The sequence below is a fragment of the Strongylocentrotus purpuratus genome, unplaced genomic scaffold (genome assembly GCF_000002235.5).
Source record: "Strongylocentrotus purpuratus isolate Spur 01 unplaced genomic scaffold, Spur_5.0 spur5_scaffold_5, whole genome shotgun sequence".
NCBI lineage: Eukaryota > Metazoa > Echinodermata > Echinoidea > Camarodonta > Strongylocentrotidae > Strongylocentrotus > Strongylocentrotus purpuratus.
Window position 1 is genome coordinate 25,298,138 of NW_022145611.1, and position 72,089 is coordinate 25,370,226.

Consider the following 72,089-nt stretch of genomic DNA (forward strand, 5'->3'; position numbering starts at 1 on the left):
GACATCATAAAAGAATAAGATTGGATAGTTTAAAATGGTTGGCAAGTTGTGAAGTCTTAATTTAAATTTTTACAAATAACTTTGCAGCTCAAAAGTCTTAAATATAGTGAACGTACACATGCATACACACTTGTACAGGTATAAACAAAGAAATGAGTTCCCATTTGTCTGCAAATGTTTTATTCCATTACACAAACACGTTTAAGCTGTTTTTTTACAATTACCAACTAAAAGGGGCATTATCCAGATGGGCCTAGTGAAAAAAGGCAATTAAATCCATCAAGTGTTTGTTCTTGTCTGTCATTACATTGTGTGTTGAGGAACAGTGACCATCAAGTACAGTCAAGTGGTAATTGGATACTTTGGACATATAATCGATTTTGTAGCAAGTACAAAATATAGACCTGTAGTTGAGTGCAATCAGACTCTATTACATGTAGAGCGAATTTATCAAGCCAAGCATTGATGAAGTTTAAAGCCCCTCTAAAGTGTTGGGAACCCCAAGACTTTGATGGCAAAATTTTACTTACATTGTATCATAATGTGAAAAAGGATGTCATTTTAAAGACACATTTCTGCAAGGATTTTCAAAACATATGTGTTTGAAATCGAATACTGATGAAGGAATACAAAATTTAGGTTTTCTGTGTACAACAGAAAAACCCAAATTATGTATTCTTTCATCAATATTTTTCTTCAAACACATTTTTTTTTGGGGAAAATCTTTGCAGAAGTGTGTCTTAAATGACATCCTCTTTCACATTATGATACAATCTAATTGAAATTTTGCCATCAAATTTTTGGCAAATTTGGGGCTCCCAACACTTTAGAGGGGCTTTAAGATAACTGTTTCTAAAATGTTGTGTATTCTTGCAGACAGTTCATGTCTTCATTTTCTTTGCTCATAATTTAAGGGAAAAAATCCATCCTCGATGGCAAGTTTATCAGAGGAAAAGCAAAAGAAACAGAAATGTCTCGGTCAAAGTTTGATCTAACTTGGACAAAAAGCAAGAAAGTGAGGAATTTGACAAAAATGGTGATGACTATAACGGATTTCAATTTAGAGAAAATTGGAAAATGCTGCTACATATTAAATATATGTAGTGTCAGACAACTCTCCCACGTGTTCGCAAATACAAAATGACTGCAATAAATTATTTCTAAATTGTGTGGCCGAGCAGGATCTTGATTTATTGAAGGGCACATTCTCTGTGATATATCTTGAGTACAGCCCTGAGGAAAAAGTTAATGAGAAAATTGAAATTTTCATTGTAATTTAGAGACCGGTAGTTTGTTATTAAGGTTGAATTTCCCTTGAAATCAAGGAGCTGTACATCTGCATACATGTACTGTGAAGTGGTGAACACATATGCACATGTATAGCTTCTCACGTTTACAGAATAATTTTTGTTTACAATCTTTGAGAAATTAGTGTTATAATTTGGTTAACATTCTCACATTTTTAAGGTATTTGTGGGAAGATCAAGCACATTGCTGAGCATTGATAAACCATGTGCTTTTTAAAAACAAAAACTTTCATAAAACTTTACTCACTTATAAAATTTAGGGATTTCCTTTTTTTTTAAATAAAGGAGCAATATCAAAAGTATATTAACATACTGAAGTAATGTGATATGAAAATTGAATACCATCTTGTGTTTAAGATTACTATCTTTTTTAACTTTCAAAGCTTAAACTAGATGTTCTCATTGCTGTGCCAAATTTAAGAGACATTGCAAATCAACTAAAATAGATGAAGAAGATTTAGAACATTTCTTCATAATGAATTTGTGTTATACACTGTAACTGCAAACTTTATTGACAAAATTCTTGTAGAAAACACAGCAAAGAGCTGTGAGTGATAAACATTTTGTTTGTCTACAGTCTCCACATTTTCCCCCAATATAATAAACATTAGTGCGCTAATTTATTTTTTAAATAACGAAAATTGGGCATGGATCTTTGAATCATTAGGAATGTAGGAAGAGTTGACGATTTTACATTGATTTATAGATTATCTGTGACCATACTTGTGTGATTTATTTTCCAGTGGAAGATAAAATCCATGAAACAGAAATCACCTCTATATCTAGTAGTAAGCAGCTTGCTATTAAAAAGGAGATTAGAAATATCTAAACTTCTGCCTTTTGACCAGCTTCTATTGTTGCTTGTACTGCTGTGATATGCTGGGAAGGCTGTCTCTTGTCCTGATCCTCCTTATCATGCAACTGTTTCTTCGACATACTTGAAGAATGAGTAGTCCTTTCGTCGGTATGCCTATCTTCCTTTTCCTTCTCCTTCTGACTTGCGCTTCTCCTGTTCCACTTGCCCTGTGTATCACGGCATTCCGTCATCTCAAGACTGGCGTTGCCTCCACCTTGGGCGGCTGATGCTGCTGCTGCCTCCGGACCCACACGGAAGTGGTTACGCAGGAGTGGAAGCTTGTGGACAGCCTGTGTGACTAGCTGGCGCATGGCTGCTCGGAAGGTGCGGTTAAGGATAGAGTAAAGCCAGGGGTTGATGGCTGAACTGAGAAGGGTGAACCAGAATGCCACCGAGGTGAGGAGGGGTGGTACCCTGCGCTGGCCAGAAGTATCCCAGCTGCACAGGAAGGTGAAGGGAAGCCAGCAGATAGCAAATACACCTACGTCAAAAACAGAAAATGGATATAGAATTCAGATCAATGAGAAACACTACACAGCAATAGTTCCCCTAAAACCACAATTTTTTGTACAGAGTGATACATTTTTATTGAAGTATTGAAGGCCTCTCCTTTTATTTAGAGAGCAGAAAATAGTGAGAATTAAAATTTGAAGAGCTTCCCAAAATGATCCTTGGAGAAGCATGAAGAGAGACTCACAATTTTAGTCATTTCTTGTCAAGTTTAAGGTTGTCTTCATTATTAACCTGCATTACGGTAGCTAAACATTTACAACAACTTGTTTCGGAGAGCAACAATACAATCATCAAATTATTTTTCAAGAAGAGCCTTGGTTCAAAAAAATATATGTGATGCAGAGCCTTATGCCTGTGACCTTAAAGATTTTACTTACATTTGAACAAGAAACAATTCTATTCTTGTATATTTTACATTAGTTTTGGTATTATAAAAGTTAAGTGTGCTGAAAATTTAATAAGCCTTTTTCAGCAAGAATAGTGTTAATTAAATAAGAAAGTATGGCAAGTTTCACTTTGATATTGAAAAAAGAAAGAAATAGAGAATAAAAATGGAAAAGCAAAATGAAGGCTCAATGATTCAAGTACGGTACTCTTTTCTTCTGCGTGTAGAAAATGCATATATTCAAGCTTTAAACAAATTTTCATAAATTGCACATACATGAAAGCCTTTCTTTATGTTTTATTCTATGTTTACGGGTTGATTAATAGTCATGAGATTAGGCTAGCCTTGTTCCCACTAAAGGATTTTCTTGCCTCTGTCTAATTAATTTAATGTCTGGCTTATATTACCATTCCTGTGTCAAGTTGAATAGGAGAGCTATTCAACTGTTCCATACAACTCTACCGTAATTCAATTAAAATTTAATGTCCGCGTTCCTTTTCTATTTTTTCCCCCCTCACTGCTGTTGATGGGCTGTTTTTGATGACACACGCACAACAGCACATTACATTCTAATGCAACTGATTTGTTAGCCATTAGAGTGAGATGCTGGTATCGCTCACCGAAGCGCAGGGAAAGCTCAAAGGGACCGTGCGCTCATGCTCGCTCTATCCCTGGGAGCTGATGAATTTAATTTGGTGTTGCCCCGCATCTTTTGCAGCGTAAGACGCTCGAAAAACAGTGGTCTCCGAGGACCGTTGAGTGGTAGCCGTTCACTTTCATGATCATGTGATAGAAAGACAGATAGGGTTTCATGCAGTCAAAGGATGAAGGGTGAAGGGGGAAATTCCTTACTGGTCACTTTTTTCCAGATCACAAGATTTGTTGCTAGATTTATAGGCCATTTTGAGTGATTTGGGAGAGATAAAATTTGATCTCTTATTTCTCAGAATGTGGCCAAAATAACCTTTCTGTCTGATATGTAGTTCTCACAGCTTGAGGATATTTTTTTTTATCATGACAGAACATTCAGTTTTGTAATGTTTGTTGAGTAACTACTAACTAGAGTATAATACCGGTAGTTCATTTGTTGCAAATACATGTATAACACTGTGAATATTTGTTACTCTCTTTAAAACAATTTTCTATCTAGGTTATTCGATTAAAATTAATTAAGAATACCTAGTTCATATTGGAAATGAATAATAAACTGTTTTCCAAGGTTTAAATTCATTATCAAAAAGAATCTTTGCAAAGCCACAGAAAAGTGGCTTGAAGAAACTCCACCAAATTGAGGACTTTGTTTAATAAATATTGACAACACCCAGAAGGTAAATAATTTGCGTAATGAGTAATTTGCCTCAGCATTACTCTAGTTTACGGATCAAAGCTTAATTGTTTGCAAGAAGAAAACAACCTTGAGATGAAACAAAAGCATGGGAAGGTCACCTGTACCCTATACCTTCATTCATACTGGCACTGGTGTTCCACTCATTTTGGATTCAATCACGCACTCTTGTGTAAGTGGCTTTGCATTAGCTTTGGGGGCTAATGAATTAATTAACTTATGATGGTTGAATACCTTCTAATCGTATTTATTATGCTAGCTATAAAAATCTGCACACTCTCCGCTTCACAAATTTGAGCTGAATGGAAATTCTTTTTATATGATCACAGGGAATTACATGAATTTTGACATTTAACGTCATAATCCGATGGTTTGGTATCTTACTTTCTAACTCCATGACTATCTCTCTTTCTCTCTCTCTTTTTCTCTCTTTCTCTCTCTTTCTCTCTTTCTCTATCTTTCTCTCTTTCTCTCTTTCTCTCTCTCTCTTTCTCTCTCTCTCTTTCTCTCTCTCACTTTCTCTCCTTTTCTCTCCATTTCTCATTCTTTCTTTCTCTGTCTCTTTCTCTGTTTTTCAAATTCTTTCTTCCCTCATTCTTGTTATTTTGTCCATCCTATTTTTCTGGGTTTTTTTATACATGATTATGACAGGTATTCTTTGGTGAATAGTAATTTATGGAAGACTTAATCTAGTTCCCTGTTTGCCTGTAATATTGTCCAAATGAATTGCTACTTATTTTGATTTTCATTGTAAGAATGACTAATCTTCATATCCTTTCGCTTTGCAAAAACCCCAACAATTCATTGATACAGAGGGAGTCTGAAAAGTAAATTGTGTGATTGATTAATCTTCACATCATCTTGCTTTTGTTTACAGATTATTGATACAGAGTGAATCTGAAAGTAATATCTTACCTGCCAAAGCTGCAAGTATCTTTGCTGCTCGATAATCCTTGTTTTTTGGCGAAACATAGACACAGTGATCCTCATTGCACTCTATGACTTTCCTCCTAGCCTGAGTACATGCCACACGTCCAATGGAAATATAAGCCAAACACATAATTACAAACGGAAGGCATATCCCTGCTGTCAGTATAACTATGGAGACTACCCCATTCTCAAAGAAGTCTGGAAGACAAAATCCATAAGTAGGAAGATATGCGTAGTTGCTACCAGACATGTAAGGTAATGAAGCCATGAATACTGCGAATGCCCAGTTCAGGAATATGGTAATCCACACTCTTGACTTGGTGAGCATCTGGTGGTATTTCAGAGGTTGGTTGACGGCGATGAATCGCTCCATGCTCAGGCTTGCCAGAGTCCATGTGGAGACAATTCCGACGACAAGGTATACAAATCCAAGTGTACCGCACCATTCAGAGGAGTAGATCCATCCTTGATGAAATTGGACAGCTGCTGCGAAAGGAAGCAGGAGGATTCCTGTACTGAGATCAGAGATGGCTAGGTTCAGGAGGAACCCTGATGTGATGGTCTGGATCTTGGGTGATCGCAGAATGATGATGATGACAAGCAGGTTTCCTAAGATAGTCACAATGGCTGTGAGAATCATCAAAGTTCCTAGCGTGTAGCTTAGAGCAGGACCTAAGGATTCCATTGTCTCTGGGTCAGGTTGACTGGATGAGTTTAGCAGGTCATCCATTGCAAGTTTGATCTTGCTCCTATTTTCAATGTCGGTTTCTCTATGAGCACAAAACAGTGACTTTCTTCAGAATAGTGTTCAAATGTACCCTTTGTCTTTTCTCAACTATCATTTCAAAGAGCCCTTTAAACTCCAGATTGCTCCCACAACTTCTTAGCTAGTGAGCTCTGATGTTTCCTTTCATTGGGAGTAGTATCCCTAAGTAATCAACCTGTCACTTGCTTTTTTTCTGAAGCCATGTGAGTCAGTCCACGCATGCAAACTTTTCATTACTATTCCAATTACCTTCTGGATATGAGTTGTTTTTATGGTCTATTATCAGTATTTTGATCAGGCAGTACAGAGGTCTGCAGGAATTACCCGGGTAGACATGATAATTGGGTAATTCTCGGTGTAGTTGGATGAGAAAATTATTTTTGCATGAGCATGTCTGCTTTCATTTCACGAAGGGTGTGGGATTACCCCCAAATGGCTCCAAAATGCAGTCTCTGTACGCTCATTTGCACATCATTTGGAACTTGATTCCGGTCAAGGCACACTTCAAAATCAGTCAGCTTGTCTTTGGCTTGAGGTCTGGATAACAATGTCACTTAGCCTCGTCTAATGTTCATGCTCTTGTAGAAGTCAAAGATATTTAATCATGGCCAAGCATATTTCCATACTGACTGAATCGTGCCATGAACACAGATATGCTCATTCCCTTGCGAGAAATTCACTTGAAATGCAGGTTTCGAATTACCCAGTAGGATGGCATTTCCAAGCGTGTCATAACACAGCACTGCCAAGCTGTGGAGTTCCACCATCGTTTTTAATGATTGCATTAACAAAGTTGAACTGTATGAGTTTGTTGCAAGGCTCCATGTAAATCAGTCAGAACTTGAAAAGAAGTCACAATATTCCTCTATTTAAGATGGGGAGGCAAAGAGCTCAAGCTATGTTCCCCTGTCTGACAGAAAAGAAAATGAGAGACTCAGCAACATCCGGCAATGTGAATTTGATTTATTGTCAGAACAATCCCAGTCTCGTCTCAGTATCTCTGATCATTTCTTATGAAGTCATGTTGATATAGGTTGCATCGCCCCGCTGCCGTAACGAGAGAGAGAGAAAGGGCTTGTTCGGTCTGATGCCTTCCGATGCGATGTGATCCCATTAACAGCAATTTACCCTCCAACAAATTTGAGAGGTCAGATTACAGCTAATGGTATAAACTCCATTTAACTTGCGTGGTGTTTCTTCAGAGTTGTGCTCTCCCGCATACTTCATTTATTCAATAAAGCGTCTGATTTTCCATATCTTCTACGCCTGAGAAGATCTTCTGTCAGTCATTCTTGAAATATGAATCTCATTTTGGTGTTGACAGAATTTTCCCCGCATCTTGAGTGAGAAATTCTGACAGTAGGGCCCCAAATCTGCAAGATAAGAAGAGAAAAGTGTCATCATGCATCATATTATCACGATGGATCTCCGTGGATTTTTATTTCTTTACACTTAATTTGCATTTCCTGCATTTGATGTTATTGCATTTGATCAAATTCATGCTTGTATAACATTTTGAATTTGAACGAGGTTAAAAGACCAAACTTTGTAATCTCTTTGATATCTTAACTTCACACACTTGTGTATATTTAAATCAAAGTGAAATGATTTTACAACATTGAACTTTTGTCACCAACTAATCAAATGACATTCTTTAAAGCTACTTGGTGTTGGCCAGGCTTAAAAGCTACAGTGGTTATTGACAATTTCGCTATTCACCATGAAAAAGGGGGTTATTTAACAAACCAAATACTATTTTGAAATTTGAACATTGCAATTTTTGTATAAAAGAGTTTCGTTTTATAAATACTTAAATTATTCTCTGCATTGGAAAATCAAAAGGGTTTGGTGCAACATTTAGCCCATGAGTTGATTTAAGGTTCGTTCAGATATGAAGTGGTAAATCATTGCAGTTGTGTGTAGCAATGGCAAATTTTTGTATTTTTGTAGGATATAGTTTTTTTCTTTAACAAAAATGAAAAGATACCCCAAATAAAAATGAAGGTCATATACAGAATCGCAGAGTCAAAGTGACAGTGTCATTGGAAAACTTGAATAGAAATTTCTTGTTGTCCTTTATAGGGCAAGTAGGGGATTTTAATGGGGGGAAAAACATAAAAATATATGAAAACGATATGTTGTCCTGGATTATTTATTTTGAACACACTGTTGTTATCTAAAGTTAGCTATCTTTTGTTTGTCACTAATGGGTCTGCTTTCTCTGTGCAAGCCTGGATGTATCTGCAGGGCAAACAAACATCCATTTTACAATAAACCTTTATATCAAGATATAGATATCAAAAGTTGTTATTATGTCGTCCGAAGAAGTCTGCTTTATAAGTATTGTGTTGTATATGTTGCAGTATTTTGACTCCATCACCAGCTACTTGAAAATGAACTGATGTGAGTTTGGTCAATGTAACATGATTATGTCAATACAATTTCCTCTGTCATGGTTACACAATACATTATTTCTCACACCCCCCCCCCCATCACTTACAATTCCTGTTTCAAGGAAAGTTTTTTTTAAAGATCCTTTGAAGATTTTGTGTTAACCTGCCCAGGAGGGTTTTACAAAAGCCACTTCTTAAACTTTCACCATCAAGCAGGCCTGTAACTCTAGGGATGGATGGATGGATGCGTCCATGCCCCATAGTGAAAAATTATTTCTGTAATAGATACATTAGAGCCTTGTATTACAGTCATATAGGAAACCCTGGAGCGTCTTGTCAACTGATATTCGATAGATAATTCTTTTAAGAGAAAATTCATTTAAGAGTCAAGAACAGAGGAGGAATGACTGTCTACCTCAACCTCTCTCGCTCTTTTGGCTTGAGAAAGACAAACATAGTGAAAAGATCATCAGTTGCCTGACAAGAAAGAGGATTGAAACTTTCACCAGGCAACATGTTGAATTTGACTCCCACGTGTCCCTTATGCAATGAAATGGAAGCGGAAGGGAAGCAGCTTTTACATTATTTGGTATGTTTTACCTGGTTTTCACTTTCTTACATTAAAAAAAAAGAACTGATCTGATTGTCATCAACCAAAAGTTGTCTCTTGGGTACATTTGCGCTGAAGTTTGTATCTTGGCTTACACTGAGTAATGATCATTTTACACTCTTACACACAAAATTGTACTTCTCCTTGTGGGTCATTAACTAATCACTTTGCTGGTCATTGTTTGCTCACAATTAATCAATTAAAAGATAGCGAGCTGTGAAGCTGAAGTAGATGATGGTTGAAACCATTTGAATGAACAGGTATTGACTGATCTCATCAAGCGCTGGTATGCTCAGTTACACTGCAGTTCCTCGCAGCTTAAGAATTTAGATCAGAGGTGTCAGTTACACAAAAAGAGGATGGAAGGGGGGGGGGGGGTATATGGGCCGTTCCAAACACTTGGTAGCAAGAAAATGAGAGGCATTCTTTTGAATCGGGAAATTGGAAATTTCACTTTCCCATTTTTGTAATTGTGTCTAGTATTTTACTTTAGTGCATAATATATCGGTCTCGTGCAATTGAAATTGAGTGTGTGAGCCTTTTGAAGCAACATGTAGAACTATTGTCTGGTGTAATACATGTATTTTGGTATTGATATACAATATCCTTCACTCTTAACTACTCAGCAAAATGAAAACTTGAAAAGAATAGCAATTGATGTAGATCTACATGCACTTGTGAGGCATTCCTCTTCATTGCCCAGCTAAATGAAAACTTGAAAAGCAGAGCGATTGATGTAGATCTACAGGCACTTGTGGGGCATCCCAAGTGTAATTGATTTTTGGCCTATTCCCTTCAAAAGCATAATTACTGTAGACATATAGATCTGCCCAGCTTCTTGGTAAGATTAGAAGGTCAAATTGATGCTTAGCGCCTCGGTATCGATTCCCAGGGCGACAAGACGACATTCATTGCAGTCAGGAGGCAGCTGAGATGCCAAGTAGAACTGCTCAGAAATCTAAACTGTCATAACGAGGTGTTATGTGAAACACTGCGAAGGTTGTTCCCTCGTCCTGATGTCAGGACTTGGCAGTTCTGCAAGTTCAGACTAATTTTAGTTCATGTCCTCATTGCTAAATTAGTAGAAATCATCCTTGTGGCTATTAGGCATCTTGATTGAACTGTGAATATTCCGTTCCTGTGTATGTGCTTGTTCAGTGTGAACCCCAGACAAACCCATTGATCATTTCAGCAACACTAAACTTTACTGTCCTCGAACAGATTTTGTATAAATATACAGGTGCCATGTTTGTCTTAACATGTGTCTGAAGGGATTAATGGATTAATAAAATAATTTTAAAAATCAACAATGTAGATTTGAAAGTGATGTTATAAAGATGAATATGTATCAAACTTGTGTTCGTTCTTTTATGAAGTTGTTTAATGCAAAAGATCAACCAAAACTTTGTTTCAAATGCTCTTGCACTATGTGTTTCTTTCATGTTAGATTAGTGAATGCTTCAAATGCATTTTCAAGCAAATAAAGAGGAACCTTGAACATCATTCTGTACCAAGTTTTTCAGGAGCCATCCATTTTGCCATGCAATTTCATTATAACGAGAAGCACATGCAATTTGAAAAATTTGATTTGGGAGCTTGCCTATGAAATGTGAACCATCTGAAGTATCCTCGGCCACCATGCCATAGCCAGTGTATCCCCTGATGACATTCATTAGATGGACTATATAAGAGTCAAAAGGTCTTCAACCCATCTACCTCTACATAGGGGTAGTGCCCTTCTGGCCCTCAACAGATGATGTACCCTAGTAACTAATGACATGTTGAAGTGGTCTCTTTAATCACTGACCAGCCACTCATAAATTCCAACCTTTACTCTCTGGAGTGAGGCAACGGCCATAGAAAATTACTCTATAAAGTTCATCAACAGCCTTATAGGTCTTGTAAGGAGGAAAGGGGTTCTAGAGCAATTTTGTGTTTATTGGCCCATTTTGTCCATGATTTTCCGCCACAAATTTTGGTTGTTGGAAATAATCAATACTCAGCTCTTATAATGGGATGTAAATAGAAAGAGAAAAAAAAAAACCATGTAGATTTAATATAGGTAATTCTTATATTCAGTGAGGGTTCACAGCTTTTGCTTCACTTGTATTATTCTGCTAGTACAGCTACTATAAATTCAGAAAGGAGGAGTAGATCAAATACAAAGGGTATTTTTTTAGTCATAGCTGTATAGCAAGATGCAATGTAATATCTTCCCCAAATAGTTCCATAGTCACGTTTTCTTGGAATTTTCTTCTTTTTTTTTTAGTAGAAGTTAGTACAGTTGTCTTAAATCCATCTGTTACCAGAGGGAATAGATCGATTTTTATTGGATTGTTTTTTGCTCATGATACTAATACTGTAAATGATCTGTTGTTGGCAAGACAATTCGTCCCTATTTTCACGAAGTGACGGTAGTGAATAAAAATCGCATTCACTTTGCTTTACAATTTTCCTCACTACCGTCACTTTGTGAAAATAGGGACGAATTACAGATTTGTTTTTGTCTGAATGTAGTACAATACCTTAGAGAGTTGTAGAAGTGAAAAGATTATAGGTATGAATCCTGTTGCATTTACATGCAACCAGAAATTGCACAGGAAAATAACAAAAGAAAGTAGGACTTCTGTCGCTTTTCGAGATTGATTTTCGTGCAAAGTAATTTCAAGATGAAAAAAAAAAGATTGATTGGATTTGCTAGTTCTTTTGCAGGGTTGTGTTCTCCTTGAACATGTACAATAAATAGAAGAAAAACTTGAAGAAAAACAAATGTGTAGAAATTTAACAGATCTGTCATGCCCCATGTAGACTTGACATAGTAATCCATTTTGAAAATACAGCAAAAAATCAATCCTTTTACAAGTAAAACAAACGCCCCTACGGTTATTCTGTATGTTGTGACTTGGACAATGTTAACATGTATGCCTCTTGTTTTGCCTCTGCCTTTTCCAGAAGGCTGTCTATATGTATATTGCTTCATGTCACAACAGGGCACATTGTGGCAAAATCATTAATAAGCTATGAAGTGTCGTCAGCAAATGGAATATATTTTGATTACTATTTTCTATCTATGGTAGATGTAGAAACACTCATAAATGGTATTTACTTGTGAAAAATAATATTATCAGCTGAGAGTCAGAAGGCAGTAACTTATATCATTCAACATAGAGTTAATGCCTTCTGGCTTTCCAGTGACGATGTCTTAATGGGGACTGAAATTATATGGGTAGACGTAATCTATGGTAGATATGGAATAACTGAGAAAATGCAGTTTCATTTTAGCGCTCCTTTTTTGTGTAGTATACTTATAATGTATCTCATTTTCTTCACAACCTAACTTTTATCAATGACTTATTTGAATAATTTTCACATTAACAAAAGCCCTACCATATAAAGCATAGATGTTGACTGTTGTATATTCTTTTGTTGTTCTTTATGGCGTGTTTCTTCTTTGTTCTTTATGGCATGTTTTTTCGTTGTTGTTGATAGTACATATTTCTGTTATAGTCTTTCTTCCCTCCTGTTTTTTGTATGTGTGTGTGTGTGTGTGTGTGTGGGGTGGGGGGGGGTGGAACTTTGACTTTGTAACCTGCAACCATCGTCCATCACAACATGATAGTTGAAGAAAAACAGATCATGAGAGAGACCTCCAGATTTACCAATCACAGATTGTATTGCATCAACCTCCCTGTTCTAACAGACCCTCACCCTGGCATAATTGCCTATTCGATTTGTGGAAGAAGATGGCTGGAGTTCAGAGTTAATTCCTCTACGGAATAGGAAAACGGTTGGGGTGATCTCACTTTCCAAACACTTCCCTCTCCGTCAACGGACCTGGTATTTATATCTTTAATTGGTAATTATGAAACCATTTACACAAGAAGTGTCGAGTCGCCAGTGCCTGTTATGCCTGGGGTTTCAGAGGTATTATTATGCCTATCAGCTCTGGTTTAAGTTCTGAAACATGTGTTTGGAAGCAAGCTACTGACATACCTCCGATGCAGGTGTCGGGTAGTCCAAAGTCACCTCCACATTGTTAGCTTCTAGTTAATTTTTGTGTTCATCACTTTCAAATTTATCACCACAATGCCCCTTTTAGATGGTAGCCTTAGGGAAAAGACCTCAAGATATTCAATGGAATACATATTTTTGATATGGCAAATTAAGGTCTTCACAAAAATGTACATGCTGTTGATACTGATATATTGCTTCATATTTTATGCTATATGGCCTCAAGCAGTTATTATGGCTGAGCGTATTACCTCTTTCATAACAACAATGTTGCTATTTTTTTGTTGCAAATATAGAAGATTAAATCATCTATTAACACAGCGCCTACAACCTTGATTAGGGGCATTACCCTTTGAAACCCTCAATTTTTGTTTCAGGTTGCTCTCTCTCTCTCTCTCTCTTTTTGTCTCTTTCTTTCTCTCTCTCTCTCTCTCTTTGTCTCTTTCTTTCTTTCTCTCTTTCTCACTGTCACACTTTCTCTTTCTCTCTTTGCCTGAGTAAAAATAGATGTTGTCATGGACCTTGAAACCAGGTCATGTTACATCAGAAGATACAATACATGATGCAGAATTTTGTTGCACGATCTTCCTCAGAGTAAGCACTTCAAAGACAATGAGTGAAGGGGCAAAACAACAGACTTTGTTTACACTTCTAAAGTTCTATGATACCTCCACGTAGATGATGCTCTCTGAAGTTAAAATGATGTTTAGCATTAAGAAGCAATCCAATATTTAATTTGGTTCATAATTCTCTTTCATTTGGAGAAGTAATTATTTCAGTCTTCCATTGTAATTTGATTTTGCTAGTTGACAGAACGGTTAATGGGGTTGATTACACCCGAGTTTTCTTGTCATGGCTCATGACAAATTTTGATTTCTCAGTCGACTGTATGATGTTTCTTTGCCATGTAATTATCAGTATTGCTAGTACATGGACCTGCATTACATTGCAGAACAGATATTTTATGTCTCTATTTTTGTTTGAAGGGAAAGAATTAATTTCCCCAAGGCATTAAAATGTGATAAGTTTCACAAAATCATAATACACAATTTATTCATGTACTGTACATTGACATCCTTAGTGTAAGTGAGATTTTACAATGATTTACTTTTCAGAAGCATTTGATGTTGCCGCTATAAAGAAAATCTGAGATTTTACTATCCTATTTTTCATGGTTGTCCATAATCCTATTACAAAACTGCAACAATGATTACCATTTTGAGTGGAAAGGTATATTTTACTTGCTAATTTGTATAGCTTTTCCCTATGTTTCAAATCCTTTGTACACTTTCTTTTAGCCATTGCATCTTATTTTGATTTCAATTAAAGAACAATTTTCAATCTGAATGGCAGATTTGCTTTCAAGGTTAAGCTGTAAATGTATCATGTTTTTTTCTTCTTCTTCAAGAGGTCCATTTTTAGTCTACTTGATAGTTGTTTGTAAGAGAGGAAAGGAACAAAAAGAGTTGAGTGTTTGGCATCGATTAAGTTGTCAAGAGAAGTCGAGCAAGGCAATCGAACAGTTGTGTACCTTGATGAAGAATCCAGTTCAATGCAAGCTTGCTATCCAGCCAGCCAGGCAAAACTGGTAAAGTCTGCTTTTGTGCTAGTCATCTCACTGCCATGCAAACAAACGTTATTTTCTAGCTCGACATCATTCTTATGTCAGTCATCATGTTGCTTTTAATCATGTTACTCTATTTTTGCAGTCAGTTTTGTAATAGAATATGTCATGTTTTCATATATTCTTTCTTGTTCTAAACCGCTGTTCCAAATATATGAGATTCGAACATGAATACAAAGGAAAGTGGAATTTCTTTTTTCATGTGACAGGTTTTGGGTAGCATTTGTGTTTGCGTATGTGCATGTAAAGTAGTGCATGATTTATGGGTAAACCTACCTGTCAGCCAAACATCCACTTAAAAGCCCCCTTGTGATTCGATTTGCTCAAGTGAAATTGAAGCACGAGAGCTGAATGAGGGCTGACAGAAACCGATAGTGCCTGATTTTGTACTCCAAATTTCAATTACAGTTGTCAAGAACATCAATTATTATCTCTTCAATGTTATTTTCAAACAAACATCAGTAGCTGTGTCCCCTTAAGTCTCATGTAATAGGATACATAGATACTTATTACTTATCTCCAGCAAAGTGAAATTGAACAGTATATCCAGGTAAATTATATTTTCCTACTTCACTTCACTAACATTAAGTATAAAGTGAAACTGAGTCTGCAAATGTGCTCATTTTTTACAGATAGTAAGACACATCAATATTCTTGACACAACAGAATGTGTATGAAGAGTGAGAGCATGGTACATTTTGATATCATTATTTAGAGTAAAAGTGAAGTAACTAGATTTGTAGATGTTTTGGTATATCATGATAAATAGTAGGATGTAAATGTCAATGTTCATCATTTTCTTACATTATGAAATAAGGCTTTTGCTCCCTCAAAGAGACTTGTATGTAAAACATGAAATTGATTTTTTTAAAAATAAAAATGCACTTTGAATGTCTATGCATAGTTTTTGAGCTGTCTGGAGAATGATCAAGTCATCCATATTGAGCTGTCCTGAAAAGGATAATAATTTTCCATTTCTATGAGACATCCTCTCATTTTTTTTGTAAGCTTAGCATTTAGAATTCCACTCTTTTCTATAGACCATACTCTGCATTTTAATTTGAAAGGCACTTGACTTGGAATACCTACAATATTTGTTAAAGCTCTCTTTGGAAATGGATGGAGAAAATACACATTCATCACCAGTCACTTTGGTTAGTATACTCTGTAGAATTGATTGAGGGACATTAATGTTATTGTGTAGTATCCATTATAAGCATTCTCCTCGTAGTAATTTTCTTGCATTTGAAATTGTCAATTTAGATCTTTTTGACAGACTTACAGTATGTGTCAAAAAGGACTCTGCAGTTCAATTTCATGGGCACTTTGAATCTCTATTGAGTCCTTATAATCTCTCTTAACAGTGATTAGTCAACTGTCAATTAGCTTCTCATCCTTAGAATTTCTCTTCCGCTTTAAATTGTATTTTCCACTCTTTTTGAGACTATGCATGCCATCCTTTGATATCATTGAAGTTCAACACTACTTGGTATGTTAGAGCAGTTTCTTTAGCTTACTTCAGCATGGTTGGATGTGCAATCATCCTTTTAAATGATAGCATGATGATGTGAATTTAATGACCATGAGACCACTTTGCTGACATCGAGTATACAAACTATAGACGCAAAGCCAAACTGCAAAGCTTCTCTCAGAGAACATTGCTGTGTTATGCACTAAGATTGGACAAAGACATGCTCACTAATGGATACGTTCAACCACACCAAGAACAAATTGCATTTGAGCATGTTGACATTTAGAGTTATTACATTACATATTCATAATAACAATATTAATAGGCATTTCTATAGCGCCCTCTATCTAGAAATTCTATTCCGAGGCGCACTTATTATTACCCCAGCTTTAGCCTAGCTGCCACTACAGCGCTCCAGCATTTCAAGGAATTAATTCCTGCCAGGTACCCATTTACCTCACCTGGGTCGAGTGTGGCAAATGAAGATTAATGCCTTGCCAAAGGACATTAGTGCACTGAAACTTGTATTCAATCATCTGTTTCTATTTCGTTTTTTCTTCATCTTTCTCAGTAATTCAGTCTATCAAATCAGAAGAATTATAAACATCTTTTGATTGAATTGAAATTGACCTACATTGTATGTCTCAAAGGCATATTTCGTAAACCATTGCCCATGAGCTCCTTGCATGTATGTACATGTATATGTGGCATCAGTGTAAGAAGCTCATCACAAACATTTTTGTTTTTATATCACTAAGACTGTCAAGATATTGTTATGTTACCTCATTTACATGTAGGCCAATTGTGTTGCAAGAGTGTGATATAATTATAACATTAACACATAAGAGAGATAAGAAAGATTTGAATGGTGGTTCAAATCTCTGTTATGTGTCAGTTGGCATAATGGTTTAGGTTTTCCATATCTGCACTGAATGTTGGGCAGCATAGTAGATTAAAATGCTTTAAGAGAAGACGTTATTGCAGAAGTCTGTATTAACAATATTCCCGACAACCTTGCATGATAAGTCTATATCTAAAGTAGATGTCACATTTTGGAACAGGTGGCAGGTACTATTCCTTTTCAAGGTAAAATGAAACCAAATTAAATGAACAAAAAATCCCTCTCAAAATGACTGAAAGAGTTGGTCAGTGTGCCAAAAGGGGAATTGCCTTGTGAAATATTTTTCTTTGCCTTTTTCACAAATAAATCTCTGATTACCATACATGTATATCTCATTTGATGTTGGTTATTTAATTCAGTTCCCTTGAATTCTATAACTGAATACATGTACTGTAGACTTAGTTTTTCTCATGGCTCCAGAATCTTGGCAAGTACCGTAAACAGAGTTACACAAGTGCTTTGTTGTGAACAATGCACATGCTCTACTATCTATTGACTATTCAGGGGTTTGAGAAACAATATCCTCTTACTACCAGCAGCAACAGTGATGAAAATTTTATCCTATATCAACATTTATAGTGATGAAAAAAATTCATTCTAATGCCAAGATCTCTACAGGTAGAAATTGGATTCTTGAGTTACACATGTCGTGTAATGCCTTCCAGAGAAGCGGATGAAATGATCCCTCATCACCCCCCGGTCATGATCAAGTTTTTACCTCCTCTCATCGCTGGAAGACCGACCGTCCAAGGTTTTCTCTCTCCTCCCTCCCTCCCTCTGAACAAATGGGTCATCCAATTTGCCCCTCTGTAAAGTAGGTCTTACACGATAATGCTTATACATGTCCCTAATGTACTCTGTGCTGGAGGGGGATGGGGAGGGGAGCAGTCCAGTATTCTTTAGATGATGGAAGCACCTCATAATTGATATAGCCATGAGGTTTTAGTTTAGGTTTTAAGTGAAACCTCTATTCCCTCCCTGGTTTTGCAACAAGGGCATGAATAAGATTAAGCAGAAGTTTAAGTCATAAAAAACGGTTGTTAAACTGCAAGTGTCTCCTCTGTAAGCACTACCTTTTAAAATGTTTATGTATACTGGTATCTCATTAGCATGTGTTTTCTTTCATTGGTTATTGTTGATTGGAACTATGAAGCCGCATTTCATAGCTATTTAATGAAAAAAGAATATGTTATCTCGAAAGCCCAATTGTGCATTGAAAATCACTTCTTGTTATTGAAACAATGCACATTTATGCTTTCTGTTAATAACGTTCAAAGGAATTCATGAACTACTGTAAATATATAAGCTACACATGCATGTAAATGAAACCAAACTCTATGTGTAAAATGGACAAGAAAGGAATACTGGCCGCCTATAAGCAAGACTAGAGTATATCGAGGAACATCCTTGCTAATGAAAGGAAAATATTAGCTGACATGATCTTTCAGTAGCAGAGAAGGTGAACAAAAGTTGGGAGATTGCCTATGTTTGGAAGAGGGCTGGTGCAATCTAGTATTCTCATGTACATAGAGAATGTGGAGGCCTGAAGGCTCAGTAGTAGAGTGTTGGTCTCGTAACCAGAAATGCCTGGTTCAATACCAAGTTATGCACTTGTGCCCCAATGTAAGGCACTAAATAACCCAGTCTCTCAAAAGGCAGCCTTAACTTCCTGAAGCATTTGGTCCCAAGGTTTCTATATATCATGCGCTGTTACTTGTTAGCAATAAAGGAAAATAAAACACCATTGTCTCCATTATCTGTTCAAGAGTTCTACTGTGTAATTCTTTTTCCTCTGTAGGGACACTTTGAACAAAAATCAACAAAAGATCATGCTGAATGTCACTAGGATGTGGGCTCATGGGCAGTATGGATGGTGATTTTGGATTTATCAAATTTTGCTTGTAGGTCTTATGAATGAAATATATATGGAATGACAAACTAGACAGTTTCATGCTCCTTATTAAAAAGATGCTCATTCAGTCCGCTCCATTTCCTCTTCCCCCTTCTCCATGTAACTTGAGCCTCATCATATTTAATTAGTTATCATCTTTTAAGCAATGTGCTTCTGATATTGATCAACCTGAAATCATAGGTAAATATTAATAGCCACCCACTGAGAGGGAAGGGAAAATGGTTGATCTGTCGATCTGGAAAAGAAAAGAAGACCTCCAAGTCTGCTGGTAGAAGGGTAGAATGGGCAAACAGTAATTGGGAACTTGACGCCATGAAAACTGAGCCACGTCTTTTGAAATGCTGTCTTATGCGCAGATTAATACATCGTATTCTCTAACGTAGTCTAGAAACCAGGCAGCATGACTGCCCATAAAGCTGGACGACTTTTAAAAAAAATATTTATAAAAAAATACACTGATTTTAACAAGTTTTCATATTTTGACTTAAAATTAGGATGATTAGTGTTTCCACTGTGCAAAGTGAAACATGTTGCCCTCCATTTTTGGAGTGATGAGAGTGAATACCATAAAAATAAATAATATAAAGGAGAAAAATGATAAATGTGCCTTGAGCTACGGCGATATTTAATATTTCCTCTAAATCATAAAGTCACTCCCACATCAAAGTGATCTGTGTCACTTTGAAATTTGTTTTTTATGGACCAATGGTGTAGATTTCAGGGATAGTTAGCTCAGTCATTGAGCATCTACTTACAAAGTCCCAAGAATATTATGCCAATGTACGTATAGTACAACTACCTAGCCCTGCATTTTCCAAGGATAATTTACTGCTGTGCATGAGATTTTTAATCAAGGATTGGACAGTTACAGAACAGGCAGGTCAGATTACACAAACAACACATTTTCTTTATATTTTAGTGAGCACTCCAGCACGTATGCTATCCATACCCCCTTTATGATAAGGTGTTACTTGGGTAACGATATGACAAGATATTCTTGGTAACAGTTAAATGACAGGTGTTTTTCTTTCTTTCTTTACCCGAGAAGCTTCCTGGAACTTGTGGAGGTGATGAGGTACAATTACCAGATCTCAATCATATTTATTGTGCAAGTACTGTCAGCAGTAAAGTAAAACATAAGCATGTGTGCACATTCTTCATTAAGTTTTTCACTGCAACAAGGAACATATTTATATCTATTTACATTACAGCGCTCTAGCATTTCAAGGAATGAATTCCTGCCAGGTACCCATTTACCTCACCTAGGTTGGGTGTGGCAAATGTAGATTAATGCCTTGCCAAAGGACATTAGTGCCGTTTCAGGGATCGGACCACGACCTTCAAATTTCCAGTCAAGTGCTTAAACCACTCGACTTCGACATTTCTACATGTATAATACATGCCCTGCTTATATCTCTGAGAATAATGTTACATCCCTATGCACAGGGCTAAGTGCTTGAAGCAATTCCATTTGCACGATTGAGCCTTACAGGTCCATTGAGTCTCATAAAAGGTTATTATTGATTCAAAGAAATCATAAGGAGGATGACAACCTGAGTTTAATCATTCAGTATTAATGCAAACTTGCCTTGCCTCTACCCAAAAGGATAACGGTGATTAATTTTTCAGGTGAACCTACATGTACATGTATCCATTTGAAAAGGTCAAATAGTAGAATATTGTATTTGCTAAAGACTTGGATGAACAGAACTTCGGGCATCCATGCAGATGGATCATTGTCAATCTTGTGGAATGTGGAAAATACACAAACAACTTTTATAGATTGTCATCAGTGGGCAATATAAAACCAAGAAATTCAAATTTCATATCAAAAGCTGAATGTCGTGATCTTGGACAGTTTGTAGCATTGATGTGTAATATTGTAAAATAGTTTTATCCCTCAGGCTTTGAGTCTTCCTGTGCTTCATATCTTGAAAAGTACTATATTTCATTATAAAATATTCTTAATATTTTCCTTTCTTTATTTTTCTGAGGCTAAAGCAAAGCTTTAAGTCTTGTTAGCTTCAAATCAAGAATTATGTATAAATCCAATAAGCATTGGATTCACAAATAATATACATAAATCTTTGTCTAAACAAATTGTGCATTAATTAAAGAAGAAAATGATTCATAATGCAATCATACTACCTGTGGAAACTGTTACGCATGAAGAGAAATGATCTTTAATCAGATTATCATCATCTCTGATCTGAACAGGAGGAGTAATAGGATTAAGTAGCCAACACAAAGCTTCATGATATTGACCGATTTTATGGAGTCCCATTTAGCGATGATGATCAAGGGGAAGGTAACATTAGAGATGACCATGCTTTGGAAATTAGACTGAAGGGGACGGCTGGCAAAAACTGTATGTCTGTATGTCAGAGATGGTGATTAGAGAGGGAATCAGAGATGGAGGAAATACAATTCAGGAGGCTAACAAAGAGTGGGGTGAAGAGGGAAACAAGCAGGCAGTAGTAGGACAGAAAAGACAGTGGGTACAGGGTTACAGTCAGGGGGGGGGGGGGGGGCAAAGGTGGATAGAAAGGAAAGGGACAAAGGAAAGAAAAGAGGCAAAACTGAGACAGGGAAGAAAAATACAGGATAGAGAGTTACATGTAGAGACAGAAAATAGGGAGAGAGTTGGGGACGTGGTAAGGCATTGAGAGAGAAGAAATTTGGGAGAGTGGATGGGGGGGGGGGGGGGGGATAAGGCATGGAATAAAGATGGAGATGCACCAGAGAGTAAATGCTTGGGATCAATGATTTATGAATTATGTAATGTGTTCAGAGAAGAAAAGGCAGGATGTGTGGGAAAAAGGGAGTGCCATGTACATGTAAGTGATACTTCATGTTTCATTAATTTGCAGTAGAATTTGAAGCTTTTGATACACAGTGTACTTTACAATGCTATTGCCTGATGCGAGGTGGATGAAAAAAGGGAGTTTTCTCCTATTAAATGATAATTTCCATGACAACAAGAAATCTAATCCTAAATCAGACTCGTACGAATAAGTAGGTATTGAAATCGCAGACAATGAACATAATTTCTTTTCTTTTTTTCATGAATTTTCTAGGAAAAATGCAGTAGATGTAGGAAATTGCACTAATAAATAGTGCAAAGACAAATAAACTGTTTTCAATTACCAAGAACAAGTTCATATTGTGGTTTCAATATTTGTTTATGTACATGTATATGTAGCTTTTAAGTTACCTGTCGGCCTTCCATGAATTAGAGATTGTAAACATTTATATGATAGTAAGATGGAGGTTGAGAATTATAATGTACTTATGTTGGTATTGATACTGTCTGATAATCATCAAGTTGTAAAATGATATGTTCTTAAGTATTTGAAGGTACCCTCAGGTCTCTATTGTCTTCTTATCTGCTCTATCTGCTTTATCAACCACCTGTATACAAAGACTACATTTTTGTTTCCCTTGAACAGACTTTGTCTTTGATACATGAGTACTGAAACATACATGTATACAGAAAGACCACCTGCCTATAAAGATCACTTTTTTGTTAGCTTTAAGTGGTCTTCATTGACAGATTTCACTGAATCTCTTCAATTCTTTCTTCTCACTGTGAATGACTGAGGTGACAAAAGCAAAATGCTAGTATTAAATATTACATTCTCCTATACATGTAATTCATAACGAGTCCACAGGTTGTTTGTGTGATGAAATTCAAACAATGAATAATGAAAGATTGATTGTATTAAAATACTATTCTATATAGTGAAGGTTAGATACACTTTGACATTTATTTCCTTGGAAGATATAATTCCCGAGATTTAAATATTCAACCTTAATTGTGAAAGAAGGGGTAGTGTTCCTTCGGGCAATTAAAACAGATATATATAGATACTGATAAATAAAGAGGTTTCCTTGAGGAGGTCAGCCCATCGCCGTTACAGATAAATACAGATCATCTCTGTTTTCTCCCATTGGCAACAATTGTAATGACTTCGATAGCTTTCTTATTCACGCTTCCCACACATTAACTATCCTATTTCAGTCTCAGGTGCAAGAATCACACATAAATCATCATCAATTCTGGTACTGACGTTGGCTCGTTTCGCTGGGATGGGTTCAGCATTTCGACCCTCCTCGAATCATCGAGATTTTCTTTTCTGCTCTGTCCGGAAGTCAACGAATAAACAGTATAATTTGTAGCAGTGTCTTTTCAACAGATGGAGAGATATATATCATGTTGATAGGTCTCAGCCATGGTGATTTTTTTAATAGAAAATTATGAAAAATTCAGAAGGAGAAAGAAAATTAGTAGCAAGGATGATAACGAATGTTGCTTGACTTCTTGTATCCATAAAGCCTATTGAATTTATATATGCACTGAAGAAGAACAAAATCAAAGGAGATAGAAAACAAATTATATGCATATATTCCTGATACAGAAGTGTAACTTTAACTGAGAATATATATGTAGGTATTGAAGCTTTTGAAATCATTCTATTGTAAATATGATTGAAGGAATATGATGACTTGACAAAAGTGGAAATTGGAACAAAGCGTAAACAGTTTTTAAAAAATGTAAGTATGCTGTCGAGAAGTCAACTGGAGAAGAAATCACAATCTGCGCCCAAAGTATCCTTGTTGTCGTTGAATGCAGCCTTGGAGGTGTCAGATCTTTTGAGACAGGAATCGTGAAATTGCGAAGAAAACAGACAATCATTGCTTGTAATTCCACAAAAGATTGATATCATACTCCCTTGGTCTGTGTGGTGTATCTTTCTTTTACACGTTTAATCTTTTTTTTCTTCCTGTCCCGTGCAACGGGAATCATGAGAATTGCGAAGGACACAATGTGTCTCCCAGACAATCATTTCAGACAATCATTGTGTGTTATCCAACAAAAGATTTGACATTACACTTCCTTGGTCTGTTTGGTTTGCCTTTCTCTTACATGCATTACATATTATGTGTCATCTTTTTTCTTCCTGCCATACATCGATGATGTAGTGAAAGCAACTCATTTCCTCATACATGGAGAATGTCCCAAATAGACTACATTAAATACTTCTTTTCAATTTTTTTAATAAAGAAAAAAAATTAGTACCCACTTTGCCTTCCCTTCTATAGGTGATTATTTAAGTTCAATTTCCCCTTTAAAAGTGTATTTTTATCCCAGCAATAGAGATGAGGGATTTTTGTTGCATAATTTCTAGTAATTAAGTATTATGTGTAATGGGAGGCCATTTTAGGGAAAGGATACTAAACGGACCACAAGCTTTTGGTCTTAACCACGAATACCAAATGTAGACATATTTTTATTTTTATTGCTCATCATCACAATTGGAAGAACTTACTTGGCCCTTACCTTTGGAAGATAGATAATCCAAAACAAGAGAAAATTAGAATACAATCCAAGACAAGTTCATCATCGTTTTCTAGAAACTTTTGTATTCATGAAACTTTCACAAAATCCAGATTGTGAAAGGTTCATGCTGAGAAATAAGTGAATCTCACAGTGCATTTTCACACAAGCTGCATTTACAACTTCAACGTAACCAAGCAATCCTTCGATAAAACCATTCTATTTTTAGTAAATTGGAAGCAAGTCTCTATCCGTATTAATGGCTTGTCTCGACACCAACGAAATTGACTATTTGGGAGTTGCTCACTTTCTTCTGTATCCCGTTATTATTCTCTCTCTCTCTCTCTCTCTCTCTCTCACCTTGCCCCTCCCTCTCCCTCTTCCTTACTCCCATTCTCTCCTTTGTATACCTCTTTCTCTCTTTTCTCTCTTTCCCGTCTTCAACTCTCTCTCTACTCCTCTCCTCCTTTAACTCTCTCTATTTACCCCTCTACCTTCATTTTTATTTTACATTTCAGAAATGGTTAAGCAGCTTAAGCATGGTACCAACTCTGTAGGAATAATCTTACTCAGAATGCATCCTTTTCCCCTGTTGCTATTTGTCTAAATGTCATGTTTACCTCATATTTCATTTCTCAAAATGGAGTTTGATGGAATGACGACGGGCAGTGATGTCTCTTTACGTCGATTGAAATGGCTTTGTATGGACGATACCACTATCCCTTATTACCAGTACCAATTGAAAGCAGTCATCATTTGCTGAATTGCAAGTGTAATTTTACAGTAAAGATTTATCAAACATAAATCCAATGTTTTTTCCAGATATAGTTCTTTATTCTGTTGTCTGTATTGTTCTTGTCAGATAGCTGCAAATGAAATCTACCAGTATTCACACACCAAATTCCAGGGGAATAGAGATGGAAGCGATGATCGATTATTATAGAAAAAAAATATATACATAAATCTACCCCTGGGAAATCCCATCTAGGTCAACAAAAAATATGAGAAGTTGAATACTTCACAGGTGAAAAACAATTTGTGAGATTTTTCATTAATTTATTCCTTGATGCAAAATGTTATCATGGTACTAATAACACATGAGAAACATGAGAACTGTTGCATAGTTCTAATCTCTGTATAAATTCTGTCTTCCCTGAGGTGTTTCACCAAATATAGGCATCTATTAAGATTTATGAATCCAATCATTTTTAGGGTTATGTGGCTATGACAAAAAATACTGCACAAAACTGTCATGCTGTTGTTTTCAACATTGCTTGTTTATAACATGGTATTTTACCCCAAAATATAAATAGTGATCAGAAAGGAGATTGGATTTGAAAAGGGAATGAGCAGAATCGGATACGGGAGCAAAATAATAGGTCTTAGAATAGCTATCAAGCAGAGATTAACTTTTGCAGTGTTTATTATTCATTACTCAGATTATTTTTAATGCCATATTCATTTTTTTTCCCAATGGAAAAGTTCTACTTCAGAGATTTTTTCTTTTTCACTGTTTGTGGAAATTCCAGGAGGAACTTTAATTCATGATTGCACAACAAATTTATTTCAAAATCTAACCAAAAGTCTTACAAACCCAGATATGACTGCTCAGCTGAAAACAGTGGACATAATAATATATTTATTACCAAAGGGGATATCAGAGTAAATTTATTGTCTCTTTGCTCCATGGTAATCATTTATCATTATCTATTTATTCCCTAAACTGCACTGCGTAGATAGTTTTTCCAGCTGTCTGGAATAAACTGTTGTAATATGTTATGACCCTCTGTATCTAGAAGCAGATGTAACCCTTTTTTCCAGCTCAATTTGGTGAACTAGGCCTATGAGTTCTGTTTGAATTTTTTCTCTTACATTCACGTACTACCAATAACAAATTTTAACTTAACTTAAGTTTTTATTATTTATTCAAGACATTTAAAAGAAAGCATTGATAAATGACTTAAACACATTTTGCTATCAAACACAAAATAAGATGATAAATTTAATATATATTATAAGCACTTGCCTGTGGATTATTGTGTCCCTTCCTGTATGAAGTACATTGACCAAGAAGTAATAACACTGAAATAAAAGGGGAAGAACCCAATAAAGAAGTGAGTCACAGAGCAAGTCACCGAGCAAGTTTGAAAGAGATCCCAGTGAGTGCATCTGCTAGCCTGGGAATGGGGCATCCACAATCATCGGTACGGACAGAGACTGACTGGGACGATTGCTATGTTTGCACTCCTCTCCATCATGTAGCTGGCTCTACATGTAAAGTGTATACAGGTACATACGAACACATGCACAAGCTCACCCTCATTGATATTGAAGTGCAGTGTGCAAAGGATGCATAGAGATAGCACAATGCCATGAAGATATCTTCTACTCATTAACTCAAGTAGCTTGGAAATTGTGGGTTTCATTTGCTTTCATAGGTCTTTCTATGATCATATTGATATCCAAGTCACATTTTTAAAACGATTTTACAGTCTTTCCTGCCGCTTTGTTAATCCTCTTATTAAATTAAATTTTACAATATGAGCCATCATGAATTGTAATTGCATGACAGAACTAGGATACTTGTTTTGTTTTTGAGGATTACAAAAGGATGAATAAGAATTGGCTTTCTTTAAACAGAATTGATGAGAGAATTAAGTCTCACAACTCAAGTAGCTGGTTATAGAGAATGCAATAAAATTAATTTGTTACCATACTGTAAGTGGATCTCTCTCTTTCTGTCACTCTCTTTCTCTTTAACTTTCATTCTCTTAATTGTTTTGTTTATTTGATGAATGTTCATAGATACGAAACTGATTCTTATATAGATAAAAAAAAATCCCCAGTAAATATATATAAAGTGATTTGCTGGAAGAAAAAAAAAGATTCATATATCTTATTTTTCCAAATTATATTAGCCATTGCTTGGCAATATGTAAATAATTAATTTTTTAATTTTTAGTAGTGCCCCAAGGGAGAAAGCACTTACAAGAAAAATATAAATTCACCATATTTTTGTACACAACAAATGGAAAAGTTATCCACGACTGCATCACAATCCTTTGACCAAATTGCCAATATGAGATTGGCATTGATTTAGTGATTTCAAACGTTCATAAGTTACGTATTATTGATCCGATTATTTTCCAAGCTTTTGGCATTCTGTTTCTCTTATTTTTTCATGCTTTCATACAAATGAACTTATGACAAGGGTTGGATTCCCCTTTAAGAGATGGGTATTGAGAATGGATAGTCCATTAAGACTTGTTCAGATATACCGCTGTAAACCGCTGCAAAACAAAACAAAACAAAACTCCATGGTTTTTTTACATGTACATTAATTGCACCAGTGTACAACACAGTTCCTATACGTATTCACTTAACTGAGCTCCGTGTTATGAGATATAGGAATATGAAGCATGTTACACTTCATAAAATGACCACCACAAGGCTTTAATGTTCATCTTATACCTTCTTCAATATTGAAGATTGAAGAAACACGACAAGTTCAAACGTAGTGAGGACGCGGTCATGCAGCTCAGTAAGACTAGATTACCCGTTAAAACAGATTTGGAATGAACATTAAGATAGGATATCCCATAACAATAGAGTATAGACCCATGAAAAATGAATAACGGAATGCTGAACCCTGGATTGGTACGAAACATGATGCTTTCCAACAAGGAATGCAATGTCCATTAGTGGACAATTTCCCTGGAGATGTTTTATTCACTTGATTGCTGTCTTCTCGTCTTTCCTTTATCATTTGTTATTTTGGGGGAAGGTGATATTTTGGAAATAATTTCAAAGTTCAATCGCAACTTTACAATCCAATACCCAAGGGAAGATCACCTTTGAATTTTTTTTTTTTGTAATATTTTTTCATACCAGATTCTTCAGGTGTTTTCCTTTCCCTCTGGCTGTGTTTTTGATGAGACACGTTTATGACCTCTGATGCACTGTATATGGAGGTGACTAAAACGTTACAAAACAATACTCCCATCTCCCTTGCATGAGAAAAACTGCATCCTACATACTTTTATGGGTTCTACGACAATTACCCCCTGGGCAATGAACCCCCCCCCCCCCCAGAAAATTTCCTCCAGATAACTAACCCCCAAGGACAATTACCCCCGGAAAATCCCCCTTTGAAAATTCCCCAAAGGAAAACTTATCCCACAAGGACAATTACCCCCCCCCCTCCCCCCATAGAATTACCCCCCGAAAATACAATCACCCCCTGAATACAATTACTCCCAGAAAATAACCCCTAGGTCAATTACCCCCCTTCAAGCATAATTGCCCCCCCCCCCCCCCCCAAAAAAAAAAAAAAAAAAAAAAAAAAAAATCTGCTCTTTTTAAAACCAACCTATTATCAGGCTGGACTTCCCCTTTAACGAACAGGGGAGGGGGGGGGGGTGATTTTTGGGAGGCAGGTAATTGTCCTTGAGGGCAAGTTTTCCAGGAGGTAATTTTCCAGGGGGGGGGGGGGGGGTTGATCGTCCTGATGTGACTTTTATGTTAAGATGCTTGTTCATCTATTCAGTGGTTAATTGGTCATGTGTAGAAATGGAAGGCATCACTTTTCCAAGAAACACATTTAATACAGGTATTACCATAGCGAATTAGTGGTTATCTTTCTATGCAATAATATTTTTTTCTATGCAATAATACATATGATCTAACGTATAGATTGGTTGCCTTTTCTCTCCATCATGCATTTAAGGCAAAAATTGAGGTATATTTCTTCAGGTTTCTTGAATCAAAAATTGATTGTTTGCAATTGTTTTTGACATGGATACATGTTTTTCCAAGTGTAAGAGGTGTTTTGTATAACATAAGATCTTGGAACAAAGTTATGGTTTATTGAATTTTGACAAATACTTCATGATTATACATGACTTGCTTTGAGATGGGTACATCTGCAAACTAGATCAACTAAATCATTAGATGCAAAGGCTTTGATTTGAAGCACATGATCCCACCTACACTGTAATTGTGTCTAGTAATTGGATTGAAATTATGCATGAGAGCAACGAGTACCACACAGAGAAAATTCTCAGAATGGAGTTTGATGAGGCATTGATAATTACACAAATGATTTTGATAGCAAGTCTCATTCACATGTACATCTTTCCCTGTTAAACTTTTCTTTTTCTTTAAAAAAAAATCTATTTCAGATCAATTAAAGTTTTGTATTATAATTTTCTTTCTCTATACAACTTTACTGTAATTTGTCTTCATTTTTTTCCTCACTATTCTCTCACTTTACTTTTGTCTGTTCTACTGTCAGTGTCTTCAGTCTCACTTTATTTTTAAACTTTTTCCTCACTTTCTACCTCTACCTGTGTCTCATATTCTTAATTTCTCTGACATGTAGTCAATATTTAAAACCCTTCCCTCTTCCCCCTTTCCCCTTTCCCCTTCCCCCTTTCCCCTTCCCCCTTCCCCCTTCCCCCTCCCTCAATCTCTCTCTATTTACCTGTCTGTCTTGATCATTTCACTTAATTTTCCAATTTCTTTGTATCCATATCTCTCTGTTTCATCAATGCTTACCTACTTAATTGGCTTGATTGGGACGGGAAATTAATTTGATAATTAGATGTCAGTCTAGAAAAGTACATGTGCCTAAATGCACTGCTACTGTGCAATAATAAGATAGTAAGCATGTTGATTTGAGCCATCTAGGTATTTAAAATACATTTATATGTCTTCATGATCAGCACATACTTGGGATTAGTCATTAATATTAACATGTTGTGTATAGTGTCAGTTGAAATTCCTTGAATTTATAATCTTTTTCAGCAAACCACCTCTTGGGTAAACACAGTAACATATTACCATACAACCTTCTAAAGGAATAATGTCACCTACTCATGCTACATGCTATGCTATCCATATAAGATTAAGTCTTATTCCTTACCTTTATTGCAGTTCAGTATTCAGTCAAGGCCAGTTGAAATCAATCAAAAAATAAAACCATCATAATACTTGATGTGTATCCTTTCTAGTCCTATTTTAATCTCCCTCGGGCAAATGAGTTTATTCTGCAATTTTAATTTTTGGCATTATTTCACATACTTATGCTAACAATCAAATAACACTCTAGCGTGGCTACGTTATTGAATTGAATTGAATTGAATTCGCATTTATTTCATTCTCGATTAAAAATTACATTGATACAAAAGATACAAAATTATTCATGAACAAATTTAGAAATGAAATGGGGAACTACATAAATAAAGCCCTTAGGCCTTTTACACGCATAGTTCCCAAAGCATTCATAGCATAATGTAAAGCAAAGATTTAAAATAAGAAAAAAAAAAACGAACATTAAATAAAAAGAAACAAAAAACAAAAAACATATAACACAAATATAAACATAAGATAAGTAACTATACATATTTGAGATAAAGAAACTGCTTCAACTTTTTTTTGAAGGAATTAATTGACTTGCAATCAGAAATATATTTAGGGATGGAGTTCCAAATTACAGGGAAATTATGACGTACTGATTTTATTACCTTATTTGTTTTTACTGGCCATAAGTGAAAAGAATCTTTAAAACGGGTATTGTGGTTATGTGAGGTATATTCTTTTGTTTAATGGAAATTTGAAAACTCACTGGTATTTCCTGCCTGAGCTCAAACAAATAGAGCCCACTAAGGATAATACCCAGAATCTTCTGTTAGTTTCCTCAATGTTTGGATAAATAGACCTAATGTGGGAATTTTTAATCAGGCATGCTACTTGGGCATAGACAATGAATGAATGAATATGTGTGATCTGTGGTAGATATGAGCATATTAATATCCAAATCACAGTTTGATTATTTACAGTAGTCTGTCAACTGTACACATTTTAATAGAAGTCTGTTGGTAGTGGTGAAAACTTTTGTGAGCATTGCATGGTCAACGCAATCAAATGAAATATGTCACTCTAAATAATAAATATAAGTTCATTTTACAACTTTACAACTATTGGAGGTGTTGAGAATGAAAGCCTCTTTCATTATATTGTTCTTTTCAATGCCGGCACGCTTACTTGCAACTTTGAATTGTTTGAATTGAACTGAAATATACCTCCTCATAGTAACCAGTGAGACAATCACAATTTGTTCACAGAAGAAAAAAATTGTATGGAAATAGGGTGGTATAGTTTCATTTTGAGATGTTCATTACTTTATTTAAAAGCTTTTCATGTAATAATAAGTCAGAGCTTGTTTGAGCTCTCCAGGGACGCATTGCCTTTTCACCAGATTCATCTTACTTAAATTATCTTCTCTTTTTTGTTTTGTTAGCTTATTCATGCTTGTAAATTTTTTATAAGCCAATTCAGCCACTATGATTTGTATGAATAATATTTTGAATATTGATCTGTTTTTCCAGGACTACATTACCTTGTAAAATAATAATGTACATGTTTCTATCTATTGTAGCTTCAGTCATGGAGAATGTCTATATACTATGAAATATCCTTTCCATGTGGAGAGAGAGAGAGAGTTCTATGAATATTTAATGCTCACACCTTGACACCTTATATCTACTTCCATGCTGTCATCTCTACCATGAGATTATGATGTAATGCTTATAAATATTAATGTCCGTCTTAAGATACTAATATAATTGTACCATATTACCTACACCTGTATACTTTATAAGGTGTGGAGACATCTGCTATATGCATGAACTCTTAACAGATAACTTTGAAACTAATATCCCCCTTGTCAATTAAAAAAAAAAAAGGTACTTTCATTTATTCAGTAACTCCAGTTTTCAGGCAAAAGCATATTCAGGCCCTTGCAAGTGTTTTTTATGCTATATTTCTAGCCTCTCCTATCGAACAAATAGCTCATGTTTGACTATTTTTAGACCCTGTCATCAATTCTTTCTGGCATCCATGTATATTATTGTTTTAAGACGAGCATTCTGTCATTAGTTCTACTTCTTTGTGCCATACACCTTAAAGGTTGTGTAGCATGACGAGATAACGTGTCTTTCCCGTGGCCTGACTCAGGGCCAATCGGGTATAATACAACTACGGACGACGCGACCGCAGTATTCACGTGCGTGCAACATACGCAAAACCGAAGCACGTGGAGAACTTTGGTCTGTTTCGCGAACGCTATAGCGCATGCTGACCATTAATCAAGTCCATTCATTTACGTGCAGTTGTCCAAAAGAAGTCGTAGATGGCGTTAAACAGTATTCACCATGCTACACCCCCTTTAACAGTATTACTCTTTATTCTGTGGATCATTTTGTCATGATTTTTTTTTTTCTCTCTCTCTCTCTATCTTTTTATAGCACAATGCTCCAATACCACAAGGCGGTAGAGGGTGTGTCCAGTTTGTTACTCAGTATCAGCATTCCAGCGGCCAAAGGCGTGTGAGAGTGACCACTTTAGCCAGAAAGTAAGTCAGGAACACAAGAGACATGTTTGTATGATAGATAAGAATAAGGCATTTGTAGGACAAACTTAATTATGTAGAGCATCTGTATGGTTAAAACTATTTAAAACATGGTGCTGCTACAATGTACATGTCACATTGATTGAAGTTCTATTAGAGAGCATTTTTAGAAATATGGTTTAAATTTTGTACCTTCCCAAATTGGGTATTTTATTCTTAATATCTATGGATTAGGAAAAACTTGTCCAACTTTATTGCAAATGATAGTATGGTTCAATAATGGTGTAGTTTAATATCATGGAACACAGTGAGTGTTCATAATTTCCTGTTACAAAATATATGATAAGCATCTCTCTTTGCTCCATTAAATAATGTTGCTGTATTCTGGGTTTAGGAAAATATACATTTGATCATGCACATCAACCATTAGAAGAATACAGCAAAAAACGACATGCTTGTATTTTTTTAGTAGATTGATTACGGGGACGTGCTTCAAGTAATGCTTGTCAGTGAATGCAATCTGATAAACCATGATAAGTGAAGATAGTTTATCATAGCATGATCAATATCCAACCAATATACATTTCAATGTTAGTGTGAATGTGATGCATTAAATATGGTTTCACAGGAAGAGATGTCTAGAATATCGTTTTATTGCTGCAGCCTACATTTGAGAAGGAAACAAGACGCGGCCAAGAATGGAGACATTAGTTGCCATTAAAAAGAGAAATTCTTTGGATAACAAAAGAAGAATGTTGTTTTCTTAGAAACTGTATTTATCACCTTATTGATGATGTCAGTTAGTGAGAAAACATTGATCTTTGTGTTACATGATTCTTGATGCCATGGTCATTTGATATTCTGTGCACCATTTCTTCCAGCTATGCATTAGTCTCATTTATCTGCATGCATGTAGTTTAATTCTGAATATTTATTGTAACAGTTCCTAAAACAAGGGATATCAGTTGAGTCACACTGGTTTAAAGGAGGCTCTCACTATTTTCAGTATCCAATTTTTACCACAAAATCTATCATTATGAAAGCTAGTCTCACTGCACAGACTTCTTTTGACTTGAAATAAATATAAATTTTGATTTGCCTATATATGTTACGGCAAGTTATTGAGTCATCTTTCAACATTATCAGTCACAAATATTTTCAAACCCTTTCTTATAATCTAGTTGGGCTGATGCTGCGACACAGATCACTCACATAGCAGCAGGGTTTGACCAGGAGGCTGCAGCCGTTCTCATGGCAAGACTAGCGGTCAACAGAGCAATCAACGAGGAAGGAGGAGACGTCCTGCGCTGGCTTGACCGCATGCTCATCAGACTGTGCCAGAAGTTTGGCGAGTATCACAAGGACAACCCTGAGTCCTTCCGCCTGCCCCAAGAGTTCTCACTCTATCCGCAGGTCAGTAAAGACGCTGTGGTATGATGCGGTAGATTGCCACAGGCAAATTAGAACTCTTTTAAATCGTAATGAATGGCCAGTGGGAGTGAGAAAAAATAGCTTTATGTTACAAAGGCCTGAAAATGTACTCATGTTTCCCGTGCGTTATAAGATCATGAATTCCAGGGGAACTATGCTTCATACATGTATGTTATTTTATCTTTTGCCTCTTTTCTTTTTCTTCTTCAGATTGATGATTTCCTGGTTCATATATAATGAGGCTGTGCATTTTCTCTTGGGAAAATGCGTATACGAATATTTTTATAGATACAGGACCAGTTTAGTACTGTATTCAAAATGTGATAATTATTCCTTTTTAGCAAAAGTTAATCTTGACAACCCAAATCTTTATTACACACGAGACATAACAAAAATTATTTTAGGCAAGGTTGATTCCCTCTTTTGAGGTCGTTTTACACATAACAAGTGACTTAGGTGATTCTTGGACGCATTACTTAAAAATTGGTCTCTTAGTTTCATTGCATAGGTAATGACAAAAAAAGTCTTGCCAGGTACTAATTGAAGGCTACTGACTTTGCCTTATGTTGAGACATTAAGGAATAGACATGATTTTAATGGTCTGAGGCTTTCACAACAAATCTTAAGGCCTAAAGGATCGTTTAACTGCCAAGCACAATTTGAAGTTAATTGACGCTAATGGCAGTTCTAAACGATCTTTTCTCTTGTCTCCTAGCAGTCTAGTCTATTAATCAAACTGGCACAACAACAAAGACATAATAGCCAAGGACAAAACTAAATTATCTTGGACAAATCATACAGTGTTATTACATGAAAAAATATAATCGTGGAAACATTTCAAGGATTGATTTTAATAGAAATAATGGGTAATATAAACAAACAAACTGATGATCACCATACATTTATCTTGATTTTACACATCGGTTATGATGGAAGGGTAGATGTGTAGTATAATTATGTGGCAATTTTTAGAACAAATTAGTATCCTTTGTCCTTATCCTATTCAGAACTTCAGATAATAAAAACAATTTTTAATTCACCTCTTATTTTTCCTTGAGCTTTTTGTTCAGGTTACATTTATCATCTGTATTGACATGTATGAGAGAATAAAGACTGTAATTTAGTCCTTTGTGTAAGAAAGGACAATCAATTTTTTCTTTTCATTTGAAAGTAGGTCTAGAGAATAGAAAGAATATCAAGATATGAAAATAGGTGATAGATAGTAAATGATAGACACTGCCATAGAGAAGAAAAAAAGTAATAGAAAAAAAATCTGATAATGGTGAAAAATAGTTATCAATTATTTCTCTGTCTTAGGTCTCTCTTTCACACACCTCCCGTCTCTCTCTCTTTCTCTCTCTCTCTCTCCCTCTCTCTCTCTCTCTCTGTATCTTTCTCTCTCTCTCTCCCTCTCTGTATCTTTCTCTTTCCATAATCTCTCTGTTTCTTCATTCCTGATGTTATTAATCTACTCGCTTGCATCCCCACAGTTCATGTTCCACCTGCGAAGATCCCAGTTCCTTCAGGTCTTCAACAACAGCCCGGATGAGACGTCCTTCTACCGTCACATGCTTATAAGGGAAGACCTTACCCAGAGCCTTGTTATGATACAGCCTATCCTCTACTCATACAGCTTCAATGGCACAGAGGTAAGTCATTTTGTTCGCTTCTTGATGTACCTTGTACTGTATTAGGCCTAAAATCCTTGGATAATTTGAATATTAGGACACTGCTAACGTTTAAATTTCACAGATAGGACATACATGACATATTCATTATTCCTGCAAAGTTCTACAGAATTTGAAAGGGACATAGTATCTTTAATAGAATGCAGTATAATACAGTCTGTCCTCTATTCTCATATCTTCAATGGCACAGAGGTAAGTCATGTTGATTTCTTGGCACACCCTGTAGTAGGCTGCAGTCTGGTAGTCTTTCCTCTTCTGCTACAGCTTGAATGGCACAGAAGTAAGCCATGATTATTTCTTGACACACCCTGTAATTAAAAGGCTTTAGTATGATACAGCTTACCCCTCTACTCCTACAGCTTTAGTGGCACAGAGGTAAGCCATGATCGCTTCTTGACACACCCTGTAATAAATAGGCTTTAGTATGATACAGCCTACCCCTCTACTCCTACAGCTTAAATGGCATAGAGGTAAGCCTTGATCATTTTTTGGCACACCCTGTAGTAATAGGATTTTGTATGATACAGCCTACCCCTCTACTCCTACAGCTTAAATGGCATAGAGGTAAGCCTTGATCATTTTTTGGCACACCCTGTAGTAATAGGATTTTGTATGATACAGCCTACCCCCCTCTACTCCTACAGCTTTAGCAGTATAGAGGTACGCCATCTTGTTGGTTTCTTGACATACCCTGTAGTAATTATGCAAAAATTTGTAATGATGCAACTCTGTATTCTTAAAGCTTCAGTTAGCCATCATGTTTGCTTCGTGATATACCCTGAAGTACTTTGTCCTTCAGTGATAAATATTTAGCTGATATTTAGATATACCCTGTATTAATTGCTATGACTGTTTCATGATGGTAAAGTATATATCCCCTACTCTTATACTGCTTTCAAACTGGCTTCTATCAGAGTCACACCGATGAAAATACCGATTGAATTTTCCTTATCTAAACAAAAGTGAAACCTCCGTTTTCTCCCTGTCGCTTTCAAACTGCCGGTGAAATTCACTCGCTGTGGCAAGCCCGCGCTCCATCTAGCTAGCGTGCAGCATGTTCAACCATAAGTCAACAAACACAGCTGGTTACGATAAAGCGCGCGTATACTGCGACCTTTGACCATTGAAATGCCTTTTTCTCCCGAATGCTTTCATACTGGTCGTTTCATCGGTGTCACACCAATAGAATGAGAATTTAATCACCTATTTCTCTTCTTTTCATCGGCTATTTAATCGCCTTTTTCTCCTCTGTTGCTTTCATACTGGCTGTTTCATCAGTTGCATCCGGATGCATCCGATGAAAATCAGGCCAGTTAGAAAAGGGTATTAGAGGTCTTCAAATACACGGAGGTGATATCTTTGTAGACCCTGTAGTGATATAGTATTTTGTAATATACATATTGCCTGTAATATATACATATTTCAAATTTCATACTTATTTTACGTACATTATATTTGATGTGTAATCTCTAATTTTTTAATTTTTGTTTTCTTGTGTGAAATATATTCTTATAATAATATACAGATGTATAAAAAAGAAAAGAATATAAACTGTTCTTCTATGTAAAATGTGGAATAAATAAAACTAATTATCTTCAATCGGATGTAAGGGGGATTTTATCTCCCTTTTTCTTTCTCTCTCTCTGTCGTTTTCCTCTCCTCCTTGTGTTTTTTCTTCACATTTTTTTTATGGGGGGGGGGGGGGGGGGGGGGTAGGGAGGAGGGTGGGAAAGTAGGGAGGTTTGACGAGGGGTTGTTCTGCTACATGTGTAGTGACATCAGTATTGGACCTGTTCAAACATGAACTTTTGCCCCACAAACACTAAAGAGGAATAATAATCATTCTAAAAAAGTAGTGACGTTACTGATTGTGATTGCGCTAGTTCTGCTTATGATACCTAGCAACAGAATCATCCGCAAACACTATGCTTGAGTTTTGCAGTAATTTTCCAATATTTGAAGACCTAGATTAGTTTGTTTGATCGATGGAGTGCAAATATATCCCAGTTTTTTTTTGTCTTCATTTTGGACTTTCACTGGGAAATTCTTGATTTGCCTAGAAACGACAAGTGATATATTAGGATACAGGTTTTATCTGAATAGTTGGTCAGTGGTATCGATGGGCATCTAGAGAGTTTGTATCATAAATATTGATATAAGAGGGTAATTGTGAGTGCCTCATCTAGTTACAGTTTAAAGCTCCTATTTAACCTTTTGTAATGAAAATATTTGATTTGTATATCTGTATGTACATGCATGCATATATGTCTATTCTATCCTCAATACTGTAAAATCTCATTCAAAAGTTAATAAGGAAATTATTGCATGTATTTCTTGTTCTTGAAGTTACATATACGACTGTAATATTCTATTATTGCCTTTGACACTTTAAGTGCATTTCCTGAAAGCAAAAAGGAAAATCAATTACCATTATCATTTTATTGTTTCTCTTCTCTCCCTCTCTCTCTCTCTCTCTCTTTCTCTGTCTGTCTGTCTCTCTCTCTCTCTCTCTGTTTCCCTCTGTCTCTCTGTCTCTGTCTCTCCTACAGCCTGTACTCCTGGATAGCAGCAGCATCCTCCCGGATCGCATCCTTCTCATGGACACCTTCTTCCAGCTACTTATCTACCATGGCAAGGTATGAAGCACATGTTTACTCCTTTGGTATCACTGATCAATATCTCTTCTTCACATAAAGTGTTTGCATGGGTGATACGTCTATAGATGGATTGCTTCTATGACTCTCTGTCTCTGTCTATCTCTCACTTTTCCTCTCTCCTTTTCTCTTTCTCTTTCTCTTTTTCTCCTCCCCCAACCTCTATCTCCCTGTATATGTATCCCCTCTCTCTTCTCCTCCTCATTTCCCTAGCTCTCTCTGTATTCCCCTCCCCCTCTCCTCTCTTCCTTATTCTCCCTCTGTTTAATATCAGTGAACAATTTTAATGTTGAATGCAAATTTGTAAAGAAATATCAATTATTGCATGAACCATTGCTTAATTCAGTACTGCTTCAAAAAGTATGTCTCAATTTTGTTTGTTATGATGAAGCATCATTATGTCTATTCATCATTCAATTTCATATCTTCTATTCATCCCTACAGACAATTGCCACATGGTACAAGCAGGGTTTCCATGAACAGGACGGACATGAGAACTTCAAGCAGCTCCTCGGAGCACCACAAGACGATGCCCAGGAAATCCTCCAGAATCGCTTCCCCATGCCACGTTACATTGTATGCGAAGAGGGCAAGAGTCAGGTACAGAGAAGTTTTTTTTTTATAGACAGTGATACAATGCTGTTGATATATAGTTTTAAATGTTCTATTTCTGCTATTGTTTTGATTTATTATTTTTTTTATTCGCATTATTTTCAGTGTTTTGATGATACTAATTATGTTTATTAGTTTTTAAGAGAGTGCTGAAATCTCACCTTTTTGATGAATGCTTCGAGTAATTATTATGTAAACATTCATTGTACATTATAAAGCGCTTTGAGAGGGCCTTCGGTCCTGAAATGCGCTATAAAAGAACAAACTATTATTATTATTATTATTATTATCATAAAATTCTGTAAAGAAGATGAAAGCTCTTTCAAGAAAAATGATTATGATAAATGTTATATGGAAGAGAAATTTGATGCATGTTTCTCAATCTTGCATCAATATACAAATCATATATATTTTATTTTTTCACTACAGACTGGTCTTCATTTAAACAGAGAGTTTGCTTTAATATATTAGGGGAACTGTTTTCAAACAAACACATTTAATGAAGGGTTGATGAGTTATGATTACAGCATAGCACATTAATTTTAACAATCATATTTTGGTTTTGTTTCAGGCTCGCTTCCTCCTCAGCAAAGTCAACCCATCGCAGTCACATAACTCATATGGATGGGGACAGGTAATACATAGCTAAAGAAAACTGCTTGACATGAGTTAATGCTTTATTGATTTGTATCTGGTATCTTGAAACGTTTTATACATTTAAGGAATGTAAACTTAATGTTCATGTAATAATTTGGGTAATAAATCAATATAAGTTTTTTAAAGATTTGTTCAGTCATTGTGAATAAGATTTTTATTCCTAAAACATTGTGGGGATCGGGGAACTTTAGATGACATATTTACTATAGAGTTAACCTTCATTTATTTTATATGAGTATATTTTGAGATTTTAATAAGTATTGTCTATATTCTGGTAGAATTAATAGAAAGTACAATTTAAATCTGAATAAATTGCTTGTTTGTTTCTATTTTTATTTTTTTAGGCATTGCTGACTTCTCATAATGTCTTGTTTTTCTTTGTAGGACGGAAGTGCTCCAGTGCTTACAGATGATGTCAGTTTACAAGTGTTCATGGATCATCTCAAGAAACTTGCTGTATCTAGCTCCTCATAAACCTTGCTATTATTCTAACAATGTTTGAAGCCAGAGTATAGTATGCCAGTCACACCCTCATATCCTTGGGTCTTTTTTTTTTCTTTCTCAGAATTCTTTGTTGAAAGAGGTCAATCCTACGAAGGGTTTCACAAATCGCCCATAGTTTTATTCACCTGTTAAAGTCAGTTTCATTGTTGTTTAGATTTCTCTCGCTTTGAATCTGAGTGTTCTTGTGCACATCCGTAAGCAGCTCACATTGTATTGGAAAATACTGTCTGAAAACATCAGAGTGATACATGTATTTAGTACAGTAACCAACTTAACCCTAAAAAGGCGGGGGCAGAATCCTCCCCCCTGGACTTGCATGGTGATATGTTTGAGGATGAGTTTATTATTTTATTTATGGATTGTTTTTTTTATTTACACTGAAAGCATTCATGACTGTATAGCCTCAGGGGTGGAATCCTACTGACAGAGCACAGAAACAACCCAGCCCTTTTAGGGTCAATTGTTGTAAATGTATCTGCGGTTATGGTTTATGAAGACAGACAAAACTAGAGCAGTCAGTCCATCAGTTTTCCCTAATGCCGTGAAAATACTCTACTATGACTTCAATCATTAACAACTCTGTGATAAACAGATTTATAACTATGTATATATCATATTGTTATAATTGCACTATTATTTTGCAGCACTGGTGAATCGGTGCATGTACTGTCCGCATTTTTATCCTCGTATGATTATGGACATCAGAAGATAAAACCGACTTGAATGTCTCTATATCTTCCAAAATCCAAGTTAATTTAAGTTAAATCTTCTGTTATCTAAAAATTGTTAGGTCTTGTATTTTCCATTTGGTAGCACCCTATCCTCCTTCCTTTTGAGTTATGGGATGAAAATTTCTTACATGTTCCAGTAGATTACACAACAGTAATGTAATACAAGTGAAGAAAATCTGCCACACAATTTGACTAGTCATATTACGTTCATAACCTCTCTCACTGAACTCATCAATTCCATTTATTCTCACCACATTTTTTTGTATTATCTTATACCATTTTCCCCATCAAGAAACAAAAAATCATATGTACAGAAGAAATTGCCTGTTAATGCATGTTACTCTCTTTCTCCATTTGATGATCTATGCCTCGTGGTAGGCCAAGAGAAATAAACTATATTGCTTGAGAGAGATCGAACTGCATCCAGATGTGAAAAGCGTTACAATGGCTGTATAATGATTTAATCATATTATAGGAGTCACTCTCAATTTGTACATTTGTGCCTTCATATGCTGCCTAAATTTAATGGGATTAGGTTTCATTCTGCTGTTTATGATCAACAGCCAAGAAAATTGAATTTTGAAAAGGCCGAAGGTTGATGACTGGTGTGGATATTTCTACTTCTGTATCAAAAGGGAAGTTTAAAAAAAATCATTTCATTTCAAAATAACAACAGTAAACTGATATTTAAATTGGAAAATGATTGTTTCATCCAGGCGGATCCATCGTTAGTGCTATTGTTTTGGAATTGTTTTTATCATTGCCACCATGTTTTGATGATTTTTTGATGTATTATTTAAACCCCTACAACTTGGATACATTAAAAGATATGTGGAGATATATATTTATGTGTGGATATTTCATCAGTAATTAAGTACTTTGTCACCCTACATGAGCCAGGTTGAAATGACAATGTGTTAACTTTATACACTGCATTTTGTATTTGAACTTAAAATCGACAAATCAAATTTTTAAGGAATTCTGTGTTTTTGGCATTAAGAGAAGCAGAACATTTGAAAATAATTAAGGATTTGATTCTTAAGTGTTTCTTTTGAGCTATTAAAACTTGATCGACCATTGCGATGATCAGTTGTTCCTTAGTTTTTTTCTTGCCTCCCCCTCTCACTTGCTGATCACACCATTGATCAAGGTCATTGCTAGCATTATTACAGTTATTGCATTTCCACTAATGCAAATACAACATAGCTATTAACGGTGTGACATTATAAAAGCTTCATTAACCAATTAGTTGTTAATGTGTGAAGCTAAATTAACTAATTGATTGGATGTAGCTGTATTTCATAAACGCCAGCTTCAACAATTTATTTTGTAGCTTTGGGGATTTGTGTCTTTGCAGCCGCTTGGTACCATTGTTATTTTTTTCCTTCTTTTTGTAGCAACCTTATCATTCCTAGTTTGATTCATGTAATGGCATTTATTTTAAAAATGACATGTAATATAATTTGTTAACATTTTGCATCTGCAAATTGGGACCGCAAAGAAATTCATTATGGAAGCTAAGTTTGTAAATCATATATCTCAAAGTCAGTAGGAGTTCTGACCTTCAGAACAATTTGCTATGACCTTGCGTGCAATCAATAGATAATAAAGATAATTAGCTATTGAAGCAAGGTACATGTAGTAGTAATAGTTATTTCAACTTTGTACTGCGACAAGGCTTTGCAAAGTATATGGTGTATACACTGCATGAATCAATTGTTCTGCTCCACATTTTATTGTCAAGGAAACAGTTTTGTGATTTTTATTGCCTAACAGAATGCGCCTATGTATGTGATGTATAAGTATAATTCCAAGACTTAGATGAACTATTAAATAGGTATTGTACAAATATATGTCTTTTCTACTTCTGGTCAAGTTTGTCCATTTTGAATTCATATGATGATGTAGATGCAAGTTTGGAAAAGGAAAGAATAATGGAAAGAAATGGTGTGATGATGATCAAAGGGGAGGAGGATATGAGGATTGAGGTGGTGTTTATTATGAGAAAGATTTTGCTGCTGCTGATGATATGGGGTTTCGGGTTGAAGATAAATAATAATATTTCGCTTTTATATAGCGCTTAATACATTGACAATGTCTCTAAGTGCTTTTCAAATATATTATTACTGCAGTCATTAGATTCAGGCTTTCCCAGCATACAATGTATGCACATTCTCTTCTTTAGCAGATATAAATACAAAATTGTTGATGATGATTATTATGATTCTAAAAAATATGTAAGCACCACAAAATCCACTAAATAAAGATGAACAATTAATTTGAAATAATAATTCTTCAAATAGTTTAATCAGTGTACTTCTGTATATTTCATCATATATATAAACAATCATTTTACACTGCAGGAAGACTTATTTTACATGTAGTACATGATCACAAACTTAAGTTCAAGGTAGAAATTTAAAGGAAAACTGCAGTATAAATCTTAAGAAATTTCAATATCAATACATCCATTGTAAGAAACTTTAAAAAAAAGTCTAATGAAGCTTCATAGATAAACACTTAACTACAGACAAAGAAGTATTCCATTCCAATTGGTTGCACAATGTCTAATGTCAACCAATATTTGTATCGGACTAAAAAGTATGTAATTAGACAATTCCTGAAAAGAAGTAATACTAATTGCTATTTATTGGCTGACATTTTCATCTCACAATTCTACTATGACTGGTGTCCTAAATAACCAAGATATTGTGCCTCTTTCTGTTTTTTGCATCATGTGCTAATGTTAAATTATTTGATAACTATGCCAACAATTCATTTTGAAATTATTAATTCTCCCCAAAGTTTCTATTCAGAACAAATAACAAATATCTACAAAGAAACACACAAAATGGCACTGAAATGTTATGTTTCATACTTGGTCTTGAATAGTACATTGTTTAAACACATAATAGAGCGAAATGCATAGATTACATATATGCTCCCTCTGGATTATAGTGAGGCAAAACTGGGACTGTACAAAGTTAAGCGAAAATGTCATTCAAAGTATAACTTCAGCGTTCATATCAGATATTGTTTTTCTTTTGATCTCTTCAAGATTTAAATTTTTCAAAATTAATGAAAACTACTGTCCTTTGAAAGTTTGTTATGATCTGAAATATGAGATAATCAGGTTTTAGGGTATGAACATCATTTCCTACAAACCCCCACTAGAACTTCATCGCACATAAACTTGAAAGTTATATACATGTACATCTGTATCTCACAATTCATTGTGTTCTTATTCAGTACAGCTATTTCAAAACACTCAATTCATCCAGTGTTATAAAAAGGTAATCTTGAGTTTTGGTAAAAAAATTCTCACATAATCAAACAAACCTTAGCACTGACTGTTTAAACTAATATAAATGATATTTGCTATTACAAGTTGGTAGAAAATTATATTTCCGGGTAAAGAGCAAGAAGTATCAAATGAACTATTCCATCATGCCCATAATATACAGTCTAAAACATGCATGAGCTGCAAATTTCAGTCAATGTGATTTTCAGCAAGCTTACGTTACTTTTGATGGTAAAAAAGACCCATCTATTGCATCTATCGCTTCTCTTCAAATGTAATTCCATTACCGAAACCTACAACAAGTTGTTAGCCTTGTTCACATATATGATGCAGTAAAATATCTCAATTTTTCTTTTTTTAATGACAAAAAAAGGTGCTATGGGAAGAAAATTAAGTCCATTTTATGCATAAATATATGGCACAACAACTGTGCACAACAAAACCCCTCAAGCAACTTACCCCAGGTATCTATGTTTTTGTGTAATACATTACAAATATATGTACCGGTATATGACGTGCAAAATGCTGAAGTTGTATCCTGTCTTTATTTTAAAGGTATTTTACCATATCAAATTTGAACTAGGCTTTCAGGTTTTTTTTTAATGATATAAAAAAGTACATTGCGGTTTATATTGAGCAGATGACTGCCTATGAACCGTATGAGGCGGTCATCCTGTACATGTCCAGTCTTAAGACCCTTGGTCAGTGGCTGGACCGTAGCAGTGAATCTGTAGTTCTGTATAACAGTGATGTTAGGAGGCTGAGGACATATCCCAATCCTGACGTAGTCTGGTATATTCAGACCATTAATGTCCTCTGTGAAGTAGCCTTCTACAGAAAAGACTTCCTGATAAATATGCATCATGATGTGAACCATATGAGACGGTCATCCTGTACATGTCCAGTCTTAAGACCCTTGGTCAGTGGCTGGACCGTAGCAGTGAATCTATAGTTCTGTATAACAGTGATGTTAGGAGGCTGAGCACATATCCCACTCCTGACGTAGTCTGGTAAATTCAGACCATTAATGTCCTCTGTGAAGTAGCCTTCCACAGAAAAGAACTCCTGATGGAGAGAAATTGAAATGCAAGGACGATTGTTACAAACAAAGCATTCTTCTTGATACAGGGTCCAAGCTATTTAATTTTAGTATTTTTAATGCAACATCAACATCAATACTAATATCTAAAATTGCATCATTACTACTATCATTACCCTAATGTACCATTTGTTGGATATTAACATATAATTATCGCCATTCTCATCATCATCATATCACAAATTTTGTATTTCTCCATATCATTAACATTAATGTCCTATTACTAATATCATCTATCTTATAAACAACATTACTATTACGATTATAATTTCATCATCCTCCTCATCATCCTTCTACCAACATAATATTTATTTCAACATTTATTTTCATCACCATCATCCCATTACCAATATCAAGTTTCTGATAATTATCATTATTGTCATAATACTAATATCATCATCGTCATCATTGTCGTCGTCATCATCATCATCCTCATCATCCTCATCATCATCATCCTCATCAACATCATGTACATCACCATTATCATCACCTTTTCAGCATTGTAGACTGCTACTAGGCTGGTGTAGACAGGCCAGTTAGGATCTCTCTTAAACTTGGTTTGGTTGACTGCATCAGCACTGAACTGAATCATGCCCCATCTAAGACCAGGCAAGAATTGACAAGAAAAAATATTCTTAGGTTAAGAAATGTGAACGATTTTAAAAAGACGTCCAAATGATGTCTTAGCTATGAATATTGTATACATTTATATATATACTGTACGTCCTATTTCCCAACCTAGTTTCCATAGAGATTCACAAAATAAACATGTTTAATCACTAAATAGGGTAATACTTTTCAAAGCTTTTTGGAAGCGAATAGGGACGTCATATAATGTGATATGCGCTATACAAGAACTGAATATTGTTGTTATTATTGTAAATTTATGAATGGATTTACATTGCTTGGTCATTAATGGAGGCAATGTGGATGGTGAATTATTTTTTCTCTACAAAGCTATAAGTAAGATTAATGAGTTGAACACATTCTCTTTATAACATTATAATTACTAATTCACAAATAAACAAAATAAAAAAACTATTATTACTCTCACTCTTTCATTACTTCTTTTTTTCTCTCTTTCACTTATTATCTTAGTCCACTTCCCTCTCTACCTCTTTTTGTCTATGTCTGTCCGTTTCTTGGTATGTATGCCTGTCTCTCTTTTTCCACCTCTCTCTCTCTCTCTCTCTCTCTCTCTCCATTCCAATTTGTACCGTTATCCTCTTCAAGATTTGTCCCATAATGCAACAATACAAATATAAGATAAGATAAGATAAGATTTTATTCGTCTTTCTTTCAAATGACATACAGAGCATAACATTGGATCATAACACATTTACAAAGCAAAATAACAAATTATGATAATGATAAAAAACATAGCTAACTAAAAGAAAGACGAGGAGACCCTGGTAAAAGCAGAGCTTGTAATTATTAGGGTCCCCTCTGAGCCGGATAAAACATGATGAATAAATATTTGTGACTACCTAAGAATACAATAGGGAAAAGGGGGTATAACAAAACAAGAAGTGTACACACACACAACAACAACAACAAAAAGAGAGACTAGACTAGACAAGACGGGAGAAAAGAGAAAATATGAGAAATAATAGAAGAATACAGCACATCGACAATAGGCACAGCACACAACGGGCACAAGACAACAGGGGGAGGGAATAAGAGGTTGACAATCTGAAAATATTCAGTTAGACACATATTAATATCAAGAAGAAAATTTACATTTATAGTAATACATAATATATCTTGGCACCATAATAACTACAAAAATGAACTACTCTATGAGTCACAGTATTTATCGAGAAGATAAACCTTAAGTTTACACTTAAATGAAGAGAGACTAACAGATTGCTTAACGCTAGAGCCTAGAGAGTTCCAAAATTTAGGTCCAGTAAAAACCAAAGTATTAAAAGTTAACTTTGTCCTTACTTGGGGTAAGTGAAACGCAGAGGCATTTCGTGTAGCATGGTCATGAACTTGACTATTTTTCTTAAAAATGCTGACTAGAGCCTGTGGAAGGACACCAGAATCGAAGTTGTACATTAAAGGGAAAGTCCATCCCCAAAATAAGTTTGTTTCGATAGAGGCAGAATAATAAGAAAATCAGGTGAGTGAAAGTTTGAGCAAATTCTGAATGAAAATAAGAAAGTTATGAATTATTGAAGTTGTGATCAATCAAATACAAATTGGCAACTCTGTGACTTATTATACGAGCTCTCCTTCATTTGCTTTGTGCATAATATTCCATAAAATCATGTTTTCTTCGTTATTGATGACGGAATATATATTTGTTCCTTGCAGGGGAAGTATAGAAACATATTTGCAATTATTATATTTAGGGTGCATGTATGGTTGAAATTTTTCTTGAGGGAAAATGAAAATTTTAGATTTTTTTAGTACTGAGCAAATGGAAGTTGAGCTCGCATGATACGTCATAGAGTTGCCAATTTGTGTTTGATTGATCACAACTTCAAAAATCCTAACTTCCTTATTGTTAATCGGAATTTGCTCAAACTTTCACTGACTTGTTTCTCTCATTTTTCTACTCCTATTAAAACTAACTTAATTTCAGGGTGGACTTCCCCTTTAAAGAACCCAGTTGAAGGTGATAAATATCTTGCACCTTTAAAATTCTATGCGTATAAAAAAGCGGATTAGTGTGCGTACGAAAGCTAACGTTACAAATAATTCTTAAGACCCTCTTTTGAATCAAATATAACTTTTCAAGGTTAGTTTTAAGAGAGTTACCCCAAGCAAGAACACCATAATTAAGATAGGGGAGGATTAATGTTGAGTACATTAATAAAAGGATGCCTTTAGGTAAAATTGATTTCAATTTATGAATTACGCCACTGTTTCTTGACAATGTCTTATAGAGATGATTTACATGAATTTTCCAACTCATTTGCTCATCAATGTGCAAACCAAGGAATTTTGTTGATGATACCCTATCTATCAATACATTATTAAATGATACATCTCCTGGAAGCACTTTGATTGTATTACTAAAAAACATATAATTTGTCTTTTGCAGATTTAAAGACAATTTATTTGCTTGAATCCACAAAGTAACTTTACTTAGTTCAAAATTAACCGTTTCTAACAGAGTTTGTGAATTTTTGTGTGAATAGTACAAGCTGGAATCATCAGCAAATAAAATGAATGACAAAATATCAGATGAGAAATGAAAGTCATTAATATATACAATAAACAAGAGCGGACCAAGGAGAGATCCCTGAGGAACGCCGCATGTGACATTCTGTAACCCTGAATCAAAACCGTTTAAAGAAACAAATTGTTTCCTGTCAGCTAAGTAGCTCTTAAACCAGTCCAGAGCTGTGCCCCTGACACCATAATGCGATAATTTCCCTAGCAAAATTTCATGATCTATAGTATCAAATGCCTTGGAATAATCAAGGAATATACCGATTGTGTGCATCTTTTTGTCTATTGCTTGTGAAATCTTATCTATAAAGTGCAGCAAGGCATGAGAGGTAGTATGTTTCTCTCGGAACCCAAACTGAAAATTTGAGAATATTTTACTTTTGTTGAAAAATTCTAAAGTTCTAACATAAATCACTTTCTCAAGGATCTTTGAGAAGGAGGTTAGAAGTGAAATAGGACGGTAATTTGAAAAAGATTGAGGATCACCCTTTTTAAAAACGGGTACGACTTTTGCAATTTTCATGTTTTCGGGGACTATTCCATTTAACATTGATGAATTAAAAACATGAATAAGGGGTTGAATAATCGCTAAGATAACCTGTTTAATTATGTCATTATTGACACCATCGTAACCAGGACTTTTCCCAGCCTTAAGCGAATTCACAATAGTAAGCAACTCTTCCCTAACTAATGGGAAAAGGAAAAAGCTTTTCTTGTTAGATTCTTTCAGGAAATCGTTAAAAGATTTTTGACAGGAAGGGACCGCCCGTGACAGATTAGGACCAATACTGCAAAAATAATCATTGAATTTTTCCACAATAATATTCTTATCTTCCACTAAACGACCATCAATTTCAATATTCTTTACATCAGAATTTTTTTTCTTTGACATGAACACATTTCTTATCACTTTCCAAGTTCCTTTGATATCGTTTGAAGTTGCTTGAAACTGAGCAAAATAATATGTTTTCTTTGCTGCACGCAAGACTGAAGTAAGGGTGTTTTTATAATCAACATATCGTTTACGTGATGATTCTCTTCCACTAACTTTATAAGAATAATACAACTTATTCTTCTTATTGATAGACTTCAACAAGGAAGCACTGACCCATGGCATGCGTGGAATTTTCTTACGATTTCTAGTATTACATTTGGAAATCGGAACAATTTTATCATAGAGTAGCAAAAACTTATTAAAGAAATTGTTGAATGAAATATTAACATCCTTTTCAAGTAAAACTGCACTCCAGTCAGTTGCCGTTAGTGCTTCTCGAAACTTCTCAATGTTAGTAGGATTGTTTTTACGAATATATTTACATTCATGTTTATGAGCAGTATTACGAAAATTCACTCTAGTGAAGATAGGGAAATGATCTGAAAGATCTGATATTATAATACCTGAAGGTGGAAAAGGTTGCAAATTACAAAATATGTTATCAATAAGGGTAGATGAACTATCAGTTACCCTTGTGGGTTTTGTAATTAATGGCATTAAAGAAAATGACAACATCATATTCAAAAAAGCATTATAATGGTCATTTTCATCACATTGAAGAAGGTTTATATTATAATCTCCCATTAAGAATATTGACTTATTGACAAATAGTGGGTTCAACAATATACTCTGCAATTCATTCACAGTAAGATCTATATTACTCTGGGGAGGTCTGTATATAACTCCAAAGATAACATTCTTTTTGCCTGGAATAAAACACTCTACAAAAATAGACTCCAACTGATCAGTCATCACATTTAAGTCATGCCTTACTTGGAAATCCATACCAACTGGAATGTATAAAGCAACACCACCGCCTCTTTTATCACGTCTGTGATTAGACACCAAACTATATCCAGAAATAGAATATAAATTAACATCACTCTCACTCGAAAACCAAGTCTCCGAGACCCCAATTATTGTAGAGCTATCATTGAGGTTTCTGATAAGAGTATTAAAAGCATCAACATTTTTATGCATACTTCTAACATTTAAATGTAGGACAGTAACATCATTTTCACATTTATTACGAAACCCATCCATAAATTGATTTTCTGAACAGTAATGACAAACAATTGGAGAGGCATGATCAAAATTATCATTAACATTGGGCTCTAGCGTGCTTGCATTATTTTCTAAAATATTACAAGCAACTTCTTCTATATTAACCATCTTGGATTGGAATCACAAAATAAAATATGAAGTCTAAGTGATGGGAATACAAGTCAAGAAGATTGTCAGAAAACATATTAACACATATATGGGAGATAAATATACTACAAAGATTAAAAGGTAACAAAAACACATTTAAAGCAACAATATAGGAAGCATCCATAATAATTGCAAGAGAGTGAGAAGAAAAAAAAAGAGACCAGAAAAAGAAGTTAAATAAGAAAATACATGAAAACGAGAAAATGTATAAAAATAACATAAGGCAATAAAATGGGCATGTAAAGGCTGCCATAGAAAAACTGCAAGGAAAAATACTGAAAGTATGATAATGAGATGCTGGGGTACTGTTCTGTTAGTTTCAGAGCTTAGCAATGTCTGCATCACAAGTTATAAGTTTTTTGGTAAAGCCGCCGCTTGTGTTCTTAATGCCCGCAAAGATCCTTCCTTCTTGGCTAAAGGATCGCTCTACTTTCGGGCAGTGGCGGACATTGTACAAAAGCTTCTGTCTGGCGGGTGTGAGGTCATCGTTCAGGAAGATGTCAGTGCCTTTCAGCTTGGATCTGGCTCCCATTACCAGACCCCTGATGCGCCGGCTTGAAAACTTTACCAGAAGAGGGCGATGTTTTTTCCTCTGATTGGCATCAGGTGAAGACGTGCCGAGGCGATGACAGCGATCGAAGTCAGCTGGGGTTAGTTTGACTCCAAGCTTCTCTCCAACCTCCATCACGACCACCTCCGGAATCTCCTCTGCAGACTCCTTTACTCCGAGGATTCGGATGTTGTTACACCTTCCCTGCTGCTCTAACGCATCCAGCTTTATTTCTAAAGCCGAACAAAAAACTGTACAGCTTTCTCCTTCCTTCTGAAGGCGCTTGATTTCATCTTCCTGCGCTTTCACCTTCCCCTCCAAATCCATTACCCGCCCTTCTTGCTCCTCTAACCGAGCAGCGATGCCAGATACAGCCTCCTGGACTGCATCTTTCACCAACTTCTTTAAAAGACTGCTGCTTTCCAACTCAGCGATAACCTGCCGAGCAATGTCTGCTGACTGAGACTTGGTGGTTGGCATTTTGAGGTCGGAAGAAATTAATGGTCAGTTCGGAGCAGGGCGGTAATAAATCACACTATGTGTAAAGGTCAGAACATTCCATACACACTATGCACAGCACACTTGAACATTCCTAGCATGCACAGGATAGAACATACTACGTGTAGAACGTACAGCACACTTAGAGCATGGAGCTATAGATGTCTCGCCAAAACCAGACTTATAGGAACATTGATAACATGGCAGATTACTCCCATAAGGATCCGATGTAGATATTACATTCTTCCCTGAAGAATCAGTATGCAGGTAACGTAAAAGTATTTCCTCCAAACGTCCAAAATAACTTGTTAAACTTGAGATAAGAGGGAGCAGACTACACGCCGTCGTCGTCGCATCGTCGCATCAAACAACAGATATGAAATAATACCATATCTATTCCCTCCTTTGGTTTCTATTTCTCCTTGGAGAATGGGTGAAAGAAGGTAAAAAAAAACACACACAAAAGAACAAACAAACAAACAAAACTTGTATTCACTACCTTTCAGGAAGATGCATGTTGATGGCATACTGAGGGGACCAGACCCAGTTGTCTTCTGGTAGCCCAGGTACCTTATGGTATGATAGAACAAAAGACAGCATTATATATTAACTCTTTTTTCAGTCAGTCAGGTCAGTCAGATCAGTTCAGATCAATACAGTGTTACAGGCCAAGCTGTAATCCTGTACAACCTGTTTCAGCACACTATGGCCAACTAGGGCTTAAATATAACAACTAGATATTTGCAGATGTCATCTGCTGGAAGATGCCCTGCATAAACAGGAGTAGATGCCCCCACAACATCATGGATATAATTTTCACTAATCTTAATCTTGAGATAGAAGACATTCCTAAGATCATGATGGAAAAGAGTGAGCAGCATTGAAGAGTAAACCCCTCTCGGCTGTGACCATCACATGATGCTAATTTGTCCAGACTTCACGATTATGTTTACCAGTTACAGGTAGCAAAACTGGGATGCTATGTCCTTACAAGCAGCATATCACCCACAGGTAAACAATGAATTCTTTGACTCAAGACCACATTTTTAAAGAGCTATGCCGGTAGTGATGCATGAAGGCTATTTCTGTGTATTTTATCAGACCGGACTAAGACCATTACATGGGCAGTTTAATCCAACATGGATACTGGTAATTCTGTTCAAGCAATCATGATCAACTATTCTCATACACAAACAAATGACCCTACAGCTCAAGAGTACAGGCATGGGCCATTGCTGGATAATATAATTAAAAAACATAATTTTCTATCCCCCCCCCCCCCCCCCCCCCCAAAAAAAAAAAAAAAAGAAAAAAAAAAAAAAAGAGGGAATAATATTTAAAAAAAATAATAAAAAATATGTTAAAAAATGTGTTTTTTCCCCCATTCATTTTTAATAGACACAAAGCTTTGTCCCAGCATTTTTTTTGTAATCAGTATAATTGTTATTTTTTAACAGGGCTTCAATGATGGGATACACAGTATATTTCCACTACAGGGGTGACAGCAAAACCCAACCTTGTGACTCATATATAATGCACAATGCAAAGTCTGTGATTTCTGATACATAATTGCTTTCATAAATCACTTGGAAAATAGAATTATGCATGTCATTGTATTTACCTTTTCATAATGTCCATCTACATTTCTAACATGCCATTCCACTCTGTTAAAAATGAGACAAACACAACGTAATAAGATTTAAATAGAAAATGTGATTTATACATAAAAATGAAATTAATAAATTTCAAGAGAAATTGAAATGGGAATGAAATAAACTATTAACTTGAAATTGAAATAGAAAATGATAAAGTTGCACATGTAAGAATATCAAGATTTAAGATGAAGTTTAAAGGTAATGTGTAATTATGACAAAGACTTTAGAAATAACTTACCAATATGTTAATATCTACATGTATCAGTTATTACTTGATTCATTTTTACCAGCATGTGAGGACTTTGCTGTTCAAAATTGGTCACATTTCAGTGTTTGATCAGATAGGAAATAAACATTTTACAGATACTATAGATATCATATTCTTCCTATTTTCACGAAGTGACGGTAGTGAGAAAAATCGTAACGCAAGGTGAATGCAATTTTTTTTCACTTCGTGAAAACAGCGACGATATGTAATCAAATGTCTTTTCCTCCCTTAAGATCTTTTTTTATACTTTTCTTAAATTCTCTTTGATAGAGCTTTCAGACAGTATCACTTCATTGTTATGTATAATTCTTTTGTGGCACACCCTTTGTTATTCTTATACTAATGGAAGAAGAATTTATGTAACAATAATCATTAAATTCAATTCAGTCAATACCAACCTGCTAAAATTTATTCTCCATTGGTCTCCATGTTTTGGGGGAGCCCTTGCTACACTATCATTTGTTACTAGACTCTGCAAGGGCAGTGCAAGTTCCACGGTCCAGTATTTATCTATTTAAGAAACAAAAGTAGCCAATGGTTGAAATTCAACAGCTTATAGGTACTATTTCACTATACATATCAATCACGGCAGCCTCTCATGAAACTGTGATGTGTAAAAGTTTGCCGACACAAACGTTTAACCGTCCGGTATCCGACCGCCCATGGCGGATTCCGTTTTCAATTGGACGGTTTCGTTTTCCCGATTTTTTTTTATTTTATTTTTTTTAATATTTTTTTTTTTTTTTTTTTTTTTTATAATTTTTTTTTTTAAAGTTTCGATTTATGCCCCTTCACCTGGCACTATGCCTGGCAATGTCTCCCAGCTCAGTAATCTGTGTGTTGACTCACCACTCCAAAACTAGAACAACACTCCAATTTGTCTGTCATCTTGGTTTGAAAGTAATCTTTGTAATAGATCTCATCATCTCAATATGTAGTTTATAATAATAATTCATCCAACTTTTACACAAGGTTCTGTCCTAGGTCCTCTACTGTTTTTAATTTACATTAATGATCTTACACATTCTTCTAAAAACAACATTGTTACTATTATTTGTGACAAGTTCACAAGCACAAATCGGCCCCTTTAAATGCACCCCGCAGTTAAATGAAAGTTGCCGACAGAGTCGGTAAAAAAATAAAATAAAAAAAAAAAAACGATTTTTTTTTTTTTTTTTTTTTTTTTTTTTTTTTTTTTTTTTTTTAAATTTTTTTTAATCGTTTAACCGAAAACCGTCCGGTTTTGACTGGCGGTTAAACGGAATTGGAGATATCCGTGATGTTACAGCATTTGTTAAGAATGTTTGTAGCTTTCATGCATGTTATAGTATGCCATATATGGTAGAATAAAGCATGCCTTCAAGGGGCTCCATGTAACAAAGGGTGGATTGTGATAGATGACACAGGTTTTTGTTAATGTAAAGCCATAACAGAAGGATTGTTGATGCATGATACATATATGAAGGTCACGAGATGTGATTTAAAGTGTTCATATCTAATTAAGTACAGAATGAAAATAAAACTTTAAAAAACAAAAAACAAAAACAAGAATAGACCAATGATGGGAGTGGGTGTGTGTGAAGGTGGGGGGGGGGTGGGCTTTGAGAAATTGTAGAATATTACCTTTATGTAGAGGATCATTTATAGGTCCGTTAACATAGATGGCACTCTGAAGGCCACTCATTTCAAAGCTGCTGTTTGCAAAACCACCATTGAGATAAGGCTGAAATGAAAGGAATGAAGTTGTAAGAACATGGTGAGGATGATTAAATAGTCTACAAACCCAAATATGGCACTTGATGAGAAAATGAGTTGAACAGTGACAAATCTCTCAAGTGAGTGAAAAGATGCCTACAGCTAAACAGCACAAATGTGCCATAAGATACACCACAGGTAATGGTTTTTGACATTTGCTTTCTTCATTTTGTTTTTATTTCCCACTCTTTTTATATAAGTATATTGCCTCTTTTCCAACTTCATTCGATATATCTGTCTTATATCTGTCCTCTTTTCCTTCTGCAGCCCAATATGTTTCCCAACAATGTATAAATCAAACAGCTCCAGGCACAGAAAATGTTCATTCCTTGAATGATTGGAAATAAATGTCTATAAAAATACAAGTTTTTTATTTATCACGCTGATCAAAATAAAAATATTAAACAAATTACCGAAATGTAAACTAGGATTTCTAAATTTTAAACTTTAAAAGAGTAAGGAACCATAATATATTATGTTAAAATAAATGTGATAATGGAAGAAAACTTTATTTGGTTTTCCCTGTCTTGTGTAAAGTTTGATGAAAGTTATATCCACTCACTTTATTTAACATGAGGTCCCATGTCGTGTTTACTGCATTGATTTCAAACTCCTTGTACCTGCCAGGCAAAACAAATACAATATAATGGGTAGAAAAATGTATAATAGCTGTATGATGAGCACAGACAAAGACATGCAAGGAAATCATGCGATTAGCCCTACAACCATGTGCATATCATATGATAAAAGAGTGAGCTGTGTGTTCATTCAGTTTTCATTCATTTGTACATACTTTGTGCTGGTCCAAAAAAAAAACATCTACAGCAATTTCAAATCACACAAAGCCACTATCGATCAAAATGTAATTCTATTACCAGGGCCCTCAAACATAAAATCAACTGACTATTAACTTAAGATACTGCTCAAAATTTAATGAAATAATGGCATGTGTTTATATATAAATCAGTCCAAACTCTTAAACCATTGGCCACAGGAACCTGATGGTCCCTGTTTTAAGCTTATGGGAATTAGATAATTCAGTAGTCATCAGCTTAAGAAAACAATCTGTCTGTCTTTTGTATCATTAAAAAGGGCTATGAAACAAACCGATTCTGAAATCACATGGGCAGCAAGAGCATCATATGAGCAAATACTGAGTGAAATATTCTTTGAATTAATATAGCATTAGAGCACATTTTGTACTGCCTAACTACAAGCGCCTAAATAACATTTAAGCTGGAACTTCTAACATATGAATCATGCAAGATCAAGCTTTTGTACCAACTGTGTAGTTTTGTATCTTACCAGTGTGTGCTTCCATCAGGATCAGTAAATACCTGTAAAAGATAAAAATATAATAAGTGGCAGTCGAGCTAACTTATAAGAATTTAGTATTAATGTGCAGAAAATAAAGATTTTTCTTTTTCTTTTAATACAGAAACGTGGAACATAGAGTAATCTTCTTTTCAAGAGTCTGCTAACCAAGAATTATTACAATTGTTTGCTTTTTGTCAGGATCAATGCATCATGGTAATACGTTATAAGGGCTTACCTCAAAATCATTGTCTTTGAACACTGGAAATGAAACATAAAACATAAAATTCAAAAAAGTGATTAAAAGGGCAGTCACTGAAAAAAATATATAGAGATATTCTAGATGTGAATTAATAATTATGTTGTTGAAGTTCTGAGGTCATGGGTTGTAATGCTCATCATGAATTTGACAGCTTTTCAGGACTCACTTTTAAAGTGTCTTATAAATATATCAAATTTTTAAATAATTTTTCTAATGCATTTTCTTGTATACTTATTTTGAATTTTTTTATCCTGCAATCGACACAAATCAATTCCTTAAAGATGAGTTGGAGGTTTCATTCAGGCTATCTCCATGTAGCTATTCCTCTCAAGTTAGAACTGATTACAATGGAAGGATAAGATAAGGCTTCCGGAGTGTTGGCTCAGTCAGTAGAGCGTCCGCCTCACAACCGGTAGGTCTTGGGTTCGAACCCCGGCCGCGTCATACCAAAAGACGTTAAAAGATGGGAGTTGTTGCTACCTTGTTTGGCGTTCAACAATAAGGGATAGAGCAGAGTCGATCTGGCGCTGCTCAGCGGCTGCCGGGCTCACGATCAAATGGGCAAAAAGAATTTCCGTTTCGGTTTAATAAAATTTGGAGTGGACTATTAGGCTATTATTATTATTATTATTATTAATATTATTTCTATTTAGCTGATACCAAATATTTCAACAGAACATCCTCAACCTGATGAATATGATTTGATATTGGTATTTGGTGCAACACACAATTTCCTCAGACTCCAGCCAAAGTTATTACAAGCATACTATTTAAAAGTGCGCATTAAAAATTGATTGAATTTTGGCAAAAGTCGCATTATCCGAACAGAACATTTTCTTTCTTTTTTCTTCTGACGAGATACTTCATCATGGACTTATCACCCAGCAGTTGGAATGGACCAATACAAACTGAATACAGTATAGCTTACCTACAGAGTCATGCTTTGTTTGGTTAGCAAAGACATCAGTCTCTTGCAGGTACGCTCCGATATAAAGATACTTGGAGTCCCATCTCATCTTAACCCAGGTATCAAATCTGGGCTTTGGAAGGGCTTCTCCTTGAATGTCTGTATGTATGAAACAAGTATATTTGGTCTGTTTGGTTTGTGTACCAGTAGCTAGAAGGGCGTTAATTCACATACTTCAACACAGTGTTAGTAATGCCCCTCTGGTTCATAATGCAACATTTCATTTTATTATTAATAAAACAAAAACAGATTGACATCATTGAGGAATGAAATGATTTAGTCCCCTGGTCCTAATTTTTTTGTCTTTGCAACCCAATTTCTTTTTCTGCTGATGAAAATGGCCTTATCTTGAATTAATGTAATAGTCTTGTTACCATAAAGTGACTGAAGCATTATTGGGTGCTTGAGTCACATTTTGTCAACAAAAAAGAATAAGACTAACAGATAATAAGAATTCAATGACTTTATAATTGTGATATCCATTTTGAAATTTAATCATTAAAGGTAATACAAAGTTTTGGAAAATTTAGAAAATTGGGTGGATAGTGATCCTTTACAATTTTGATATATTTGGATGCCCCTGTCGATGTATTATAGGCACTAGAAAATTTAGCACCTAAAACACTTCTGCTTTCGAGAAAAAATTAATATAAAAATTTACCGGTGCTCCTGGTAAATGTAGACAAATTTCAAATAGCGACTACGGCCAAATGGTAGCTGCGACAATGACAATCTCAGAATATGTAGATGTGATGTATAATTTCCAAACGGGAATAGCCAATCGGTCGAGTTTAGTCAAGAAACATTGTTGTATAGCCCAATTAATATCTTGACCTAGAGAGGGAGCTATACAACATAAAGAGTTTATTAATTACAATTTTATAACTTAAGACTTGATTTCAACTGCGACACCGACCACTGAATATTGTAGGATCGCATATGCTTCCAATATGTTCATTTGAACCAAATTCATGACCCCATATAAACCAAAACTTTGTAGGCCTATTACCCTGGCTTTAGGCTTAATATTGGTCAACATATGAAATAAAACCAAAGCTTATTCCCTGTTTTAAGAAAATAAAAATAATAATTCAAGGCCAATTTAGCGTGATCCCTAGTCTCTTGTCCAAAATTTGTGAATATAAGGAAGTGAAAATGTGCATGTGCATTATGTGCGGAGAAATCGTGCTGTAAATGCCAACTGCAGGACCACAACACGGCATCGCTCTCGATCGTCCGGGGCGGAACGGGGGCGAGCTCACATGAGTACCGGTATGCATACTTACCAATAAAGCGATGGGATCGGGACACTTCTTGCCAAGCATTATCGTCGAGTTTTCCATCAATGTTGATTTTCTCACCATTTTGAAGAAAATACACAACGTAAGACTTTGGCATAGGTAAACTGTCGCAATTCAGCCCCTGTCCACATGATAGAATGGATTGTAAAAGAAATACAACACAGATACAGGCAAACAGCTTCATTTTCGGAAAGTGTCACGTGATTATATTCTCTCCGCAAAAAAGGTCAGGTGATCTCGTAACAGTCAGGTGATAAATACCCCCCCCCCCCCCACCAAAAAAAAAATCTTTAGTGAAAGAAAGTTTTTAATTCTTGAATTTTTACATGCCCACCTTCTAGTTATTCCCTAAAGCAGATTTTGTTTTCTACATAATGCTATTCATCTTTTACAACCTGCTTTGAATTCACAATTTCATCATAAAGTTTTTTTTTCTAAATAGGGTCTACAGCATTAAAAAAAGAAAATCTTTTAAATTTTAAGAAATATATCAAAGTGGGTATATTCTCAAAAGATATAGCGAAATTTAAAACGATTATCATAGCGATAGTTTTCATTATCATCAATTATTATTTTGAAGGAGATAAAAACTGGCAAAGGCTTCCATCACGCCACCTTTGAAAAGAGGAATGTTCATGTTTTTATTTTTCAATTTCAATTCACTAATTCCGAATTTATTAAAATAAATGATAAACGTTTGCAAGTTGATACATGAATGTAGTCCGAAATCTTTTGGGCAGAGGCGGCCTTCCGGGGAGGGGGCGGGGGCACAGTGTCCCCCACACCTTTTCAGTGTCATAAGAAAAGTGCCCCTTTTACTTTGTAAGAAGTGTCTTTTTATTTTGACACGTGCCTTTCCTCGTGATAAGTGTCCCAATTTTGTCTTCATAATAATAATAATAATAATAATATTCTTACATAGCGTTTTTCATAAATGCCCCTATTAAAACGTGATAAGTGCTGAATTTTCTTCAACAGGTGCCCCTTTTCAGGTATAACATTACTCCCTCTGAAAAGTGCCCCTTTTCAGTACTTCTGCTAATTGCCCTTATTAAAATCTGAGAGGTACACTGACGTTTTACTATGACAAATGCCCCTTTTACTTTTAAACAAGTGCCCCTTCCCTTTCTCTTAATTGCCCCTTTTCATTTCTGATAAGTGCCCATTTTATCAATGTTGAATCATGTCCCTTTGGTTTCTAATAATAACTATTTTCTAAAGATAAGAGCCCCTTTTCCTTCGACAGATGCCCCGTTTTTAATCTCATAAGTGCGGCCTTTTTCATCTCTGATAATTGCCCTTTTTAATTTGACACGTGCACCTGTTCCTTTGTAATGAGTGCCCTTTTCCCTTCTGATAAATGCCCCCTCTTTCTTTCTCCATAACATTGCCCATTCTTTTAAGTGACTCAGGGCCCCCTTTTCTTCATTCATATCAAAACGTTTGGAGCTATAATTATAAACAATCATTAAATATTAACAAAGGAAATAATAGTACATTATTGTAAAGGTACTACAAAAAAAGTATATACAAGTTGAAAAGAAAAAAAAGCCCAGGTCATGTTTTATTATTAATAATAATAATAAATTTTATTTATATAGCGCTAAATACAAATGTCTCTAAGCGCTTTACAAATATATTATTACCCCGGTCATTGGATTCAGTGCTTACCCGCACACAATGTGTGCACAATCTCCACTCCCTGGGGAGCATTCCAGCCAGGCGTTACATGACGCTCAAAAACTGTTTGACCAACAATGACGGTCGCATCCTACCGGGTACCCATTTAACACCTGGGTGGAGAGTAGCAAGTGCAGGTTAATATCTTGCCAAAGGATATTAGTGCCGTGTCGGGATTCGAACCCTCGACCTTAACAATTAACAATGCAGAGTTAAATTTCGTTTGATTCATATAATGGACAAAAGTATTAACCGACCCGTCTGTTTGGGGTCACAAGTGCGTTAACTCCGTGTCAAAGTAATATGGATCAATGCCAATTGTGGCTCCAAAGACGAAATTACATAAATGCGAATTTTGTTTCCCTTCTCTTTGCCTCTTCCATGAGGATTTATTTTGTTCACCATATTTATATGTTATACATATTGTAACGATATTTTATTACAAGTGCTTAATTCAGACTGCTCTCGTTCTCGAACGCTCAATATGGTAGGCACTTTTTAGGCGACTCTGACGTGAGGCGGAAGTAAATTCACAGTAAAGGTCACACGAAGCCTAATAAATATTCATGAGGCAAATGTTACTTATGGTCACACACACTCATCTCACTCTACGTTCGCCTCACCTCACTGTATGTTCGCCACATAGTAAATCCAACAGGACTCTGTCTTTGTTTGCATAATTGAATTGTTTTAAATTCTATATTCTAAAGAAAGCCCTATTATTTTCATTAAATTCGTGTTGCGCGCAATAATTTTACGTTCACTCTTGCTAAATAAAATGCTTCATTAAGATAAATAACGTTGATTGTTTTAATTCAGTATAATTATGGTACATCATTCTACGTTCGCCTCACCTCACTGTATACGTTCGCCACATAATTCTCTCACATGCCAACATGATTTAGTTTGCATTGAATCGTTTTTTAATTATATAGTCCAGATTAATAGGCCCATAGGAATATAATTATTGTGCCAAATCTCATGTTAGCACCTGTAAAGAAATCATTAAGAGAAGTGAAACATAAATGTTTTAATTTCTTATAGGCCTGCATGGTACCTCACTCTACGTTCGCCTCACCTCACTGTACGTTCGCCACATAATTCTATCTAAGGTAATCCAACATGATTTTGTTTGGATTGAATTGTTTTTAATTCTATAGTTCCCAATTAATAGGCCTATAGGAATGTAATTATTGTGCAAAATCTTATGTTAAAACCTGAATACAGAAGAGAAAAATGGAACATAAATGTTTTAATGTTCACGGCTCTGCTCCTCAATACCTTATCTCTCTAACCCAAAACTACACTCCTGCAAGACCTCTACGCTCATCCACTTCCAATTTTCTCGTGACCCCCAAAATTACCAAAACGTGGGGGAAAGATCATTTGCATACTCTAGTCCTAAATTATGGAATGGCCTTCCTGAAGACATAAAAAAATGTTTATCTTCTGATTCTTTCAAAACTCATCTCAAAACATTCCTTTTCAAGTCTTGATCGTTTTTCCTGTTCACACGCGCCTTGAGCAGTCCACAGAGTGGATTTGGCGCGATATAAGTTACATTATTATTATTATTATTATTAATTCACGTAGGACCTACATACCTCACTCTACGTTCGCCTCACCTCATTGTAAGTTCGCCACATCATTCTCTCTACCGTTCAACATGACTTTGTTTGCATTTAATTGTTTTTAATTCTTTATTGGCCGTATATTAATAGAACTATAGGAATATAATTATTGTGCCAAATCTCAGAACCTTAATATCTAATAAATGAAACATTCATGTTTTAATTATATATGCCTACATCATTCACTCTACATTCGCCACATAATTCTCTTTATCCAGGCATGACCTAATAGTTTGCATTGAAATGTTTTGAATTATATAGTCCAGATTTAGTTATAGGCCTATGATAAGTATAAATGCATGTTGTGTATTCTTCTTTTTCTACATACTTGTATTGAGGTAGCTGCCCTCATGGGGCGTCTCTAAGGGGGATGTGCGGGGTGCGACCACCACCCCCCCCCCCACCCCCACAAGCACATTTATTAAATCTCTGCCAAGATTCGCTGAAAGACTTTCAGTTCAGGTTACAGTTTTAGGTGTGCCAAAAGTTTTATTATAATGTGTATTGTGTATGTATTATGTATAAAGAAATGTGTCTTTCTTGTACAATCTAAAGCAGCCCCCAACCCCCACCCCACAAAAAATCTCTCCTTGTTTAGTTTGTAAGATAAACAAAAGGAAAGGTTTCTGGTTGTTTAGTGTTAAAAGGTTCTATGGAAATATCAAAGTGATGTCCCTAATATGTATAATTATATACTATTTGTGATGAGGGAAATGCTTGGGGTGGGGTCATATACTTACCTAATGTAAAATACAGGGATGTGCCTCTCTAATACATGAGATGAGAACAAGTTTGGTGTGATGGTTTGGTGTGATGCTTTAATAAAACAAAATATATCATATTTCGTTCAAAGAACAGGAGAGTTCCCGGAGACATTAATGACATTTCTGTTAACAACATAGTCCTTCAACGTGTACATTCACTATCCTTTCTTGGTGTTACTATAGACGAATTCCTGGACTGGAAGACCCACATTAAAAATGTAACTTTGAAAGTATCTGGCAGCATTGGAGTATCATCAAAATTAAAATTTACCGTTCCCCAAAATGTTCTAATGTTATTATACAACCCGATAGTATTACCCCATTTATCTTACTGCAATATAGTGTGGGGAAATTGATATTTATCTCATCTAAATAAAATGGAAATACTTCAAAAGAGGGCGATTCGAATTTTAACATATTCAATGTATAATTCTCATACGAAACTATTATTTAGCAGAATGAAGATTCTTCCTGTCCAAGAACTAATATCACTTAATACTTGTATATTAATTTTATGTTTCATTTCCACACTGGTAATCTTCTACACATTTTTCAAAACATGTTTATTAGAAATTCATCCGTTCATTCACATAACACAAGGCAAAAAATGTTATTACACAAACCCCCTGTACGTACTACCCATGCACTGAAATCATTTAGAAATGTGGGAATAAGCAAATGGAATGATTTAAACGAGGATATAAGATCAAGTTCAACTTTGTCTAGGTTTAAAGTTTTGTGCAAAGGGGAACTATTTATTAATTTGTAAAACTGGGTAGGACTATAAGTTTTAATCTCACATTTCGCATTTTTCATGTGTTTCCTCTTCTTCCTTTTTATTTTAAATATTCTACTCTCTTCTTCTCTATCTCTCTCTCTCTCTCTCTCTTTCTCTTATAATATGCTTTAAACTACATTGCATTGTGTGTGTGTGTGTGTGTGTGTGTGTGCGTGTGTGTGAGAGTGAGTATGGCTGAGTGTGTTTGCAAGATATTTGTAATTGTTTTGTAATAAGTATGAATATACATGTAGGCCTATCTCTTTTTTGTTTTGCTTGTTATAGCATGTTTTTATTATACAGTATGTATTTAATTTGTTAATGGGCCCCATTTACAAGCTCTGCTTCTCAGGGGTTCATAGCCTGTCATCATATTATAATTATTATTCCAGTACAAGGCAGTGTCATTGTAAATTGTTTTTAATGATTGGCTGAATACATTGAAATTGAATTGAATTATGAATAGAGAGAATATAAGTGGCGAACGTACAGTGAGGTGAGGTGAACGTAGAGTGAGTATAGGCCTTTAGTAAAATGTAAACATCTACTTTTGTATATTTAGGTCCTAATATGAGATTCGACACAATTAATATATTCATATAGGCCTACTAATCTGGACTATATAATTCAAAAACAATTCAATGCAAACTAAATTATGTTGGATTTTTTAGTGTGAGAGAATTATTTGGCGAACGTACAGTGAGGTGAGGCGAACGTAAAGTGAGGTGTAGGCGAACGTAAAGTGAGGTGTAGGCCTATACAGTGAATTAAAGCATTTATGTTTCTTTTCCCTTAATGACTTCTGTGTTTAGGTTTTAACATAAGATTTTGCACAATAATTATATTCCTATAGGCCTATTAATCGGTGACTATAGAATTCAAAACAATTCAATGCAAACTAAATCATGTTGGATTTATGTGACGAACGTACAGTGAGGTGAGGCGAACGTAGAATGAGGTGTCATCATAGAGATATATACTTAATAGTATATATCTCTATGGGTGTCATAATTTATACTGAATTAAAACAATCAACGTTGAATTTTATTTAGCAAGAGTAATTATTGCGCGCAACACGAATTAAATGAAAATAATAGGGCTTTCTTTAGAATATAGAATTTAAAACAATTCAATTATGCAAACAAAGACAGAGTCCTGTTGGATTTACTATGTGGCGAACATACAGTGAGGTGAGGCGAACGTAGAGTGAGATGAGTGTGTGTGACCATCAGTAACATTTGCCTCATGAATATTTATTAGGCTTCGTGTGACCTTTACTGTGAATTCACTTCCGCCTCACGTCAGAGTCGCCTAAAAAGTGCCTACCGCTCAATATCTCTCTCACTCATGCGTGTATGCAAAACAAATGCGACAGAAGAAATGAAGTAGTATGATCGTGAGTTTCAGTTCTATTCGTCGTTTATTACTTTCAATAAGGTTTGGAAAGCGGCAGAAAGGAGTTCGAGGAGAAGTCTCAAGAAGTCTGTCTAATAAGTCTCTCGATTTTAGATTCCCTGGCTTTATATAGGGAGCTAAATTTCTACTGTTTTGTAGCAGGCCAACCTTCCAGCAAGGACACAACCCGACCTCGAGCTAAAGGGCAGAGTCTGTCCTTAAAGAGAAGGTTGAGTTCTGGGAAGAGGTGAAAAATAATTTGGGAGCATTACTCATTCTTATTATGCAAGTGTGGAAGAACATCAGTTAAGACATGTTCCCTGAAAAGCATGGCTCTTCAAAAGCCTTCATATTCTAAATATGCATGTAACATCGTAAAAATCGGGGGCCGGCTTTTTACGCCACGTGTTCGTGTAGTCCCATATACATCTTTCTGTGCAAGTGTGTGTAACTTTACCAAGACTTGGCCACATTTCTTATCATTTTGATGATTCCAGAACCTTGCAATACACACAAATTCTAATATGCTAGATGATCGACCTTTTCTGGTCGGTTCCACACCGTTTCTTTCACAATGCAATCGCATGACCAGAACTCAACTTCATCTTTAAACTGAGGACAAAGTCTGGCCTCTACTCGGGGTCAGTCGGGGGCCGCACGCGACTGAGTATCTGTCCTTGCCGTTGTGTAAGACGAGGACAGATGACGAGCGTGGCCCTGGGCTTACGCAATCGAAAGAATTACTCGAGGATGAAAAATAACGTCGTAAAACTACTCAACGACTAGTTTGACTTGCACAGCAAGCAACAATATATAGCGAAATAATAATGAACTGTGCCATGATACAGACATAATCTTAATTCGTTACAATATTTACAAGGTAAACGATGGAAAATTTGCTGGAAATTATAAAATATCAATAATTTTCTTCACTTCTTTGACATTGAGTTATTTAATTCCTGAGTTTTTCAGATAACAATTTAAATGATGAAATTATTTCAACGATCAGCTTTTTTGTATTATGCTGCAAATAATAATCGTCCGCGGTAAACTGTGCATACTTTATCAAAAAATTTATCAATATTAGTCTAACTTCTATTTTTTGTAAATTTATATGCCTACCCAATCAACAACATTTCCATATTCATTACTATTTCTTCTTCAAACGTAAAGTTGATTATCCTAGATATACTTTTCCAGTAAATCTTAATCCTTTTACAATATAGAACACAATAGTCTCAATTTCGTTACATGTTTCACATAAAGGTTGTCTCGAGAGAGCAGTATTCTATGGAAGAGTTTAAAATTAAACTGTTTAACCCTGTTATCTTTTATCTTTTTAAACTTAAAATGGAGGATGTCTTTCTATGCAAACAATTATGGCAGGTCTAACCATTCTTGCCAGAACTTGAATGTGAACAGATTTAACACAAATTATTCTAACAACAATAAATAATAATTCCTAGCTTTAGTACAAGTTAGATTTATACATTCTTCGAAAGAGGTTTCAATCTCCTCTGGGTCAAAGAGGTCATCATATAGGCTTTTTGTTATTTACACTCAATTTTTCTAACCAATATTTAGGGAACGCTTTTCTTAATTTGGCTTATTTAAATGCAAACAATAAATTATTAAAATCTAATGAATCACTTAAAACATCTTTCCATTTACCTTTATATATTACTACTATTCCAAAGTATTCAATTTACACATTTTTAACACTCACTTTATCTTTATAACGTAGTTCAGCCCAAGTAGCTAGTAAATTAGTATAAAATATTGGTAAATTTTTCTTTCTAAATGAATGAATCATGTGTTTTTGGATGACAGTTAGACTAAGTTGAATGCGAAATGGATATATAGAACTTAGAAACAATGCATGTGACTGATGTGTTGAGTGTGAGTACTTTATTACGGTCAGATGAACAGAAGGGGGGTTTAACCCCCCCCCCCTGTGTACGCGCCTGATTGTTGTATGTAATGGTCAGCAAATATAAACCTTTCCACTAAATATTTAGGAGCTTGTTTTGAGACAATCTTATACAGTGTACATCATAATTGCTACATTATTTGTTCTATTAGTATTATGTAAGTAACATCATAGAAACATGAAGAATGAACAACAAAGAGACAGTTCTCGGACCTCAAAATGATATTAAACGTTACATTGATGAATGATGAGGATGGTGCATGGAGACAAGCACAAAATAATGAAGGTGAAAAGGTTAGAAAAAGTGAGAAAAATTGCGCAATTGGCAAAGGTTTTGTCGAGCCCTTGTGCAGCCGTAATTAAGTCCATTAATGAAAGTTAAATCGTCAAAACAAACGATATAATCTGGAAAGGTTGTGCTGAAAGTAACATATTTTTTTAGATTTCGTTTATTACATATCGGATAACCTGCTGAGAGGCGGCGCGTTTCATCATGGGATGTGAGACATATATAAAAAGAGAAAAAATATACTCTAAAATGATAACTCTAAATATCATAACATGTTTTGCCGATATTTTCCTATAGTTTTGCTGACCTCAGGTATCATTGTAACGTTTATCGGATTCTTTCGGTAATTTTTTTCTTGAAACTTGATAAGGTTTCACGTACGATGAACCGACTTTTTAGGTTATAATCAAGACATTTCATATTGAGCGATTTAACTTTTGGTATTATCTTGTTCATTAAAGCAAAATACCATTTAAAAAGTCAGATATAAAATATTGTCATGCATTCTTTTGTTGTGGTTCACCCTTATCATATGTAGAGGGCATGCCATCTCATGATCTAAATTGGAATTAGACCTTTTATTTCTTATGGAAGGTTTGCCACAAGACTTTAGTGGGCATCTGCTAAAATTAAGAGGGAAAGGGTTGGTGATCTGGAGGAGAGTATTTCTATTTTTAAACAATCGTGTCCTCAACTTGTTATCATATTTTAATTTGTGACATACCACGAATACTAATCAATCATAATGCAAGTCTAGTTATTGGTATTGCATTGTGTTGTACAGGACGATGTGGAGCTTATCGATAGCCATTCTTGTGTCTTCACTATTTTGTTTACTGCTCAGTCGAATCCTAGAACTTAGAGAGAAATCTTACCATCCCCTGATCAAGATGTTCCATTACCGATATCAAAATCGAGACAGTAGAAGATAAGCAGCACTCATCGCTTGATAAAATGAAACATTTAATTATAAAAACAAATCTTAAACGTATTCTATCGCAAAGACTTTCGATAAATAAACTCAAGTACGTTAATGTAGGCATATTACTTGGCAAGGAAAGATATTCCAATTTCTATTTCAATTCCATCCTCTTCATAGCTCTGCATATACTTTGTTCAATAAATCATTGTGTTTTGAAGTCCATGTTCTTATACTATAATAAAAGCTTATATCTTAACACTGCAATGTCACTACTGCTGTATTTCGTGTTATTTTGTTTACCATCGGTACTTTGTCGTCGTGTTGAATACTATATACGCTTTTTTTTAATTTATCACGCTCCATTCTGTTTGACTGGTGAATTGGAAGTATCTTTCTTTCTTTACTTCTTTGGTATCTTTTGTTATTAAACGACTTCTTAAAGATATGAAAATTTCCATAAATCTGTTAAAAACAAGAAAAGGCCTCACATAATGTTATCAAAACTTCCATAATTTGTTGGAGATAAATTGATTTAACCATTTGAGTTAAAACGTCTTACCAAAGTTTGTACACAAGTTTACATTTTCATAAAACATTTTAATTATATTTACGTAGTAGTAGCAGTAGTATTCATTTCCCGTATAAAAAGAACAACATGAAACAAAGCGAAATATGTACATAATGATACGGCTGGATAGTACTTTTCAGCAATAACAACTTGATATCGCTGGTTTTCACAGGGGTCAGTTAGATTAGATTAGACGTGATTAGAAATATGAATATGTAGTTATGTCTTATCATACGTTTAGTGCTTTTTTGGTGATTAAAATTTGACAAATCTATTTCTTGACTATGCACGGATCGTATATAATCATAGAGAGAAGACGACAGGGTGAATTTAATGATAGTTGCAGGGCACCAGTACAATCTTTGACATAAAGAGTAAACTCTATGAAGGGTAATTAATACTACGGGGAAAGTCATTCATCAGCTACTTCGGTTAAATGGATTATATAATTTTGTACATGGCACAGGACGCAGGAAAGAGCAAATAAACCTAATATCCAACTAAATATCCAGAAAAAGCACCACTGCTGTATGGCGTATGTTTAGTGCGACACAAATCGATGTCAAAATGAAGTTGATCTTTCTTGATCGAAGACATTTTTGGCCAATCAATTTGCGTTTTTATGGCACAGAGTGCTACCAAATGCAGAAACTAGAGAATTAGTAACTATACCCAATCAGGTAACACATGAGGTAGAGTATTATCTTTACGCCATTTTATCCACGATATCGAGAGCCTGCACGTTGCCATTGACCTGTTGATCAGTAGCTGCATCAATATCAACCACACAATTCAAAAAATCAAACCTCTTGGGAAGGTAACCCTTCCTGAAGATGACGTCTGTGGCATACGAGACGACGACCAGCGATACAAAAGATAGGATTGCAGCCATGGTGCGGAACGGGAATAGCTGGCCCAGCTCCTCGTCGTAGTATGGATAGTGGATGAGAGCTGGCATGCCGAGGGCAAATATTCCACCTGCCAGCCGTAGAAAGAGACCGAGGACAAAAGCACAAGCTGAACCGTAGGTATTGGACTTCTTTATGTGAATGACGCAAACGAACTGCGGGAAGAGTACGACGTAGACGAAGTCGGAGCAGAGGACAAAGAGGGTGTAGATGGAATCGACAGTCAACGCCATGACAGTAGCGATGGTTGCAACAAAAATAACCGCAACACGAAGCACCCACATCATTTCCCGCTCAGAGGCCTGCAGATCGAGATACCGGTAGTAAAATTCCTGCTCATAAAGGTTGGACTACCGTGTTCCAAGAAAAACTAATCAGGTCCGTAATTACAATAAATTAAAATGCATTTTTTAAAAGTAAACAAATTGTTCTATAAATCTATCTCTTATATTAAGTGTCATTAAACATGGATATGGTGACGGTTTCCTCCATTGCAGAAAAAAAAGAGAACTAGAATCACAGAGGCCGGGTTCTACATAGATTATGTAAACGCGTCTTTGCGTTTAAGCTTGTTCTAAAGTCGATCTTATATTGGGGTCTCCGTTTTGCAATTGTTTAAACGTGATTTGGACCCGTATTGTGTTCGACTGATTAGAAGGATACGGCTCCGAAAAAGGTTTTTGTTAATGTCATTTTGTAAAAAAGACTATCTTAGAAAGGAGCTATTATCGAATTTATTATTATGTTCAGTTTTTCAGATCAGAAATAGTGACATACCGACTGTCTGAAGATATTCTTGTAGACGTTCCTAGTGAACATCGAACTTGAGGCAAGCACGGACGAATCCGTGGACGACATCACGGCGGCAGAGATGGCCCCGAGTCCAAGGAAAGCGACCACTGGTGGGGTGAGATACTGAATGACGGCTGGGAGAATGATGCCAGGTGTTTCATAGGGGTCAGTCTTGTTGAGGTTAAGGTTGGTCATTGTCCAATCTGAAAGAGATGTTGAATGCAACGACGAGGCATATCGGAAATTTATTGTGTGCTCTTTTGTACATTGTCATGTGATTTATTTTTTATACTCACCCAAGATGCGACATTGCGAATTTTGTTGATATCCTTAACCAAAATCTTAGTACTGCATGCGTCAAATCGTAAATTCCGAAGAGAGAGAGAGAGAGAGAGAGAGAGAGAGAGAGAGAAAGGGAGAGGGGAGAGTGATGGGTGTTGGGGAGAGGGAAAATACCATACACTTAACTATAGTATTGGCTTGTATTTGTTCACAATGGATACTCGGTTGTCACAGCAATGAATACTCCCACGGTCCGACCATATTACTTGCTCGTGAGGACATGGCAATTGGCGGAAAGAGGAAAGAGAATATTCAAGATTTCTTTTGGAAAACCTGAAATACTTTACACAAAGTTATTTAAGCTATACGCATCATTTGCCGGTAACTTTGTCGTCCTTTTTAAATTGGTGTTACATAACGGAAAACTTACCGGTACTGGCGCCCACGGCACCCATGACATATGCCGGGATACTGAGAAAGAAACAGCCAAAGGCTGCATAGAAAGAGAGATAGCGGGCATGGTGAGGGGTCTTGGCTGCTAGAACTCGTTGGAAGTATGCCTGCCAGGGCACTCCTCCCAAGATCTGAATGAAAACAAGAAAGGGTACATGTTAGAGCCAAGAATTATTAAAACGTTTTATTACTGAATATTTCTTTAGTCAGGAAAAGGTACTTTCATGGCATTCAGGTTAGTAAGCTCCGGACGACGCTAGAGTGAAAAGAAAATCTCAAGGGTGCGGAT

The 72,089-nt window shown here is 35.5% G+C and overlaps 4 protein-coding genes across 4 annotated transcripts in view; 1 reads left to right on the forward strand and 3 right to left on the reverse strand.

Moving 5' to 3' along the window:
* Nucleotides 1-2,132: 2,132 nt before the first annotated feature.
* LOC105441431 (histamine H2 receptor-like) lies at nt 2,133-6,422 on the reverse strand. The gene is made up of 2 exons (XM_011672528.2): nt 5,322-6,422; nt 2,133-2,644 (listed from the first exon to the last, which is right to left on the reverse strand). Exons 1-2 carry the CDS (start codon nt 6,064-6,066, stop codon nt 2,133-2,135), a joined length of 1,257 nt encoding a protein of 418 aa, XP_011670830.2. The 5' UTR covers nt 6,067-6,422.
* A 15,329-nt stretch (nt 6,423-21,751) lies between these two features.
* LOC115929607 (protein transport protein Sec23A-like) lies at nt 21,752-42,902 on the forward strand. Its single transcript, XM_030999144.1, has 8 exons — nt 21,752-21,769; nt 32,669-32,775; nt 33,954-34,185; nt 35,694-35,852; nt 38,441-38,527; nt 38,990-39,145; nt 39,729-39,791; nt 40,199-42,902. The coding sequence occupies exons 1-8, from the start codon at nt 21,752-21,754 to the stop codon at nt 40,286-40,288; spliced, it is 912 nt and encodes a 303-aa protein (XP_030855004.1). The 3' UTR covers nt 40,289-42,902.
* A 421-nt stretch (nt 42,903-43,323) lies between these two features.
* LOC581799 lies at nt 43,324-59,627 on the reverse strand. The gene is made up of 11 exons (XM_030999291.1): nt 59,394-59,627; nt 58,069-58,206; nt 57,117-57,139; nt 56,870-56,901; nt 56,127-56,184; nt 55,433-55,532; nt 54,208-54,319; nt 53,508-53,550; nt 52,386-52,456; nt 45,940-46,048; nt 43,324-45,415 (listed from the first exon to the last, which is right to left on the reverse strand). Exons 1-11 carry the CDS (start codon nt 59,590-59,592, stop codon nt 45,212-45,214), a joined length of 1,089 nt encoding a protein of 362 aa, XP_030855151.1. The 5' UTR covers nt 59,593-59,627; the 3' UTR covers nt 43,324-45,211.
* A 10,444-nt stretch (nt 59,628-70,071) lies between these two features.
* LOC581846 (high-affinity choline transporter 1) overlaps nt 70,072-72,089 on the reverse strand; it is a 12,917-nt gene continuing 10,899 nt past the window's right edge. Inside the window, exons 6-8 of the mRNA XM_030999145.1 lie at nt 71,778-71,931; nt 71,051-71,268; nt 70,072-70,575 (exon numbers count right to left, since the gene is read on the reverse strand). Of these exons, the coding sequence (XP_030855005.1) occupies nt 70,072-70,575; nt 71,051-71,268; nt 71,778-71,931 (876 nt within the window). The remainder of the gene's footprint in view (nt 70,576-71,050; nt 71,269-71,777; nt 71,932-72,089) is intronic.

What these genes read in the sequence shown, in the direction of transcription:
- LOC105441431 (XM_011672528.2), bottom strand. Translation starts at nt 6,066, where the DNA reads ATGGATGACCTGCTAAACTCATCCAGTCAACCTGACCCAGAGACAATG. An exon ending in GATACTTGCAGCTTTGGCAG is followed by an intron (nt 2,645 to 5,321) that starts GTAAGATATTAC and finishes TTTTTGACGTAG; the next exon opens with GTGTATTTGCTATCTGCTGG.
- LOC115929607 (XM_030999144.1), top strand. An exon ending in GCGAAGAGGGCAAGAGTCAG is followed by an intron (nt 39,146 to 39,728) that starts GTACAGAGAAGT and finishes GTTTTGTTTCAG; the next exon opens with GCTCGCTTCCTCCTCAGCAA. An exon ending in ACTCATATGGATGGGGACAG is followed by an intron (nt 39,792 to 40,198) that starts GTAATACATAGC and finishes TTTTCTTTGTAG; the next exon opens with GACGGAAGTGCTCCAGTGCT.
- LOC581799 (XM_030999291.1), bottom strand. Translation starts at nt 59,592, where the DNA reads ATGAAGCTGTTTGCCTGTATCTGTGTTGTATTTCTTTTACAATCCATT. An exon ending in TCAAAGACAATGATTTTGAG is followed by an intron (nt 56,902 to 57,116) that starts GTAAGCCCTTAT and finishes TATCTTTTACAG; the next exon opens with GTATTTACTGATCCTGATGG. An exon ending in CAGTCTACAATGCTGAAAAG is followed by an intron (nt 45,416 to 45,939) that starts GTGATGATAATG and finishes TCTCTCCATCAG; the next exon opens with GAGTTCTTTTCTGTGGAAGG.